This window comes from Helianthus annuus, chromosome 16 (assembly GCF_002127325.2).
Source record: "Helianthus annuus cultivar XRQ/B chromosome 16, HanXRQr2.0-SUNRISE, whole genome shotgun sequence".
Lineage (NCBI taxonomy): Eukaryota > Viridiplantae > Streptophyta > Magnoliopsida > Asterales > Asteraceae > Helianthus > Helianthus annuus.
Window position 1 is genome coordinate 177140237 of NC_035448.2, and position 71851 is coordinate 177212087.

The 71851-nt window shown below is 39.7% G+C and overlaps 5 protein-coding genes and 2 long non-coding RNA genes across 10 annotated transcripts in view; 2 read left to right on the forward strand and 5 right to left on the reverse strand.

The window, feature by feature from the left end:
• The window catches only part of LOC110917998, a 4172-nt gene extending 492 nt beyond the window's left edge, over nt 1-3680 (reverse strand). The window contains exons 1-6 of one of the 3 annotated variants that reach the window (XR_002581006.2): nt 3356-3680; nt 2129-2244; nt 1340-1623; nt 1001-1148; nt 749-838; nt 226-659 (exon numbers count right to left, since the gene is read on the reverse strand). This is a non-coding gene — a long non-coding RNA (uncharacterized LOC110917998). Of the gene's footprint in view, nt 1-225; nt 660-748; nt 1149-1339; nt 1624-2128; nt 2245-2381; nt 2439-3355 lie in introns of all 3 variants that reach the window. The other 2 variants (XR_002581005.2, XR_002581002.2) reach the window with 2 other exon arrangements.
• Nucleotides 3681-12989: 9309 nt separating this feature from the next.
• Nucleotides 12990-16853, reverse strand: LOC110920070. Its single transcript, XM_022164309.1, has one exon. The coding sequence runs from the start codon at nt 16851-16853 to the stop codon at nt 12990-12992; it is 3864 nt and encodes a 1287-aa protein (XP_022020001.1).
• A 19488-nt stretch (nt 16854-36341) lies between these two features.
• Nucleotides 36342-39734, reverse strand: LOC110918004 (pentatricopeptide repeat-containing protein At5g15280, mitochondrial-like). 2 transcript variants are annotated; one of them, XM_035984921.1, is made up of 3 exons: nt 39656-39734; nt 38376-38494; nt 36342-38282 (listed from the first exon to the last, which is right to left on the reverse strand). In XM_035984921.1, exon 3 carries the CDS (start codon nt 37622-37624, stop codon nt 36563-36565), a length of 1062 nt encoding a protein of 353 aa, XP_035840814.1. In that variant the 5' UTR covers nt 37625-38282; nt 38376-38494; nt 39656-39734; the 3' UTR covers nt 36342-36562. The 2 variants fall into 2 exon arrangements, with proteins under 2 accessions (XP_035840814.1, XP_022018096.1); XM_022162404.2 differs by lacking the exon at nt 39656-39734 and adding an exon at nt 39271-39649.
• On the reverse strand, nt 37694-39349 carry LOC110920071 (pentatricopeptide repeat-containing protein At4g20090). Its single transcript, XM_022164310.1, has 3 exons — nt 39290-39349; nt 38376-38494; nt 37694-38282 (listed from the first exon to the last, which is right to left on the reverse strand). The coding sequence occupies exons 1-3, from the start codon at nt 39347-39349 to the stop codon at nt 37694-37696; spliced, it is 768 nt and encodes a 255-aa protein (XP_022020002.1).
• Nucleotides 39735-41846: 2112 nt separating the features above from the next.
• On the reverse strand, nt 41847-43139 carry LOC110920072 (protein ALP1-like). Its single transcript, XM_022164311.1, has one exon. It carries the CDS (start codon nt 43137-43139, stop codon nt 41847-41849), a length of 1293 nt encoding a protein of 430 aa, XP_022020003.1.
• Nucleotides 43140-43947: 808 nt separating this feature from the next.
• Nucleotides 43948-44406, forward strand: LOC118487978. Its single transcript, XR_004883070.1, has 2 exons — nt 43948-44023; nt 44093-44406. It is a non-coding gene; the product is annotated as an uncharacterized LOC118487978 (long non-coding RNA).
• A 3989-nt stretch (nt 44407-48395) lies between these two features.
• On the forward strand, nt 48396-49398 carry LOC110916152. Its single transcript, XM_022160905.2, has 2 exons — nt 48396-48482; nt 48599-49398. The coding sequence occupies exon 2, from the start codon at nt 48772-48774 to the stop codon at nt 49285-49287; it is 516 nt and encodes a 171-aa protein (XP_022016597.1). The 5' UTR covers nt 48396-48482; nt 48599-48771; the 3' UTR covers nt 49288-49398.
• Nucleotides 49399-71851: the final 22453 nt, after the last annotated feature.

Sequence of the window (71851 nt, forward strand, 5' to 3'; positions counted from 1 at the left end):
CGGGTCAAATGGATAATCATATTTTTTCAATCGTATTTGATAGAATAATATCTAACTATTTATGATCATATCCGGACAAAAAAATGTTTTAGGCCAGCCCAACAACCCCTATCAAAATTACCATTCTGACCCGTTACCAAACACAGTCCGACCATCCTATTTTTCACCTGCATATTAAAATAGATAATGATATAAAAGATTGAAGAAAAACACATATATACATACCTTCCTCCATAGGCTGACCGTCTTTGACTCCATTGTCTTTGCCCAGGAATTGTGCTTTAAAGATTTCTCATGTAACTTTAAGATGTTGTGATCACATATTTTAGGTCCCTACTGTTCCAGTATATAAGTCAGTCCCTCATGTTTCAGTAACAAAAGCCAGCTTTCATTTCTTAAAAGTAATCAGTGTGTGGGAATTAGACCGGGCAAACGGGTCGGGTCATGGGTCAAACGGGTTCGGGTCGGAACGGGTTTCGGGGCAGAACGGGTTTCGGGTCAGGTTGGGTTGGTTTAAAAGTCCAAGCTTAAGAATCACATGCAGATTTGAATTTGCCTTTCCCACCAATTGAAACAGTTTTTTTCCTCATTATCCAAATGGTTCCGGTTTTTGCCATGCCACTTTTTATATCAGTAAATTCTCCAACCATCTCATCAACCTAGAGCAAAACAAAAAAACAAGTGAAAAATGCACTTGATTAAATCTTCATACAGTGAGGAACTTCTTTAAATTCCAAAATTAACCTACCTGGCGAACATAATAATCAAGTGCAACATTATATGATCTAATCCACCTTGCATCCACATGTCTAGTGTTGGTTCTCTTTGACCTCGTATTCTGAGTATTACACATGATAAAGGTCACAAATTTATATTCCAATATGCAGGTTAAGCTAAGAAAATCACAAAAAAAAAAACGATGTAAGAGATTGTATGAGCATAAAAGAACAATGGATTTTCGTTATGACGGTAGATGTGGACATCTTTAATGACAACTCACCATCTCAGGTAATGGCCTTAAGCATATATTTCAACGATTTTCAGATACCAATCAATTTCTTTGATCACAAACATTAACAAGACAACTGACCATACTGAAGAACTACCATATAACATAAGTCACTTCCACTTGTAGTGGCACATGAACCCTGGAAAAACAAAAAAGAGTAATTAACAATGGTGTATTGAGTATAATCAAGTATTAGAAAATGATGTCATGACTGAGGTGAATATATGATGAAAAAAACAACTGAACATTAAAGTCTTTCTTCATGATGCGCCAGCCGACAACAAATAAGTATATGGTGTAAACAACGACATTCAATTCAAAAAGGAATACCATTTTTAGAAGATCCTTTCGCCAGCATAACCAGTATCCACCCAGTACAGCATTTCCAGTGAATTATCCTGACCAGTGACCAGGTTGACCAGTACACATTGCATCTTTTTTCTCAAAGTGTCTCGTTTTGACATCACACTTGCTACTTCAAATACCAGCACTCCAATTCGCACCTTATCTAGACCAATGTCAAGTTTTCTTGAAGGCTTCCACAGACCATGGAACCATGATTCACCGACCATGGTGCAACAAGTATATTGAGCCCAATAGTAGTTATTCTGATTCTGAATCAATATAAAAAGGTAACAAACAAAAGTCAATCTATTATAGTCACACAACCAACCTATGGCCAAAGGTCCACTGAACCAAATACATAGAGATCGAATAAATAGCTGGACGAAATATATACTTATAATGAGATACCATGATTAAATGGTAGTATTTACTTTTGAAAACTGGTTATTACGGGTTGGATATGATTGAGAACGGGTCAAACAGATTATGTATACAAAATAACCTAAAAACAAAACCCAATGTATTTAGCCTCTTAAGTTGTTTGTAATCACATTCAATACACTGTATATTTATGAATAAAAAATTTGGAACACAAAGCGTTGGCTGGTCGGTCCAACCCAACCAGTTACAGCATGCTAATAAAAGTCACCCGTTTTGACCCATTACCCTCTACCTGCCCCTATCACCATTTCAAATGTATAAGTTTAAACAAGAATAACTCAGTCACAAATGAGAAGCAACTAACTAAAAGAAAAAAAAAAAAAAAAGAAATACCAAGATAATATGGCGATGGCCTCATGGCTCATATTTGTCTGCTCCATTTCATTGACTTTTTTTCTCGACAAAAGGTTTCAAATCCTTGATTGTTGCAGAATTCATCACAGCAACATCTGTGTCCAATAAAAGCAACCAACAATCATTAGTGATATGCTAAGCTGAAAGTAAGAAACCAAGCAAGCATAATCAATTAATAATATAGCAAAAGATGTGTCGTCTAATTCATGTACAGAAACACGCATAGCACTACCAAGTTCCAAGCTGATGAGGGCGTCAACATCTTATAGAGTTGGTTTTTTCGGTACATCTGCAAGCACAGGATCAATGAGGAGTTAAGCTAGTGTTGAATTGAGCTTTGCTTTCTTGACATTGTTAGTGTTGTACTCTAGGGCCACATTGTCATCCTCATTGACACCAACTGATGTCGGTTCGGACATTCAGTCATTTGCTTCTTATGGAAGAGATACAAGAAAATTGTATCATATAATTTCAAAGGCAATGAAACAAGTTTTTCGATGTTTCCAATCAGAAATAGATGACACTAAGACTATCCGCATCAGTGAAAGGCTATCCTTTCTACAAACAGCCTAATCAGCATGCCATATCAGCTTTTCACTTATTCTTCCCACAAACAACCTTATTATAATTATTTTATTAAATTTAAACTAAATAAAAAAATAAAAAAAGGACCCACCATTCCCCCATTCTTCACCATTCTTCCCCAAGAATCCTTAAGAATGAACACCCTCCATGTCATCCTCTACAACACCCACTAATCCATCCCTCTCACAAATGCCCTCCACATAGGCCAAGAATCACCTACAAACATCCTTGATGTGGATAACCACAGGATGCATTTTGACCTCTAAATCTACATGAGAATCACATTTTCAAAAAGAATACTTATAAACCTGACTCCAACTTCATTATTGGAGAGATGATAATTCATATATTGATAAACAAATGAACCAAATCCTAAAAATAACATATTGGGCATCAAATAGACTTCTAAAAGGGGACCTTGTCAAAAACCCAGATGAAGCTTTTCAATGGTTCTTCAAAATTTCCTACTAAAGCAACAATGAGTCGATTAATTCGAACTAAAATTCAGCAGGCAATTGAAGGTTGTCAATCAGAATCCTAGATGATGACTCGATCAAAACTGGGATTCGATACGATAATTTAAACCCTTTTGTTTCACAACTCAAAATTGAAAACTCATACCTGTGGTCCGCCGAATGTGTTGAATAATCTCGCCTTCGTTCATCTTCAATCAGTCCGCAAGCAACAACCATCGCGTCAGACAGTGGCAGTGGGGTTGGCAACGACGGTGAAGGGAACCCTCACGCCTCACTCTCCTTTATAACAATCTGATGAAACTGGATATAAATGGATGAAAACTTACTCGTTTGTACGGTTCGTCTTCTCCACCGGGAGAATTAGGGTTGCTGCCATCCAATCGTCCAGAATTGATTTCAATGATGTGATTGTATTACTAATTGCAGTGACGCAACAGGGAATAAGCCATGACCATTCGACTGCCGTCTTAAAATTTCGATGGTAAATTACCTTTTAGTACATATGAGATATATTATATAATATTATAGATATTATATAATATTATAGATATAGATATTATGATTATAGATTATAGATTTTTTTTTAACGGCAAATTTGGATCACTGACGGACCACTGGAGTATCATCGTGCCACCAGCAGAACCACCCGATTATATCCATCTCCATTAGGCAATAATGCCTATACACCAATTCAGGAGGAAACCCAAAAATCTGGGAAAACCCCCTTTGTAGGAATCGAACCCATGACCTAATGGTCATAAGCCTTATCCCACCCCCAATACCACTAGGCTATAATGCCATGGGTATATAATGTAAAGGTTTCGTCATCGTTCATACGTTGTTAAATTGGCATTGAAAGCAAGTTAGTTGTCATTTTCCAATTTAATTTCCATGTTATAGAAATAAACTAGCCTAAGACCCCGCGAGCTTTGCGGGTGGCTAAACACCAACTAAACACATAAAATAATTTAAACGTAGAAGCATTAAAGTGTGATTTGTTAAGCCTAATATTTTGAGACAGTTGAGCACGTCCCAATAGTACATCTACATAATGTTCGTTACAAATTAAGTTTTTGTCAACTAAACCTTCATGATGTTTTCATGATGTCTTCTTTAACTCCACTATCGCATTCATCCTCTGACATTATCAATTCCAATCAGGACGACTTAGAATTTAAAGCTCTATTGCTAGATTATTAAAAAGAGTTAATTACTGTTTTCGTCCATGTGGTTTGTCAAAAATCACTATTTCAGTCCATTAGTTTAAAAATTGCGATTTCAGTCCTTGTGGTTTCACTTTCTTAACCTTTTCAGTCTACCTCGTAACCATTTCACTCCCTGTACTTACAGAATAAATGGATTGAAATGGTTACGAAAGTGAAACCACAGAGACTGAAAATGGTCATGAAAGTGAAACCACACGGACTGAAATCGCAATTTTTAAACAAATGGATTGAAATAGTGATTTTTAACAAACCACAAGACGAAACAGTAATTAGCTCAAAAGAGTTAATTACTGTTTTATATACATGAAATTAATTTGAAAAAAAAAATAGATTCTTACTTAAGTGTAAGAACAACTTAAACGGGTTCTTAGAGATATCAACTGGTTGGCTACCCTCCAACACTTGATTTGCTATAAATCCCTTTTACTGTTATAGAAAAAATAAGGTTATAACCCAGAAATATTTTCCGGGTAGGAAAATTTAATTTATAACAAATAAAAGTATAAAAATAGCACTTTAACATCTAAAGTATCATCTTTTCCTTTTCTCCATCATAAATTTTTAATTGGTTTCTTAAACTTTTTCTTGTTGTAAAGAACCATAAAAACATACAAAAGCAAGAATGTAAAGTAAACGTCTATATTTAGAGCATTTACATTGGAACCTCTATTCTATATTATATAGAAAAAATAATAGAGGAAACAACAAAAATACCATCACATTGGAATTTCTATAACAGAAAAAAATTAAAGTAAAGTACACATCTATATTTATAGGGTCACATACATTCAACCCTCAATATTATTATTCTGAGTGTGTAATATCTAATATGATTTTGAAAACCTTCATTTATACCACAGCCTCACCAATTTTGAAAAGACCCATTTAAAAAAAAAGACTCATTTCATCACAACCTGTTTTAATCGAGTTAATCACAGGTTATCCTCTAAATATCTTTTGACATCTATACATAAAATAAATACAAACAAACTAATCATAAGTCCGTCTTTAAACAATTTTTCAAAGTTTACCTACCTGAGCAATTAGAGATAAATATAAAGCAAATCACCCGTTAGGTAAAAATGGTTGAAATTGCGTTTTTTTTTTCTTCAGTAAACCAAACTTTATTAATCACCAAAAGAGGCATAAAAACAACAATTAAGCTTCCAAAAAAACACACTAAGATACATCCAAAATACTCTTACCCCATTACACATCCAATCACTTTAAAAAAAATATCTATACACATACACTAACCAAAGTCTAAACCAGAGAAAGTAGACCAGATTGAGAGATTGACGCCTATCGATCTGTTAATCATCCACCAGAGAGTAGCCTCCTTAATGTCTTGCACTATTTTAGTTTGAAAAGCATCGACCCCTTTGAAGATCTTATCATTTATCCTTAACCATAGCCTTCATACTGTCATGAGAAATACAATATAAATCGGCATTTTTTTTCGTGGGCGTATCCAGACTAATTCTACATACACAAACCTTCCAACATATTGATTTAGCGAAGATACGTGAAGCGAACAAAAGACAGGAAGAGCAGCTTTTATATTTTTTTATCATACCTATAATCATTTTATAAATAATGCTATACAAAATTACAGGAAGAGAAACTGATATAGTTATTTTTTTATAATATCAATCATAATGCTATACACACCTTGTCGTAGCTTAAACACATTTCTTCAGATTATGGCCCAATTTGATCAATTCTAAAAAACGAAGAAAGATTATCATGAGATACTGTAAAAATGGGGTTTAGGATGTAAACCATAAAAATAACAAATTAATTTAGATGATTAGCCTTGCAGAAAACCCAAATCGGTTATGGTTATGGTTATCCACTAACCGACATCGCGGTTATGGTTATGGTTTTTGGTCAAAACCGACCCATGCACACCCCTATTTGATATATTACAATATTAGTTTGAGTGTCTGTGAATTAGGGTGGGGTTCGGCTAGAAAGTCTAAATTTCCTAAAAAATGTAAAAAGTCATAAAACACTCTAATTTCAGCCATAAAACACACCTAAAACCCACAAATAACAGAGTGAAATTTACTAAAACACCATATTCAAACCATAATAGTTCATAAAAACTTAAAACACACAATCGTAGAACTATGAATATAAAACACAACATGCTAATCAACATAAAACACAATAATATTTGTTATTCGATAATCAGAGCCTTATCATCCAAAACACAAAATACAACCCACATATATGATGTTTTATTAATCTTTATTTTGTTATTTGTGGGTTTTTGGTGTGTTTTACGGTTGACAATTTGGTGTTTTATGACTTTCTACACTTTTTAGGAAATTTGGACTTTCTAGCCAACTCCTAGCCCTGTGAATTATATCATTTAACACTATTGACATAAACCTTGAAATGAAAGAAACGTTCCATAATTTATCTAAATATTAAATTACATTGAATAGAAAATAATGAAAACTATAAAATCACAAATCGTTAACGACTTTTTTATACACCACACGTATTTATAACTTTATAAATTCAAATTAAGAGAAAACAAACTAACCTGCTATGGTGAACCTATCATGCCAAAAATTTAGTGCCCAGATAATTATATAAATCTATACGATTCTTTTTTTTTCTTTGGAAGTCCACAAAATCTTTATTAATCACTGTCGAATACCCAACCTCCGGCTGACGTTGGCTGGATCTCCGGTGACGTCAGGAGCTCCTGTCCTTGCTTGCTACAAAAGAATAAACCGTTAGCCTCGCCACGGGGGACCCCAGGAGGGGGATCCGTGACCAAGCTCCGGCGTGAGAATAAGTAAACTTGCCGGGAAAGATGAGGAGTATTTTCTGATGAAGATATTCACCGGAAAGTTCCTTCCTTGGTGTGAATCTAATTAATGAGTTGTGTGTATTAAATATGAGGAATGTTGGTCGGAATTTAATGAGAAGGGATTTAATGAGAGTAGTAAATGAGGAGTTTGCCGGAGATTATACTTACCTTTGCTTTATCTTTTCTCTCCCTTATATAATGGCCAGCCCTTATCTCCTCAAGGGCTTTCCCCCATGTTATCCGACGGTATTTGGGGTTTCTTGGGAAGGTCAGACACGTGTCTGACCCCCAACGGTGCGATACCTCTCTTCATTAATGCCCAGCCGGATAAGTACAGTGACTGTGACCGGATACTCTTCTTATCAAGCGTTTAATGAACCTGCTTCTTCTTAGCTGTTTTCCCGCTCATCTCCAAACTAAAGAGGAACCTTAATAAGCAAGGATATTCTATCCAGTGGGCTTTTAAGTAATTGGGCTCCCAAAAAGAAAGGCCCAAAGCGGGTAAAGTGGGCTTCCCCACTGGCCCGTCGTCAAGTCATCTTTAGTCCCTGGTTCTGAGACCCGAGGCTCATGATCCGGGGCTGAGTCTCAACCGCTTAAGAGGGGTGGTTTTTCTTTTGGTGGGCCCACTCCTGGTCAGTTATTGTTTGCAGTTTTCATTAATCATTATATCGCCGAATCAACTGTAGCGGGAATTAACTCCCTAGTTGCACGTGCCAGTTTTTAAATTTTTGAAGAGACTGCTGATGTGACGGTTACTTGTATGTCAGCTATTATCTCTTTAAATATCCCCTTTTAATCTCTTCCGATTTCCCATTCAAATTTCCCAACTTCCTTTCCTTCCCTGTAACCATCTTCCCCATTCCCCATCTCTTCTAATCATGAGTCGCGGCGGCTGGTCGTCAATAAGGTCTATCTTAACAGTGAAGGACCTGAAATCCTTCGTCGAGGCATACAACATTCCAGATCGGTTTTCTCCTTCCTTACCCGGCCCTAATGAATCTGCAGAATGCACGCCGGATAGAATACCCATTTACACTCTTGCCTTTTCTTCCTGTGGGGTCCGATACCCCCTTTCTGCCTTCAAGATTTCTCTACTCCGTCATTTCGGTGTTCATTTCTCACAGATTCATCCGTTGGGGTTCATGAGGGTGGTTCATTTCGAACTGTCCTGTGCTGCTATCTCAGGGGAACCCTCTGTCCCTTTGTTCTGTATGTTTTATCGGCTTATTTCTGACGGAGACTGGTTCACCTTTGCTAAGCGACAGAACAGTGTTTCGAGGCCTTGCTACAGTTTCATGCCAACTTCTACCTATCCAAAGGACTGGAAGTGCAGATTCATCTTCGTTTCTGCAACCATGCTGCCGGAGTCCCCTGTGCCAAAGTGTCACGTCCCCCGACCCCATCCTGGACGGAATCGGGAGCCGCGAGCAGTCCAGTGGTACCGGTGAGTTATTTTGAAAAATATTGCAGCGGAAATTTTATCAGGACCGTGAATTAGGAAAAATATCAGAGTTTAGAAACACCGGATTTTATTTAAATAGATGGAATAAATTCCATTGTTACAAAGGTAGCTTTTAATAAAAACAATATTTCTTAATTTGATTTAATTAATAAAATAAGCCACTTCTTGAAGTCTTTTAGTGCCGGATCCAATCCTTACTCCAATCTACTGTAATTACCTGAAACGCGTTTTAAAAAGGTTTTGTCAGCGGGAAATACTGAGTGAATCATTCATTTTACTGAAAACGACACATTTGTTATAATTTACAGTATTAAGAGCGATTACAATGTTTCTGATATCAAACCAATTACCCACAGTACTTTACCACTCGACCCATTGGCCCACCTGTCCAATGGCGTCTGTGATTATGGTCATATCACCCAATGGCTGCCCCAATGGTGAAGATTATCAAGTAATGTATACAAAACCCCACATACCGGCTGTAACTTGGTGATTACAAAGACTTAATCCCTGTAATTATAACTTTGAAAATAATTTTGAAGTTTTGTAAAAACAGTTGATAAAAAGAGAATGACTCACAAATCAGCATGCAGGATTGAGTTAACAACTTCTTGATTCTACTTCTTCCGATAATTAAGCATGCACTTTATTATTCTGGATCTTCTGATGATTTAATAGTTTGTTTGATTGCGAGTGTGTAGTGGGGAGTATTTTCGGTAGTTAAACATATAGTTTAACAGAATGGAATACGTATTTGTGTAAAACCCAAATCAAACCTTAACGGTAGTCACGAGATTCGAACCTTAACGAATTTCACAGAGTATAGTCTTATTCAGACAGTACTTTGGTATCCATTTAATGAACTCACAAAGTATAGTACTTTGGATTCCGTTTAACGAAATTCACAAAGCACAGCACTTCGGCATTCGTTAGATGGTTCCTGAATCGATCGGATAATGTATCGTACTAGTGATTAGAGTTATTACCCAAATAACGGGCAGAGTTTAGGGATTTAGAGGGTAAAATCCTGAGCTATTATTTACAAAAATAAAAGCTGACGGAAAGAAAAGAATTGAACAGCGATCGAGTTAATACCCGGCATCGTAGCAGCACCCCGCTATACTAATTAGTGATTTGGAGACTATTTCGGCTATAACTCGACGTATACAACGAGAATTTACGTCGTTCTAACTTCTGATTTCACGTCCCAAGGCCTGCTATTTATACACCAAAATTGACAGGCTTACGGACCGTAAGACTATTCCCTTACGGTCCGTAAGGGACTAGGCCTGCTGAATCACTGAATTCGAGAAATTCTTAACTAACAACGAGAATTAAAGATAATCGTCCACTAGGGTTTATCCCCCCCCCCCTGAGTTTTAGGGGCCCTGATCCGGATTCTGATTGTTCTGAAAATTTTAGGATTTATGCAGAATTACTTGGGTGTCTCAATTAGGGTTTCCTTATTGCATAATTATCATACTAAATATTAATTTTAGTGAGAGTTGTTACACAAAGGATCTTGACGCCGCTATTGAAGATGCTATCCCTACCCTTTCTGCAAGTGAGACCATCCAGTGGAAAAGGATGTGTGACAATTCAACAAGGGCTTTTACTTTCTCCGAAGGAATGCTTGCTATGGGCGGTCTGAGCCCCTCTTACCCAGTGTCCGAGAGCTTTTTTCGGCAAGAAAGGTATTTCCTTGTTCTTGGTTTGCTTTTTACAACCATTTCCTTTTTTATGTCTTTGGGGACCCATAGTCATCTTTTGTGTCTTGTGCAGAGATAACTCTGTGGCGGCTTCTCCAGGGCGACTCTAAGGATGTAAAATATGTGGTTGATGACGAGGTTGATCCCAGGTTGAACGCGGAGGTGCAGGTTGTGGGGGGATCCGTCCAGGCAGGAGGTTCTGCTGTTCTGGGTGGTGATGAGGAGGATCCTTCTGGTGAGGAGGAGAGTTCCCCCGACTTTCCTCCCGTTCATCCCTCCGGCCAAAGCGATGACGAAGATGTGGAGATAAGGTTAGTCCGTAAGAGGAGGTCTGCCAGTCCCCAGCCGGCTCCTGCACCACGTAACATCCGTCAGAGGCTCCGTAGTGCTAGTGGTCAGAAGCTTCCCCCTTCTTCCAAGGCTGCCTCTGACCTTCCTCCTGCCGGGGTCAAAGGCGCTCTGTCTAAGCATTTGAAGTCTTCAAGCTTAGTGAGTGCTCCTTTGTTGGTAGGTTATTTTTTCTCTTCTTCTTGCTTTGTCTTTTTGTGTCACTTCTGATTGTTCTTTTTCTTGCTTCTTAGGGGAGTTCCAAGGAGCCTATAGAAATTCCAACTGGTCCCTCTCCTTCCCATGTCCGGGATAAGGCTTCTGAAGTGGGAGTGGCTCTCTTTTCCTCAACTTTTGAGCTTTCTCCTTCACGTGCCACTGGGACTAGCAAGCCCACTTTCCTCGAGGGCCTTGCACATCGATCCCCTCTTGCCCCTTTGTTTGCCGATGCCATTCCCACCACTTATGTTCCCAAATGGAAGGTAACTAGTTTTTCCGTAATAGGGACTCCTGAAGCTGCCAGAGACTTTCTGAACCATGTTGTCCCCCCCCTCGCATAAATTTGTAAACTCTGCCCTGAGGGATGATCTCTTTGAAGATCAATACAGCATGTCTTTGTGTGAAAGCTTCTTCAGAGGTGCTGGGATGCTGCAAAGGATTGATGATCTGAGGAAGGCGAACGAGGGACTCAACGCTGAGCTTAAGGCTTCTCAGTCAGTCGTTGCTGGGCTTAGAGGCCAGGTGGTTGACGCTGAGAGGAGATTGCAGGAGGAGAAGGTGCATAGTCTTCTCCCCCCCTTTTTTATGTATATATACGTGCTCACTGATCCTTTATCTAGGGGGCTGGAGCTATGCTCGAGAGGAAGGAACGGGCTTGGGAGCAGGAGATGGCATCGTTGGTTGCGGAGAAGGAGGAGCTTATTGCTGAGCTGAAGCATGTGAAGGAAGTTGGCTCCGTTTCCCAGGAGCAGCTTAATAGCATGTATGCGGACTACGGGATAACTTCCGACGATAATCAACGATTGGCGGGGGAAAAGCACTGGTTGATCACTGAAGGTTTTGGGGCCTTCCTCACTGCTGTCGCTCAATCGGAAGACTTTAAAAGCGGTTTGGAGGAGGTTTATAGGGCTTATAGGGATGTTGGCTATCTGGCGGGTTTGAAGGATGGCTATGCTTATTCTGCCCAGGGCTTGGGTAGAAAAGAGACTCCTCTTTATAACTCCAAGGCGAAAAAGAAGTTGTCCAAACTGAACGAGGAGTTTGGGCGTCAAACCCCGGCCATCCTTACCAAGATCCTTGAGCATCCCCTGATTTCAATTGATGAATTGAAGACCCTGTTCTCCTCTGCCGGTCCTTCGTCTCCACCGTCCCTTTCCGGGGGTGATCCCCAGTGAATTCTGAACATTTGATAAACTTCGATATGGTTGTAATAACTTTAACTTACTTTGGGATACTTGTATGTTTTGCTTGACTATCTTGGATGGTCCTTTGTGTTGGGGACCATCCTGACCTTTAATCGTATGGCCTATGGTTATGTATAGCCCCCTTCGCTTTGTTGCCTGTTCCTTGTCTGTTTTGTTTTACAGGGGTTCTTATCGGAGGTTATCTTGGTGATTCCCTAGGGATTTTCAGACTGTTTTAGCGAGGAGCTACGTTTTTTCTTTTTTTTTGTTTCACCTTGCTGTGTCTGTAATCTTGCGTATTGCTACTTCTCGCCTAAGTTACTGGGGCTTTTCTTTGTGTATGCATTTTGTATTAAATAAAGCAGATTTCCCTTCGTAGTTTTGTATACATGGGTGTGTTTGCATTATTTGTTCTTTGTTGTTTGTTTCGTTGAACTATGATTGTCTGTTCGAGGCCAATCGGTGGACAAGTTTATAATGCGGTGTTATGTTTTTAACTTGCTTTTGTCCGTTTTAGGTTAGCTAGACCTTTATTAGCCCCACGGCCGGGCTTTGGGCATGCTTTGAATGCCTCATACACGTGTGCTTGTTTGCTCTAGTTCAGATTTAAGGGTGCTCATAGGCACGTCTGCCCAGGTATGGTTACCCATTGTTTTCAAAATGGGACGTTTTCGTCCGTCTTTCATTTAACCTTCGGGGGATTTATACTTCCCGTCATAGATTGTTTACAAAAAGGTTTACTTTCTTGGGGGAAAGCCCCCGTACATATAGTCTACCTACTACAAAAGTGGCCCTTGGCCGTTTTCCTTGGGGGCATGCCCCTTACATGTAATACTTCCTGAGCTGCATGAGGTTCCAGGTCCTAGGGACCTCCTTCCCCTCTAGCGTTTCCAACTTGCAGGTTCCTTTGCCATTTGCCCACGTGACTCTGTAGGGTCCTTCCCAGTTGGGACCCAACTTTCCGGTGTTTTCTTGCAGACTAGCCTCGTTGGCTCTAAGAACCAGATCCCCTGGGACAACGTTGAGTTTCTTCATCCTGGTGTTATAGTAACTTTCGAGGAGCTTTTTGTAGTGGGCTTCTTTTACTGCTGCTATCTCCCTTCTCTCTTCTAACAAGTTTAGGTTCATTCTGAGATCCTGCTCGTTCTCCTCATCCCGAAGCTTCATCCGAGCAGTTTGGGACCCGATTTCAGCAGGGATCATAGCCTCCGTTCCATAGGTAAGACTGAATGGGGTCTCCCCGTTGCAACTTGTGGGGGTGGTTCGGTATGCCCATAACACGAATGGAAGTTCCTCCAGCCAGCCCTTCTGTTTCCTTCCAAGCCTACCCTTTATCCCTTTAATAACACTCTGGTTGGCTCTCTCCACCAACCCGTTGCTCTGGGCATGAGTAACGGAAGTGAACACTTGTTGAATCCTCATTTGCTCGCACCATGGCTTGAAGGGTCTTCCGGCGAATTGGACCCCGTTGTCACTTACCAGCTCTTTCGGAACCCCATACCTGCATACGATGTTATCCAGCATGAACCGTCTCATTTGATCTCCAGTGATCTTTGCCAAGGGCTTCGCTTCAATCCACTTAGTGAAGTAATCAATAGCCACCACCACGTATTTGACCCCTCCTGGACCCTCCGGGAAAGGCCCAATTATGTCGATGGCCCATTTCTGGAATGGCCAAGACGTCGAGACTAGCACCATGGGATGTTTGTGCCGGTGGGTCATCGGGGCGTGTATTTGGCGGTTGTCACACTTCTTGATTTCCTCAGATGCCGTTTCGTACATTCGTGGCCAGTAGAACCCTGCGTTCATTGCCCTTCTTACTACTGTTCTTGGTCCTGAGTGCATCCCGCAAATCCCCTCGTGCATCTCCCTGACCACATATTCGGCCTCCTCTATATCAACACACTGCAGGGACGGGCCCAGATACGACCTTCGGTATAGCTCCCCCTCAATCAGCTCATACTGTAGGGCCTTGACCCTTATTTTTCTGACCGCCCATTCTCCCTCGGGTAGAGTTCCGTCCCGGAGGAATTGGATGATTGGGGTCATCCATGTTTCTTGTCGACTTTCAACCGTGGCAACTTCCGCTGCATCAGACTTCCTGTTCCTTCCACGAGGGATGTACTCTAGCTTAAAGGTCCCGAATGCCTTGGCTGCCTCCTTAATTTTCGCCACATATCGAGCCATGGTGCTATCCTTCGCTTCATATTCTCCTTGGTATTGCTTTACTACCAATTGTGAATCGGTGCTAGCCTCCACGTGTTTCGCTTTCATCTTCTGTGCTAGCCTCATCCCCGCTAAGAGGGCTTCGTATTCGGCGGTATTGTTGGTGTTTTCGAAGTCCAACCTTATAGCGTATGTCAGCTCGACCCCCTCGGGGCTTACCAGCGTGATACCTGCACCGCTCCCTTCTTCACTGGATGCTCCATCAGTGAATAACTTCCACACAGCCTCATCTTCCCTTTTTCTCTCTTCCTCCTCCAAGGCCTCCCACTTTAGTAGCTCCCTCTCTTCATCTTCAGGGACTTCTGCTAGGAAATCAACTAGTATCTGTCTCTTCATGGCCGTTCTGGGTTTGAACTCCAGAGAGTGTTCCCCTAACTCTACGGCCCATTTAGCTAGTCGCCCCGACAGCTCTGGTTTTCTGAGCACTTTCTGAAGGGGTTGATCGGTCACTAAGGTGACTTTATGCCCTTGGAAATACCTCCTGAGCCTCCGAGATGCAAAGACCGGGGCCAACGCAAGTTTCTCTAGAGGCATGTACCGTTCCTCGGGCCCCTTAAGCGTTCTGCTGATAAAGTATATGGGGATCTGTTTCCCTTCCCGTTCCACCATCATGACCGCGCTTATGGTCGTCTTTGAGGCGGATAGGTAAAGGAGCAACGGGTCTCCAGGCACTGGGGTGGCTAACGTAGGGAGCTTACAAATGTAGGTTTTCATTTCCTGAAAGGCGGCTTCGGCCTCAGTGGTCCAGTTGAATTTGCTGGTCTGAAGGCAGTCTTTTAATACTTTCATGAAGGGAAGGGTTTTGTCAGCCACCTTTGACAAAAAGCGATTTAGTGCTATCAGCCTCCCGTACAGCTGCTGGATGTCTCTCAGGGACTTGGGAGAACGCATCTCGGCTACAGCCTGGGTTTTCTCCGGGTTTGCTTTTATTCCCCCTCTGGTTACCACTACCCCCAGGAAATTTCCTTCCTCTACCCCGAAACAGCATTTCCCAGGGTTCAGCTTCATGTTTACATCCTGCATGGTGTTGAGAGTCTCGGCTATGTCGTCTATCATAGCTGCTTCCGTCAAACTCTTGATGACAATGTCGTCAACGTACACCTCTAGATTCCTTCCCCTCTGTTCCCTAAACAAGGTGTTCATGAACCTTTGGTATGTTGCCCCCGCGTTCTTGAGACCGAAGGGCATCTTGGTGTAGCAAAATGTTCCCTCATCTGTGATAAAAGCGGTCTTTTCTTCGTCTTCTATTGACATCTGTATCTGGTGGTATCCCTTGTAGGCATCTAGGAAGCATTTCAGGGGATATTGGGACAGAGAGTCCACCTGGGTGTCTATCTCCGGGAGAGGGTAACAGTCCTTGAGGCATGCTTTGTTTAGGTCTTGGAAATCGATGCACATCCTCCATCCCCCATCTTTTTTCTGAACCATAACTGGGTTAGCAACCCAGGATGGGTATTTAACTTCTCTGACGATCCCTGCTCTGAGCAGCTTTCGAGTCTCCTCACAAGCGGCCCTTCCCTTGTTAGGTCCCATACTCCGCTTCTTTTGCTTCACTGGCTTCGCCCACGTGAAAGTGTTGAGCCGATGCTCCGTCAGGCTTCTGGGAATTCCTGTCATGTCTCCATGTTGAAATGCAAACACATCTAGGTTGTGGAGGAGTAACTCCTTTAGGGCACTCTTGCACTTGTCACTTAAGTGGCTCCCTACCTTGACTGTTTGTTCCGGGAATTTATCACAGAGGACCCATTCCTCCACCTTCCTTTCCTGGGATCTTCCTGGTTCTTCCCCTTTGGATACTGAAGAAACCACTTCGTAAGCTGACTTAACCCACGCAAGACCCTTTGGTGTTTGGAATACCAAAGCCCCGTGGGGGGTGGATGCTTGTGCCTGCAGATCTCCGATTCCGGGCCTTCCCAGGATTGCGTTGTACTTGGAGGGTGCCCTGACTACTGTGAAGGTTAAATTTATCGTCCGGACCCGATCACCTACACCAACTGTAAATGGGAGCCTGATCTTTCCCAGGGGTTGTGACACGTTGTTGTTGAATCCCACCAATGGTATAGAGTCTTCCTCCAACCTATCTCTTATATCCCTGTCGAATCTGAGGAAGCAGTGTTCGTATATTACCTCGACGCCTGACCCTCCGTCCACATGTATTCTAGACACCTTGTGTCCAGCTATCACAGCTGAGATATTCAGTGGGAGTCGTTGCACCTCACCTTCTTCTAAGTATGGCATAAGGATGGGAGTTTTCATGCAGTTCGGGGAGCCTAGGATCCTGGCCTTTACACTTCGGGTAACGTCAAACTCATTTCTCCTCCTAATCATATCAATATCTGCCCTCCCAGGCTCCCTTGCATCTCTTCCCTTACGATCCCCTCCCCCTTCCTTGATTTCCTTGACCAAATGGGCCAGTCTTCCCGTTTTCACCGCAGCCTCTATTTCTCTCTTGAGGTACATGCAGTCATCGGTTTTGTGCCCAAAGCCCTTATGAAACTCACAGTATTCGTTCGGTTGTGCCTTTGGTCCTGGCTTTATGGGGGGTGGCCTTGGGAAAGAATTCTTCACCCTCTCCGTGGCTAGTATCTCGCTTGGAGTCTTAACGAGAGGGGTGAAACTGTCGGAGTAAGGAGGGGGACCTCTCCCTCGAGGTCTATAGGGGGAGTATGAGGGCCTCGCCCTGTCATGCAATATTCTATCAAAGGTAGGTTTTCGGGAATAGGGTGTACCTTTCTCAGGGGGCCTTGCAGCCGGAGCGGTCCTCCGGGGTGTGGCATCCATCTCCTTAGCTTTGCTAACTGTATCTTTTCCCCGGATGAAGGCTCTAACCCTGTCCATAAGATTGTCGAAGGAAGGTGGGATTCCTCTCCCAGCTTTTCACACAACTGTGCATGCTTCAGCCCATTTATGAAACTACTGATCTTCATGACCTTCGGGACATCCTTGATGTTCATACTTTCTTTAACGAACCTCTCCATGTACTGGTCTATCCGCTCGTTGTCCCTTTGCCTGATGTCAAGGATTTCATTCGGATTCTTGACCACCTTTCTTTGCTGGCCAAAGTTTCTGAGGAACTTCTCGCTTAACTCTTCGTAGCTGTCTATACTCCCCGGGGGAAGACTATCAAACCAAAGCCGGGCTCCTTCTGTTAAGGTTTGCACAAACATGTGGCACCACACCGGCATGGGCCACCTTCCTAGTTGCCCTGCTCCTCGGAAGGCATGTAAGTGATCCTCCGGGTCTCTCGTTCCATCGTAGCGATCGAAGCCTGGGGGCAGCTTTGTCTTGGGAGGCATGGGTGCCTCTGATATTCTTCTCGTGAACTTCGAGACCTCAGCCAAGTCTCGTGGCAGGTATGGTTGGTCTAGACCACCGCCACCCAAGTTGTCTTTCTCCTTCTCCTTGGGTTTCTGACCTGTAATCAAGTCTTCTCTTTCCTCGGAAGACATCTGCCTTAGGGCAGACATAAACGCTTCCAGCTGGTCCCCGTTGTTGCTCTTATTCTGGAAGTTTGTTCCTTCCTGATTAGAGGGTGTGTCAAATGAAAGCCTGGTCCTGAGGCTATCTAGTCTTTCCTGCCTCTTCAAATCTTCAAGACACTTAGTTATCTTTTCCCTGTGCATGGCCACGAAACCAGGAGTGACATGCTCTGTTTCTTCCAGATTTTCTACCTGATTCTCGTTACCCTCTTCATGAGTAATATCCTCCATGGTGACCTTATCCAAGTCGTTTTGTGCCGTCTGGGTGACATGCGAGTTATGTGGGGTTGCCATGTTGTTTTTGACAGGATAAGCTGCTTTCTGAACGTCGAGTGTCGATGTGGGAACACCGGTCAAGCCTGTGTCCCACGGATGGCGCCAATGTCGAATACCCAACCTCCGGCTGACGTTGGCTGGATCTCCGGTGACGTCAGGAGCTCCTGTCCTTGCTTGCTACAAAAGAATAAACCGTTAGCCTCGCCACGGGGGACCCCGGGAGGGGGATCCGTGACCAAGCTCCGGCGTGAGAATAAGTAAACTTGCCGGGAAAGATGAGGAGTATTTTCCGATGAAGATATTCACCGAAAAGTTCCTTCCTTGGTGTGAATCTAGTTAATGAGTTGTGTGTATTAAATATGAGGAATGTTGGTCGGAATTTAATGAGAAGGGATTTAATGAGAGTAGTAAATGAGGAGTTTGCCGGAGATTATACTTACCTTTGCTCTATCTTTTCTCTCCCTTATATAATGGCCAGCCCTTATCTCCTCAAGGGCTTTCCCCCATGTTATCCGATGGTATTTGGGGTTTCTTGGGAAGGTCAGACACGTGTCTGACCCCCAACGGTGCGATACCTCTCTTCATTAATGCCCAGCCGGATAAGTACAGTGACTGTGACCGGATACTCTTCTTATCAAGCATTTAATGAACCTGCTTCTTCTTAGCTGTTTTCCCGCTCATCTCCAAATGAAAGAGGAACCTTAATAAGCAAGGATATTCTATCCAGTGGGCTTTTAAGTAATTGGGCTCCCAAAAAGAAAGGCCCAAAGCGGGTAAAGTGGGCTTCACCACTGGCCCGTCGTCAAGTCATCTTTAGTCCCTGGTTCTGAGACCCGAGGCTCATGATCCGGGGCTGAGTCTCAACCGCTTAAGAGGGGTGGATTTTCTTTTGGTGGGCCCACTCCTGGTCAGTTATTGTTTGCAGTTTTCATTAATCATTATATCGCCGAATCATCTGTAGCGGGAATTAACTCCCTAGTTGCACGTGCCCGTTTTTAAATTTTTGAAGAGACTGCTGATGTGACGGTTACTTGTATGTCAGCTATTATCTCTTTAAATATCCCCTTTTAATCTCTTCCGATTTCCCATTCAAATTTCCCAACTTCCTTTCATTCCCTGTAACCATCTTCCCCATTCCCCATCTCTTCTAATCAAGAGTCGCGGCGGCCGGTCGTCAATAAGGTCTATCTTAACAGTGAAGGACCTGAAATCCTTCGTCGAGGCATACAACATTCCAGATCGGTTTTCTCCTTCCTTACCCGGCCCTAATGAATCGGCAGAATGCACGCCGGATAGAATACCCATTTACACTCTTGCCTTTTCTTCCTGTGGGGTCCGATACCCCCTTTCTGCCTTCAAGATTTCTCTACTCCGTCATTTCGGTGTTCATTTCTCACAGATTCATCCGTTGGGGTTCATGAGGGTGGTTCATTTCGAACTGTCCTGTGCCGCTATCTCAGGGGAACCCTCTGTCCCTTTGTTCTGTATGTTTTATCGGCTTATTTCTGACGGAGACTGGTTCACCTTTGCTAAGCGACAGAACAGTGTTTCGAGGCCTTGCTACAGTTTCATGCCAACTTCTACCTATCCAAAGGACTGGAAGTGCAGATTCATCTTCGTTTCTGCAACCATGCTGCCGGAGTCCCCTGTGCCAAAGTGTCACGTCCCCCGACCCCATCCTGGACGGAATCGGGAGCCGCGAGCAGTCCAGTGGTACCGGTGAGTTATTTTGAAAAATATTGCAGTGGAAATTTTATCAGGACCGTGAGTTAGGAAAAATATCAGAGTTAAACATATAGTTTAACAGAATGGAATACGTATTTGTGTAAAACCCAAATCAAACCTTAACGGAAGTCACGAGATTCGAACCTTAACGAATTTCACAAAGTATAGTCTTATTCAGACAGTACTTTGGTATCCATTTAATGAACTCACAAAGTATAGTACTTTGGATTCCGTTTAACGAAATTCACAAAGCGCAGCACTTCGGCATTCGTTAGATGGTTCCTGAATCGATCGGATAATGTATCGTACTAGTGATTAGAGTTATTACCCAGATATCGGGCAGAGTTTAGGGATTTAGAGGGTAAAATCCCGAGCTATTATTTACAAAAATAAAAGCTGACGGAAAGAAAAGAATTGAACAGCGATCGAGTTAATACCCGGCATCGTAGCAGCACCCCGCTATACTAATTAGTGATTTGGAGACTATTTCGGCTATAACTCGACGTATACAACGAGAATTTTACGTCGTTCTAACTTCTGATTTCACGTCCCAAGGCCTGCTATTTATACACCAAAATTGACAGGCTTACGGACCGTAAGACTATTCCCTTACGGTCCGTAAGGGACTAGGCCTGCTGAATCACTGAATTCGAGAAATTCTTAACTGACAACGAGAATTAAAGATAATCGTCCACTAGGGTTTATCCCCCCCTGAGTTTTAGGGGCCCTGATCCGGATTCTGATTGTTCTGAAAATTTTAGGATTTATGCAGAATTACTTGGGTGTCTCAATTAGGGTTTCCTTATTGCATAATTATCATACTAAATATTAATTTTAGTGAGAGTTGTTACATCCTCCCCACCTTAATAAAAATCTCGTCCTCGAGATTTGGACTATGATATTTTCTTTATGTTTCTTCTTTTAATTTAAGAGAAATAATGTATCGTGGAATGGAATCAAAAGATATTTTGAGGGGTATGAATTTTTAAAAATAGAAATGATTTATAGAAACAATTGGATTCAATATCCGAAATGAACTTACTTTGATCAATTAGGGGAGATTCTGAATTGATAAATATCTATTTGTGAATGGAAGTATGGAAAATGATTTGTTAATGATTATCCGAAAATCAATATCGTTTACTTAAATGGTACTGGATAATAGAATTTAGTGTATCGTAATCTGAGTACATAATTGTACCAAGAATATGACAAATCAAACGAATGACGTATGAATAGGGTTTAGCACAGGCTACAAATCTATTTGGACGCTACAAAGTGTTTATAATGATTGAAAGAATTCAATAACTATGATGACCGAATAAATTCACCGTTTTCGAAATTGAGAGTTTCAAGGAAGCAAATTTGGATATTTCAAAAGATGAGACATTCCGGTGAAATGATATAGTTTCCAAGGTGATTATGTTTAAGCCAAAAGATATATGATCTATAGATTCTTAAAATGAATGCGAAGAACTTTTTGGAATTAGTAAAATTATTTGTCAGAAGAAAACTTACCTTGATAGGTAACTAAGGAAGACTTAAGATTGACTGGTTCAAAATGAAATGAAAACATGAAAATGTTTTGTCAGATATTGAATTATGATATGAGAAAATCAATGTGCTGAGATGGGTGATTTGTAAGAATACATGAAAAGATAATAAAGTTAGTGTATTTTTGTCTTAATACATAATTGTATTCAGATGACTTTAATCAAAAGGTTTGATTAAAGATAGGTGATCTTTTGATTTATTAAATACCTTTTCCTTTTATGTTATCATAAAGTAGAATAATAAATAAATATAGATAGGTTTAAAATATCAAAACCTGTAATAATTTTGATAAAATAATGATATATGTTTTGTAAATAGGTTTACCCAATATCGTAGAACTCATGATTATCATTTTTAAAATCAAGTATGTTTAACTATAAGATTAGGGTATTTTAAATCATAAAAGTAGAATAATAAATGTTTATTTTAATATCAAGCATACTTAAATATTGGCTTGCGTAAATGACATTTGATATTTTAATATATATATACATAAAAAATATTTCTATAAGTATTTAATAGTTGTGAAATATTAATCAAGTTGAACATTTATTTATAATATGTCTTGTTCATGAATACTTAGACAATTATTTAGATAATTTTATTCGTCCCTTTAATTGTTTTATGAAAATGTCTTCTCTTTACAGTACAAAGTATATATATTTCTATATATATAATATAAAAATATTTTTATATATAATTGAAATTTACTAAATAAGTATGATGACTTAATTAACTAGTCATTATCATGGCGGATATTGGTTAGTGCTGCCTTGTTTAAGCATAGGTGGCCAGTCCATGCCTAACTAAGGCTAGGCTATTCAATACATGCCCTTGATAATAACTCTAGTATCTAAAAATAATAATACTAATAATATTACTAATAATAAAACTAATATTAATTGCCAATAATAAATGCATAAACTTAAATGAGAGTATACTTCAAACAAAATTTTATACGTAAAAATATAAATTCTTTACCTTAATGGTTTTAACAAAAATTTTAAATACATAAATACTATATTGGAAGTTTCTATATATAATCAATTAAATTTATATAATGTTTTTCGATCAATGATGATAAGGTAAGAAATATCACGAAAGGCTCGATTTAGGTTGTAAGGACTAAGGAATTAGGACATGAAATGGTGGATCATTATCTTAGCACATAATTGTGTTAAGATTGCTTTTATAAAATAAATTAACAAAGCAGATTCAATATAGATATATAAATAATTCAATCCTAGATTAGCGCAATCTTCAAATTTTGTGAAAATGTCATTACAAGGTGATCGTGATCAAAGAAATAATTCAGTGAAGTCGAAGGCCAAGAAAGTATGTTATAGTTCAAGAGAATCGAAATGCTTGTTGGGATTATTCTGAATTCGAATATGATGGCTTAAAATATCATATGGGACTTTGAATTGAATACGGATTGCGAGCAAGTTAACTGGGTTTGGATAAAAACGAGTTTTAATAAGGAAGTTCGGACATGATCACAACAGAAATCATGTATACTCTTCAAAAGAAAATCGAGTTTTTCAAGAAATTCATTGATTCGATATTAAAGAGTCATCGCTTTGTAAAACGCGGTTTACAATGCAAAGATCAAGTATAGCAAAACGAGATTTGAACTTTTGATAAAACAACAAATTGGAATGAAGCCTTCCTATGGTCTTCGTAACTCAAATGAACCATATGTACAACAAAAAGTGCATGTGTACCGTGTAGATTTACCAAGAAATGAAATAGATCAATATTCGCCACTATGAAAGAAAAACTCATTGTATGATGACCATTAGGGGAAGTAGCAAAAGTTTATTCATAGAGGTCAGAATTGCAACGAAGGGAATATAAGAGCTTTATCTGGAATTTCGTGTGATAACCGTTGTTAAGTGACATTATCAGGGAATGTCGAATAAAATGAAATAGGGGATTTGCGAAGGTATGGGATTCCTTTTGCAGTGCTAGTAATTATGACTCAGATTGGATTCTCGTTCTAACGTATCTAGTGAAATTTAGATCGTTTGTAAGATCATGTTGCAAAGTGCCGCTTTTTGGTTAGTAGTACTTTTACTGACGGAATTAGTATTGGGGTCATTGTGCCTAATTTATATTTTTCAAAGGTCTTGTCTTGGAAGTCGTGTGTGATAAACTTCGACGTCTGTGGACGTATAATTTAAGTTTCATGTGTTTTCTTGTGCATTAGCACAACTTTATATGCTTCTTATTTGCGTTTATAATTTATGGCGTTAATAATTTATGATAACGCATTGGTAATTCTTATATTTTTTTTTATGGTGTTCCAACTTATAGAGTTTCCACTGTTTATGTTGACGCTCGAGTTACGAGGTAGATGATCAAACGAAATAATGTTTGATATCGATATAGGTAAGAGATTCTTGATAAAGGAATCTAGATTTATTATTGACACATATACTTGTGCTTTATTCTTAATTATCAATCGTTATGGCTTTTGGAATTTCTTATAGATACACATATCTATATAATCATATATTTCACATGCTGTAATATACATACCATTTATAAGGTTAATGTATTTAACAGATTCGTATTTCCAAAAACAAGTCTGATATCAGGCCATGATACTATTTAGGGAAATCTTGTCACTTGTTTGACATTTTATATACCCCATCTTACCCGGTTCGCGCCGGAGAGGTAACTTCAATATATCCGGATAAGCTGGAGAGTCTGCTACTCTATACCCAGTTTTGCCGGAGAAAATTTTCTATTTCCCATAAATAGTATCTTTTCAAGATTTTTTTAAAAGTGCCTCTTTTATTAGGACTTTTATCCAGAATCAAGGAAATTTGTATTTCCCTAACATATCTTATTCTCGACCAAATAATATCAATAAGCAAGAAGCAATTACGTGTTATTGCCTGCTAATCGTCATTTTTATGGAATACCAATATCCATTACATTGTACTTATATAAGTAATTTACCTTAAAGTTTATTTAAGGCAAAATTCTTAAGTTCAAGTCTAAATATCATCCCGAGTGCTATCAGATAATATTAAGCTTCTAATTTTCCGTTTAAACTTAGGTATTATTATAACACCTAATTGCGTAAACAAGTAGCTTAGCTTATACTAAGGCATCTTTTCTTATGTTCAAGTCTAACTGATATCGGCTGTGCTACCATTTAACAGTAATCTCCTAACTCTTTTTATTTAAGCTTAAGTATTATTATCACAACACTTATAGGCTTAAAGCAGTGGCTCTGATACCACCTTCTGTCACGTCCCCCGACCCCATCCTGGACGGAATCGGGAGCCGCGAGCAGTCCAGTGGTACCGGTGAGTTATTTTGAAAAATATTGCAGCGGAAATTTTATCAGGACCGTGAGTTAGGAAAAATATCAGAGTTTAGAAACACCGGATTTTATTTAAATAGATGGAATAAATTCCATTGTTACAAAGGTAGCTTTTAATAAAAACAATATTTCTTAATTTGATTTAATTAATAAAATAAGCCACTTCTTGAAGTCTTTTAGTGCCGGATCCAATCCTTACTCCAATCTACTGTAATTACCTGAAACGCGTTTTAAAAAGGTTTTGTCAGCGGGAAATACTGAGTGAATCATTCATTTTACTGAAAACGACACATTTGTTATAATTTACAGTATTAAGAGCGATTACAATGTTTCTGATATCAAACCAATTACCCACAGTACTTTACCACTCGACCCATTGGCCCACCTGTCCAATGGCGTCTGTGATTATGGTCATATCACCCAATGGCTGCCCCAATGGTGAAGATTATCAAGTAATGTATACAAAACCCCACATACCGGCTGTAACTTGGTGATTACAAAGACTTAATCCCTGTAATTATAACTTTGAAAATAATTTTGGAGTTTTGTAAAACAGTTGATAAAAAGAGAATGACTCACAAATCAGCATGCAGGATTGAGTTAACAACTTCTTGATTCTACTTCTTCCGATAATTAAGCATGCACTTTATTATTCTGGATCTTCTGATGATTTAATAGTTTGTTTGATTGCGAGTGTGTAGTGGGGAGTATTTTCGGTAGTTAAACATATAGTTTAACAGAATGGAATACGTATTTGTGTAAAACCCAAATCAAACCTTAACGGTAGTCACGAGATTCGAACCTTAACGAATTTCACAAAGTATAGTCTTATTCAGACAGTACTTTGGTATCCATTTAATGAACTCACAAAGTATAGTACTTTGGATTCCGTTTAACGAAATTCACAAAGCACAGCACTTCGGCATTCGTTAGATGGTTCCTGAATCGATCGGATAATGTATCGTACTAGTGATTAGAGTTATTACCCAAATAACGGGCAGAGTTTAGGGATTTAGAGGGTAAAATCCTGAGCTATTATTTACAAAAATAAAAGCTGACGGAAAGAAAAGAATTGAACAGCGATCGAGTTAATACCCGGCATCGTAGCAGCACCCCGCTATACTAATTAGTGATTTGGAGACTATTTCGGCTATAATCGACGTATACAACGAGAATTTACGTCGTTCTAACTTCTGATTTCACGTCCCAAGGCCTGCTATTTATACACCAAAATTGACAGGCTTACGGACCGTAAGACTATTCCCTTACGGTCCGTAAGGGACTAGGCCTGCTGAATCACTGAATTCGAGAAATTCTTAACTGACAACGAGAATTAAAGATAATCGTCCACTAGGGTTTATCCCCCCCCCCATGAGTTTTAGGGGCCCTGATCCAGATTCTGATTGTTCTGAAAATTTTAGGATTTATGCAGAATTACTTGGGTGTCTCAATTAGGGTTTCCTTATTGCATAATTATCATACTAAATATTAATTTTAGTGAGAGTTGTTACACAAAGGATCTTGACGCCGCTATTGAAGATGCTATCCCTACCCTTTCTACAAGTGAGACCATCCAGTGGAAAAGGATGTGTGACAATCCAACAAGGGCTTTTACTTTCTCCGAAGGGATGCTTGCTATGGGCGGTCTGAGCCCCTCTTACCCAGTTCGTCCGAGAGCTTTTTTCGGCAAGAAAGGTATTTCCTTGTTCTTGGTTTGCTTTTTACAACCATTTCCTTTTTTATGTCTTTGGGGACCCATAGTCATCTTTTGTGTCTTGTGCAGAGATAACTCTGTGGCGGCTTCTCCAGGGCGACTCTAAGGATGTAAAATATGTGGTTGATGACGAGGTTGATCCCAGGTTGAACGCGGAGGTGCAGGTTGCGGGGGGGATCCGTCCAGGCAGGAGGTTCTGCTGTTCTGGGTGGTGATGAGGAGGATCCTTCTGGTGAGGAGGAGAGTTCCCCCGACTTTCCTCCCGTTCATCCCTCCGGCCAAAGCGATGACGAAGATGTGGAGATAAGGTTAGTCCGTAAGAGGAGGTCTGCCAGTCCCCAGCCGGCTCCTGCACCACGTAACATCCGTCAGAGGCTCCGTAGTGCTAGTGGTCAGAAGCTTCCCCCTTCTTCCAAGGCTGCCTCTGACCTTCCTCCTGCCGGGGTCAAAGGCGCTCTGTCTAAGCATTTGAAGTCTTCAAGCTTAGTGAGTGCTCCTTTGTTGGTAGGTTATTTTTTCTCTTCTTCTTGCTTTGTCTTTTTGTGTCACTTCTGATTGTTCTTTTTCTTGCTTCTTAGGGGAGTTCCAAGGAGCCTATAGAAATTCCAACTGGTCCCTCTCCTTCCCGTGTCCGGGATAAGGCTTCTGAAGTAGGAGTGGCTCGCTTTTCCTCAACTTTTGAGCTTTCTCCTTCACGTGCCATTGGGACTAGCAAGCCCACTTTCCTCGAGGGCCTTGCACATCGATCCCCTCTTGCCCCTTTGTTTGCCGATGCCATCCCCACCACTTATGTTCCCAAATGGAAGGTAACTAGTTCTTCCGTAATAGGGACTCCTGAAGCTGCCAGAGACTTTCTGAACCATGCTGTCCCCCCCTCGCATAAATTTGTAAACTCTGCCCTGAGGGATGATCTCTTTGAAGATCAATACAGCATGTCTTTGTGTGAAAGCTTCTTCAGAGGTGCTGGGATGCTGCAAAGGATTGATGATCTGAGGAAGGCGAACGAGGGACTCAAGGCTGAGCTTAAGGCTTCTCAGTCAATCGTTGCTGGGCTTAGAGGCCAGGTGGTTGACGCTGAGAGGAGATTGCAGGAGGAGAAGGTGCATAGTCTTCTCCCCCCTTTTTTATGTATATATACGTGCACACTGATCCTTTATCTAGGGGGCTGGAGCTATGCTCGAGAGGAAGGAACGGGCTTGGGAGCAGGAGATGGCATCGTTGGTTGCGGAAAAGGAGGAGCTTATTGCTGAGCTGAAGCATGTGAAGGAAGTTGGCTCCGTTTCCCACGAGCAGCTTAATAGCATGTATGCGGACTACGGGATAACTTCCGACGATAATCAACGATTGGCGGGGGAAAAGCACTGGTTGATCACTGAAGGTTTTGGGGCCTTCCTCACTGCTGTCGCTCAATCGGAAGACTTTAAAAGCGGTTTGGAGGAGGTTTATAGGGCTTATAGGGATGTTGGCTATTAGGCGGGTTTGAAGGATGGCTATGCTTATTCTGCCCAGGGCTTGGGTAGAAAAGAGACTCCTCTTTATAACTCCAAGGCGAAAAAGAAGTTGTCCAAACTGAACGAGGAGTTTGGGCGTCAAACCCCGGCCATCCTTACCAAGATCCTTGAGCATCCCCTGATTTCAATTGATGAATTGAAGACCCTGTTCTCCTCTGCCGGTCCTTCGTCTCCACCGTCCCTTTCCGGGGGTGATCCCCAGTGAATTCTGAACATTTGATAAACTTCGATATGGTTGTAACAACTTTAACTTACTTTGGGATACTTGTATGTTTTGCTTGACTATCTTGGATGGTCCTTTGTGTTGGGGACCATCCTGACCTTTAATCGTATGGCCTATGGTTATGTATAGCCCCCTTCGCTTTGTTGCCTGTTCCTTGTCTGTTTTGTTTTACTGGGGTTCTTATCGGAGGTTATCTTGGTGATTCCCTAGGGATTTTTAGACTGTTTTAGCGAGGAGCTACGTTTTTTCTTTTTTTTTTTTTTGTTTCACCTTGCTGTGTCTGTAATCTTGCGTATTGCTACTTCTCGCCCAAGTTACTGGGGCTTTTCTTTGTGTATGCATTTTGTATTAAATAAAGCAGATTTCCCTTCGTAGTTTTGTATACATGGGTGTGTTTGCATTATTTGTTCTTTGTTGTTTGTTTCGTTGAACTATGATTGTCTGTTCGAGGCCAATCGGTGGACAAGTTTATAATGTGGTGTTATGTTTTTAACTTGCTTTTGTCCGTTTTAGGTTAGCTAGACCTTTATTAGCCCCACGGCCGGGCTTTGGGCATGCTTTGAATGCCTCATACACGTATGCTTGTTTGCTCTAGTTCATATTTAAGGGTGCTCATAGGCACGTCTGCCCAGGTATGGTTACCCATTGTTTTCAAAATGGGACGTTTTCGTCCGTCTTTCATTTAACCTTCGGGGGATTTATACTTCCCGTCATAGATTGTTTACAAAAAGGTTTACTTTCTTGGGGGAAAGCCCCCGTACATATATTCTACCTACTACAAAAGTGGCCCTTGGCCGTTTTCCTTGGGGGCATGCCCCTTACATGTAATACTTCCTGAGCTGCATGAGGTTCCAGGTCCTAGGGACCTCCTTCCCCTCTAGCGTTTCCAACTTGCAGGTTCCTTTGCCATTTGCCCACGTGACCCTGTAGGGTCCTTCCCAGTTGGGACCCAACTTTCCGGTGTTTTCTTGCAGACTAGCCTCGTTGGCTCTGAGAACCAGATCCCCTGGGACAACGTTGAGTTTCTTCATTCTGGTGTTGTAGTAACTTTCCAGGAGCTTTTTGTAGTGGGCTTCTTTTACTGCTGCTATCTCCCTTCTCTCTTCTAACAAGTTTAGGTTCATTCTGAGATCCTGCTCGTTCTCCTCATCCCGAAGCTTCATCCGAGCAGTTTGGGACCCGATTTCAGCAGGGATCATAGCCTCCTTTCCATAGGTAAGACTGAATGGGGTCTCCCCGTTGCAACTTGTGGGGGTGGTTCGGTATGCCCATAACACGAATGGAAGTTCCTCCAGCCAGCCCTTCTGTTTCCTTCCAAGCCTACCCTTCATCCCTTTAATAACACTCTGGTTGGCTCTCTCCACCAACCCGTTGCTCTGGGCATGAGTAACGGAAGTGAACACTTGTTGAATCCTCATTTGCTCGCACCATGGCTTGAAGGGTCTTCCGGCGAATCGGACCCCGTTGTCACTTACCAGCTCTTTCGGAACCCCATACCTGCATACGATGTTATCCAGCACGAACCGTCTCATTTGATCTCCAGTGATCTTTGCTAAGGGCTTCGCTTCAATCCACTTAGTGAAGTAATCAATAGCCACCACCACGTATTTGACCCCTCCTGGACCCTCCGGGAAAGGCCCAATTATGTCGATGGCCCATTTCTGGAATGGCCAAGACGTCGAGACTGGCACCATGGGATGTTTGTGCCGGTGGGTCATCGGGGCGTGTATTTGGCAGTTGTCACACTTCTTGATTTCCTCAGATGCCGTTTCGTACATTCGTGGCCAGTAGAACCCTGCGTTCATTGCCCTTCTTACTACTGTTCTTGGTCCTGAGTGCATCCCGCAAATCCCCTCGTGCATCTCCCTGACCACATATTCGGCCTCCTCCATATCAACACACTTCAGGGACGGGCCCAGATACGACCTTCGGTATAGCTCCCCCTCAATCAGCTCATACTGTAGGGCCTTGACCCTTATTTTTCTGGCCGCCCATTCTCCCTCGGGTAGAGTTCCGTCCCGGAGGAATTGGATGATTAGGGTCATCCATGTTTCTTGTCGACTTTCAACCGTGGGAACTTCCGCTGCATCAGACTTCCTGTTCCTTCCGCTGCATCAGACTTCCTGTTCCTTCCGCGGTATTGTTGGTGTTTTCGAAGTCCAACCTTATAGCGTATGTCAGCTCGACCCCCTCGGGGCTTACCAGCGTGATACATGCACCGCTCCCTTCTTCACCGGATGCTCCATCAGTGAATAACTTCCACACAGCCTCATCTTCCCTTTTTCTCTCTTCCTCCTCCAAGGCCTCCCACTTTAGTAGCTCCCTCTCTTCATCCTCAGGGACTTCTGCTAGGAAATCAGCCAGTATCTGTCCCTTCATGGTAGTTCTGGGTTTGAACTCCAGAGAGTGTTCCCCTAACTCTACGGCCCATTTAGCTAGTCGCCCCGACAGCTCTGGTTTTCTGAGCACTTTCTGAAGGGGTTGATCGGTCACTAAGGTGACTTTATGCCCTTGGAAATACCTCCTGAGCCTCCGAGATGCAAAGACCAGGGCCAACGCAAGTTTCTCCAGAGGCATGTACCGTTCCTCAGGCCCCTTAAGCGTTCTGCTGATAAAGTATATGGGGATCTGTTTCCCTTCCCGTTCCACCATCATGATCGCGCTTATGGTCGTCTTTGAGGCGGATAGGTAAAGGAGCAATGGGTCTCCAGGCACTGGGGTGGCTAACGTAGGGAGCTTACAAACGTAGGTTTTCATTTCCTGAAAGGCGGCTTCGGCCTCAGTGGTCCAGTTGAATTTGCTGGTCTGAAGGCAGTCTTTTAATACTTTCATGAAGGGAAGGGTTTTGTCAGCCACCTTTGACAAAAAGCGATTTAGTGCTATCAGCCTCCCGTTCAGCTGCTGGATGTCTCTCAGGGACTTGGGAGAACGCATCTCGGCTACAGCCTGGGTTTTCTCCGGGTTTGCTTTTATTCCCCCTCTGGTTACCACTACCCCCAGGAAATTTCCTTCCTCTACCCCGAAACAGCATTTCCCAGGGTTCAGCTTCATGTTTACATCCTGCATGGTGTTGAGAGTCTCGGTTATGTCGTCTATCATAGTTGCTTCCGTCAAACTCTTGATGACAATGTCGTCAACGTACACCTCTAGATTCCTTCCCCTTTGTTCCCTAAACAAGGTGTTCATGAACCTTTGGTATGTTTCCCCCGTGTTCTTGAGACCGAAGGGCATCTTGGTGTAGCAAAATGTTCCCTCATCTGTGATAAAAGCGGTCTTTTCTTCGTCTTCTATTGACATCTGTATCTGGTGGTATCCCTTGTAGGCATCTAGGAAGCATTTCAGGGGATATTGGGACAGAGAGTCCACCTGAGTGTCTATCTTCGGGAGAGGGTAACAGTCCTTGGGGCATGCTTTGTTTAGGTCTTGGAAATCGATGCACATCCTCCATCCCCCATCTTTTTTCTGAACCATAACTGGGTTAGCAACCCAGGATGGGTATTTAACTTCTCTGACGATCCCTGCTCTGAGCAGCTTTCGAGTCTCCTCACAAGCGGTCCTTCTCTTGTTAGGTCCCATACTCCGCTTCTTTTGCTTCACTGGCTTCGCCCACGTGAAAGTGTTGAGCCGATGCTCCGTCAGGCTTCTAGGAATTCCTGTCATGTCTCCATGTTGAAATGCAAACACATCTAGGTTGTGGAGGAGTAACTCCTTTAGGGCACTCTTGCACTTGTCACTTAAGTGGCTCCCTACCTTGACTGTTTGTTCCGGGAATTTATCACGGAGGACCCATTCCTCCACCTTCCTTTCCTGGGATCTTCCTGGTTCTTCCCCTTTGGATACTGAAGAAACCACTTCGTAAGCTGACTTAACCCACGCAAGACCCTTTGGTGTTTGGAATACCAAAGCCCCGTGGGGGGTGGATGCTTGTGCCTGCAGATCTCCGATTCCGGGCCTTCCCAGGATTGCGTTGTACTTGGAGGGTGCCCTGACTACTGTGAAGGTTAAATTTATCGTCCGGACCAGATCACCTACACCAACTGTAAATGGGAGCCTGATCTTTTCCAGGGGATGTGACACGCTGTTGTTGAATCCCACCAATGGTATAGAGTCTTCCTCCAACCTATCTCTTATATCCCTGTCGAATCTGAGGAAGCAGTGTTCGTATATTACCTCGACGCCTGACCCTCCGTCCACATGTATTCTAGACACCTTGTGTCCAGCTATCACAGCTGAGATATTCAGCGGGAGTCGTTGCACCTCACCTTCTTCTAAGTATGGCATAAGGATGGGAGTTTTCATGCAGTTTGGGGAGCCTAGGATCCTGGCCTTTACACTTCGGGTAACGTCAAACTCATTTCTCCTCCTAATCATATCAACATCTGCCCTCACAGGCTCCCTTGCATCTCTTCCCTTACGATCCCCTCCCCCTTCCTTGATTTCCTTGACCAAATGGGCCAGTCTTCCCGTTTTCACCGCAGCCTCTATTTCTCTCTTGAAGTACGTGCAGTCATCGGTTTTGTGCCCAAAGCCCTTATGAAACTCACAGTATTCGTTCGGTTGTGCCTTTGGTCCTGGCTTTATGGGGGGTGGCCTTGGGAAAGAATTCTTCACCCTCTCCGTGGCTAGTATCTCGCTTGGAGTCTTAACGAGAGGGGTGAAATTGTCGGAGTAAGGAGGGGGACCTCTCCCTCGAGGTCTATAGGGGGAGTATGAGGGCCTCGCCCTGTCATGCAATATTCTATCAAAGGTAGGTTTCCAGGAATAGGGTGTACCTTTCTTAGGGGGCCTTGCAGCCGGAGCGGTCCTCCGGGGTGTGGCATCCGTCTCCTTAGCTTTGCTAACTGTATCTTTTCCCCGGACGAAGGCTCTAACCCTGTCCATAAGATTGTCGAAGGAAGGTGGGAATTCCTCTCCCAGCTTTTCACACAACTGTGCATGCTTCAGCCCATTTATGAAACTACTGATCTTCATGACCTCCGAGACATCCTTGATGTTCATACATTCTTTAACAAACCTCTCCATGTACTGGTCTATCCGCTCGTTGTCCCTTTGCCTGATGTGAAGGATTTCATTCGGATTCTTGACCACCTTTCTTTGCTGGCCAAAGTTTCTGAGGAACTTCTCGCTTAACTCTTCGTAGCTGTCTATACTCCCCGGGGGAAGACTATCAAACCAAAGTCGGGCTCCTTCTGTTAAGGTTTGCACAAACATGTGGCACCACACCGGCATGGGCCACCTTCCTAGTTGCCCTGCTCCTCGGAAGGCATGTAAGTGATCCTCCGGGTCTCTCGTTCCATCGTAGCGATCGAAGCCTGGGGGCAGCTTTGTCTTGGGAGGCATGGGTGCCTCTGATATTCTTCTCGTGAACTTCGAGACCTCAGCCAAGTCTCGTGGCAGGTATGGTTGGTCTAGACCACCGCCACCCAAGTTGTCTTTCTCCTTCTTCTTGGGTTTCTGACCTGTAATCAAGTCTTCTCTTTCCTCGGAAGACATCTGCCTTAGGGCAGACATAAACGCTTCCAGCTGGTCCCCGTTGTTGCTCTTATTCTGGAAGTTTGTTCCTTCCTGATTAGAGGGTGTGTCAAATGAAAGCCTGGTCCTGAGGCTATCTAGTCTTTCCTGCCTCTTCAAATCTTCAAGACACTTAGTTATCTTTTCCCTGTGCATGGCCACGAAACCAGGAGTGACATGCTCCGTTTCTTCCAGATTTTCTACCTGATTCTCGTTACCCTCTTCATGAGTAATATCCTCCACGGTGACCTTATCCAAGTCGTTTTGTGCCGTCTGGGTGACATGCGAGTTATGTGGGGTTGCCATGTTGTTTTTGACAGGATAAGCTGCTTTCTGAACGTCGAGTGTCGATGTGGGAACACCGGTCAAGCCTGTGTCCCACGGATGGCGCCTATGTCGAATACCCAACCTCCGGCTGACGTTGGCTGGATCTCCGGTGACGTCAGGAGCTCCTGTCCTTGCTTGCTACAAAAGAATAAACCGTTAGCCTCGCCACGGGGGACCCTGGGAGGGGGATCCGTGACCAAGCTCCGGCGTGAGAATAAGTAAACTTGCCGGGAAAGATGAGGAGTATTTTCCGATGAAGATATTCACCGGAAAGTTCCTTCCTTGGTGTGAATCTAATTAATGAGTTGTGTGTATTAAATATGAGGAATGTTGGTCGGAATTTAATGAGAAGGGATTTAATGAGAGTAGTAAATGACGAGTTTGCCGGAGATTATACTTACCTTTGCTCTATCTTTTCTCTCCCTTATATAATGGCCAGCCCTTATCTCCTCAAGGGCTTTCCCCCATGTTATCCGACGGTATTTGGGGTTTCTTGGGAAGGTCAGACACGTGTCTGACCCCCAACGGTGCGATACCTCTCTTCATTAATGCCCAGCCGGATAAGTACAGTGACTGTGACCGGATACTCTTCTTATCAAGCATTTAATGAACCTGCTTCTTCTTAGCTGTTTTCCCGCTCATCTCCAAACGAAAGAGGAACCTTAATAAGCAAGGGTATTCTATCCAGTGGGCTTTTAAGTAATTGGGCTCCCAAAAAGAAAGGCCCAAAGCGGGTAAAGTGGGCTTCCCCACTGGCCCGTCGTCAATCAGCCAAAGTTAAACAAAACTATATCCCCACACAAGTTAAATAAAAAACAATCCAGATAGTACACGTGATCCAAAAACAAAACTATAGACCTGCTCCGCATCCATAGCCAAGGATTCGGATCTCCTCGATCAGATTCTCCATGATTACATGTTTACGGTTCATACGACTGTTTGGATGACTAAGTATACGACACAGTTTCGAATGTTGGCCAGATAGTACATGTGATCCAAAACAAAAGTGGGTTTTATTATCTTGTAATAAAATCCCAAACCTGCTACCAACTTGACATGACCCAAACAGGTGTAACAGGTCCCTAAAATACCTATATAGATGGCTGATGTCTATCCTTAAAATTAAACTTTGTGGGCAATAATTACCAATACATCTTCAAAAGTTGCATAGCGTGACTATTGAGACGTAAGTGTCAAAAGAACAAATGAATAAACGTTTCAGCAGACAAACATTTATTTCCCATTAGCACTGGACCATATCGCAAAAAGTATCAAGGAGACCATCAAGAAGCCGAGGTTCCTCCAACAGATCATCAACGACTTTCTGAATCAAACTTCCTTTCTCATGATCCATAATGGTGACACTGTTTTCCTTAGTCAAAGTCTGGAAAGGTTGACCAGAATCAAAAGTCAAAGTCAGAAGTCTGGAAGTTTAACCAGAAATAAAGTCAATCTAAATTCAAATTATTGTTCAAATGAACAAAGTACAAATCTTTTTCTAAAGAATTATCTAAATGCAGCAGTTTTGACACCCAAAAAAAGTCAAACTAAATTGATCACCATCCTTTAAGTCATAGTATAAATCTTATTTTGACAAAGGGTTGCGTTAAACTTACCCCCGCCACCCCCTCCATTTTAACTCATTGTCAAATCTCTAATACTCTTCCCTTCCACAATAATATAAAACAAACAAAAAAATCCCCTTAATTTGACGTCTGTCAGGGTACGGTACGATGAAAATTTTAGGGGGTGGGTGGGGTATGTTTCGCCAACGCCTTAGCAAATTGTCTAAATGTAGCACCTTTCACACCGAAGTCAAACTAAATTCAAGAATAGTATCCTGAAAGTCAAATGGGTAATTCTACACACACCCCTTTAATAATACAATTTGTTAGGGTATTTTAAAGGTATTATTTATACCAGTTGTTTGAATTACCCAGCCATGCACGCTTTGTTGGGAGTCGTCGACAGATTTCTTGCCGGAAAAAAAATTTAAGTAAAAGAAAACACCGAAAGCGAAGACGTCCAACCCTTTTACGTAGGCACATTACCAGATAACACACATACAAACATGAATCATATAAGGTAACATACCTGATTTGTCGAAAATCAACGCTTCATTAGTATCCTCAACAGAACCGCAATCACTAAAGCTTGAAATTTTCAGTTAAAATCAGGATTCAAGATGAAAAAAAACAAACAAACAAATAAATTCAAAATGGGATACGTATTAAAGCTTGTGGCGATTAAAAAAAATAGAAAAAAAATTGAAATCAGAAAAGAAACAGATAGACACAATATTGCGATTTGCGATCGAACATGAATCAGAATACATACTTGTAAGTATAGATACAGAATGAGCAATTTCAAAAAGCAAACATCGCACATGTTATCTATAAACTCACAAATACTATCAATACCCTGCTAACCAATGAGATTACACAAAACGCAGCTTACGCTATTCAAGACGGTTAAATGCAGGAAATAAATACAAAACCAGGTCGCACCCTAATTACTTCGATTTCCGATCCACGTCTTTTTTTGGCTTAAACCCGCTTTCAGAAAGAAGTTTTGACAGAAAATTACTACTGTTATCGTCTATATCTCTATCACTAAGCCTGCTTAGAGTGCTTATGAGAGACCAATGAGTCTCAAAGTCTGGTTTGTACCCAAACTGTTGCATTCTTTGTAAAAGCTTCGACGCCTTTGTAAAGTTTCTTTCGAACCGATACCTACTAACCACCGACCCAAACATCCCCTTACTCGGTTGCTCTCCTGCACGAATCATAGTGTCGATTAGCTTTTCGCCTTCTAACGTTCTTCCACATTCACAAAGCTTTTCGGTCAAAACTTCATATGTGTTGATACTTGGCGCGAGTTTGTGGTTCAACATTTCGGTATAAAGATCAAGGGCGTCGTCGATCTTGTTACAAACGCTTAACTCTTGAATTAAACGATCGTAGGTTGTTGAATCTGGGATGTTTGCTTTCATCAGCATACTGTCGAGAAGATCGGAAGCTGTGTCGTTTCTTCCATGATGACACATCTTCTTGATTAGATTATCATAGTTTATGTTATCAGGAATGAGGTCTTTACGAATCATGTTTTCGAGAAACTTTACAGCTTCTTGAAGCTTACCCATGTTCAAAAAACTCGTGACGATTTCATTCTGAACAATCGAACAATGAACCCATCTTTTGGTTTCCATTTCTTGACTCAATTTCAAGACTTCCGTGAACTTGTTATCTTCTAAAAGCGATCTTACTACTGCTCGTAGAGATCGGTTGCTTAGTTTCAGTTCTTTTGATATCATTTCGGTTAGATAATAAACAGAACGTGACCCAGATTCACAGTTTGAGAATCCATATACAAGAAAGTTATACGTGACATCGTCAAACTCGAGTCTCTTTTCTTGAATTTCGTCTAGAATCGTATCAACAAATACACTGTTCTTTGAGGCGAAAAGATGGAACATGAGGATGTTATACAAAGTTATATCTATATGTGAAGAACTCTGTTTGACCATTAGATCTTTCAGTGAGAAAGCATAACGGTATCGACCCTCGTTGCACATTAACGATACAAACTTACTGTAACTTGAAGTGTAGATGGTTATGTTCTTCTTTAAGATAGCACCGAATACCTATTTGACTTTCGTCAAGTCATTAACCGCACAATACCCATGAAGCAAAACATTATAAATGTCGACATTAGGGGTCGTAATATTGGCTAGCATCGTATTTGACATAACAAAAGCTTCTGAGAAACGGTTCTCTTTGCAAAGCCCGCTTAGAAGATGACTATACGCTACCTGATCCAAGCGATAACCGTGTTCTAAAAGCTCATGGAACAAAAAGCGAGCTGTTTTAGTGAACCCGATTCCGCATAGATTTTCAAGAAAACAGTAAAAGATTTCTGTTACTTCATGCGGGTAATCCATCATTGCATGCTCAAAGAGAGACAAAGATTCCACCACCATATTGTTCTTGCATAACGAATTGATTAAGGTTCTATAATCATTCAACGTAGGTAACCAGTTCTTGTTTCGAATGAAATCGCAGCATTCACGAATGTCACTTGAGTTCCCTTTCTTGCATAAACCTTTTATTAAAGCGGAATATGTCTCTTTCGTGATTACGACTTTCTTCTTGACCATTTTGTCGAATATTTTCTTTGAAAAGAAGACTGTCGAAGCGCCCGCAAGCATCCCGTCTACTCCATACGGGAAGTATCTATTAAACAACAAAAAAAAATTAACAAATAAATAAGAAAATAAGAAAATTGATTTGTTGATGAACATGTAATACAAAAGTAATGCCAATTACCCTGTAGAAAGTTTATAGCCAGGCCATCCGCTCTTGAATCCTTGATATCCACAGGCTAAAGTCACAAAAATCATGGCGAAAATGTTTGCGATTGTCACAACCGATTGCACAAAAGTGCTCTGCCACACAAAACAAACAACTTAAGATGTTTGTTTTTTATACAGGAATTTACAAAGTTTTTTTGCTACTCCACTAAATCAAAATATATATAATATGTTTTCCAATCTGCTCACGAATATCTACATCATGAACAACCTAATCATCACACTACAAATCTCCGTAAAATCTCAGTAAGTCAAAAAATAAATCAATATAAAGTAGCATGTATACATCTAATATAAAGTAACGATTGTCGACTTTTAGACATTTGAGTTGTATTTCATGATTAAGAAAATGTGTATCTCTCCGATGTTCAAGCTTCATTAAGAATGATTGTTCAAAACCCATGAATGCTTTAAAAGAGATCCCGTAGAATCATGATCTTACCCAATATCATGAAGAAAAAAATATCATATGGATGCATATCACAATTTGATTACATCCGAAGTTCATGAAAGAAACGCAAATTTAACTACCGTCATTAATCTAAGTTTAAGAAATCAAATTGTGGGTTAAGTAAAACAACAAACACTTGGTGTGCATGAAAGCAAACCAGAAATTAAACTATCCTAACCTATCTTCACAACAATTTATAGAAGTAGTCTACACCAATAAGTATATAGCTACACCTAAAGTCCATGATTGAAACAAAAGAACAAATTGTCATTTGGTGGATAAGTGATGATGGATCAAATGAGAACAAACCATCTACACCAATTTGAACGTAGATCCAATATGTGAACTTCAACTTTTTTAACACATATTCATAGACATATCTCATAAAAATACAACTTACTCCATGAGAATCATCCAACCAACCGATTCATAGACATATCTTCAGATCCATGAATCAGAAAACCACCGTGCTCCGCCATTGGTTATAGTTGTCAGTTGATTCCGACGGTGTTAGATCGCGAGCAACATCCAGGTCAAACGTGGATGAAATCGCCAAATATGATAATGACAATGGTAGGGTTTGTCATACGACAGTCAAGATGAGGCAAATGTTTGATAAATCGATAATGAATGTGTACTGGTGAAATCGATAATGTTGAAGACGGCAAAGAGTTAGGGGTATAGATTCTAACATCCTTCAATCATACAGGATAATCAAAATGGAAGAGTAACAACGAAAGAGATTAACAACGAAAGAGATGAAGAATAAAAGGAAAAAAAGTTACCTATGTTACCAGAAGGAAAGAAGATTGTAGGAGAAGGAAGCCATCTACGCGTGTTTTTGTTTAGGGTTTTAGTTTGAGCGGGATTTTGTGAAATTAGAGGCTGTAGAGAGGACAGGTGGCAATTAAAGGTGTAAGAGGATGCCAAGTGGCCTAAATTTATTTTGTTTTATTAGAAGTAGTAGATATGGCGAAGAATGCAGAAGAAAACACTTGGTCTTGCTTGTCACGATGATCTAATTCTGTGATCGTTGTTGTTTCTTAAAAAAGAGAGAAAAATTAAATAATTTGTTTATTCAAATTAGAGTAAAGATTTAAAGATAGAACATATCTTCCGCAAAGCTATAAATTTAAAGAAAAAAAGTGTTGTATTTCCAAACTAGGTTATACTCCCGGGTATTACACGTGGTTAAACAATAGAAACGATTTAATTATATCATCTGTAAAAAAATTCATATAACTGACATATATGTAGAGAAAGTGTATCTTACAATTGGCCTTAACGTACATTACGTACGCGAGTATAAATCGCACATTATAAAAAAGCGCGTTCATGAATCTGGGAAATCGCATGGGGGGATGAAATCGCATGGGGGATGAAGATCTGACGGTTGTGGTTATCGCGTACGCAATGTATGATAAGCCATTTTGTATGTTAACTGGCCCCCGTATATCTATTACCAATATGACAGTTCACACAGTTAACTTGAATTTATCACAAAAACCGACTTATGTTAATTAGTAACACTGAAATACTAAATATCTCGTGTATTAAATGGGTTAAATACTAAAAAAATGTAATACACAGAGATAAATATTTTTTTATATAATTGAATTTACGTATTATATTACGTAGGATAACGTATATAAATAATATTATTTTATTATTGTGTATCTTCTACTAATGTTACAAAATGAAAAGTTAATACCCTAGAATGTGATTTTAAACTATTAGTACATAAATATGTTACTTTATGCAAACTACAGAGACTAACTATGTAATTAATTCTTAAATAAACATAAAAAACAAACAAAAGGCACTTAGGCCTTAACGAATTATACAAACTAACTAGTAAAATTCCCTCACGTGTTGCGGCGGGAATTTGGTAGGTATTGGTTCAGTTCATTATGTATTGGTATGGTACCGACACTCGGTATAGCAACCAAAAGAAAAAAAAAACAAAAAATATAAAGTTGTGATATGACCCAAATGCTATTTAGATGCCTTATACATAAGTCGAAAACCATAAAAATAAATATCGCTAACGATTTAGATAATATCGATACCGGTAGCGATTTTGTTCAGTCGGAATCAGTTCAGCCTCACTATGCGGTGGAAAGTCGGTCAATTTTGATTCGCTTCTGTATAGTAATGGCACTAGGTATAGAAACCAAACTAAATAACGAATACCGGTAACGTGTCCGATAATACTAATGTCAATATCGATGTTGTTGAGAAATTGACCGAGTTCTTCAAAACACTGGTACGAAATTGACACTTTTTTAACTGCAAATTTGGATCACTGATGGACCACTAGAGTATCATCATGCCACCGGTGAAACCACCCGATAATATTTATCTTCACTAGACTACAGTGTCTATATACTAATTCAGGAGTGAATCGACACCAGTAATTGATGTGTTTATTCTTTGACAGAGTCAATAGAGTAGCATTGAATAATGTAATTGATGTGTTTATTCTTTGACATAGTCAATAGAGTAGCATTGAATTGTATATTTTTTTAAGTTCTGCTAAAAAGGTTTAGGAAAAAAAATTAGACCTAATTATAAATATAATTAAAGAGACTTGTAAAAACGGGTTGGCAAATTTGAATGGGAATATAAAGCCTACGAAGCAGAAACTTGGAAAAAGAATACAAATATTAAAACTTGACTAAAGGGTAAGGTTTGGCCCATCCCCACGGGGATGAGCCTCCACGTAGGCGTCACGTAGACGGCTCGTGGGGGATGGGCCTCCTTCATAATTGAGGGGGATGGAGGATGGGGCTACCCCACCTCATTATTTTATAATTTTCTAAGTTTTACTTTATTAACTTAATAAAAACTTTATAAAAATTAACAAATACAACATAAATAAATTCATTTCATAACATAAAAAAAATTACATTTTCTAAAAAAAATACATTTCCGAAAAATAAAAAAAATATTACATTTCCTAAAAAAAAAACTAAACTACTCGTCTTCGTCTTCCTCTTCGGCACCGTCCGTTACGTTAACGTTGTTCCAAATATGTTCTACCAAATCCTGTTGAAGGTTTATATGCGTGAAGTCGTTGGTTAGCGCGAACGAGTTTAAATCCTGTTGCGTCGGATCTACCGGGACAGTATTCCCGTAAGATGCATTCTCATCATACTCACAAATCGCCCGACCTTCGTCTTCAATAATCATGTTATGGAGCAAAATGCAAGCGTACATAATCAGGCGCAACCGCTTCTGTGTGAACGCACGTGCCGGTTGTTCAAGGACGGCCCATTTTTTTTTTAAAACACCAAAACAACTTTCGATGTCTTTTCTTGCACCTTCTTGACGCTTGGCGAATTTTTTCCTTTTTTCTTCCTCAGGATATGAAATAGTCTTGACAATTGTAGACCAAGACGGATATATTCCGTCAGCAAGATAATACCCGCGTCTATACTCAACCCCTGATACTGTAAAACGAGTGTCCGGTCCGATTCCATTAACGACATCGCTAAAGATCGTCGATTGGTACAGCACGTTGAGGACGTTGAGTGAACCAGGGAGCCCAAAGAAAGAATGCCAGATCCACAAATCTTGTGACGCCACGGCCTCAAGTATTAAGGTTGGATAGCCGTGATCACCTCGCGTGTATTGGCCTCGCCACCCAGTCGGGCAGTTATGCCACGCCCAATGCATACAATCAATGCTACCAAGCATTCCCGGAAACCCGTGCCTTGCTTCATGAGCTTGGTACAACTGTTGAACATCATACGCGTTTGGTTTCCGCAAATATTTTTTGCTATACAGTTTCACCACATTATGGCAAAACCGATACAAACATTCCCGCGCGGTTCTTGCCGACATCTGTAAGTACTCGTCCAACGCGTCGGCCACTGTCCCGTACGCCAGTTGGCGAATGGCCGCAGTAAACTTTTGTAACGTGGTGAACCCTTCATAATTACGAGCATCGGGTCGTTGAGTGAAAAACGGGTCTAGCCCCGCCAAATCATCAGCAATCCGTGTGAATAAACGGCGACTCATTCGGAACCTTCGTTTGAAAGTGTCGGCGTTGTAAAGGGGTGCATCAGAAAAATAATCGTTAACCAATTTCTCGTGCGCTCCTTCGCGGTCTCTGTTAACCTGTATTCGTCTGGTAATAACGTTTTCAGACGAGTCCTCTTCCTCTTCCTCTTCCAAAAGAATCTGCGCCGCCTTTACCACAGCGTTTGCGAAAAACATCTCCTCTTCATCCGAAGAAGAGTCGGACCACCAAGGATTAGATGCCATTGTGGATGAAGAGATATTTTTTTTATAAAAGATTGGTATAAAAATGGGAGTGTTTTTTTATAAAAATGGATGAGAATGGGAGAAGAATGGGTGAAATATTGAAGAAATGGTATAAAGAATGGGTATATATTTAAATTGAAAAAGGTTTTTTTTTTTTTTTTATAAAACTAGCCGTTATTAACGGCTATATGCTTCAAAGGTGGCCCGGCGAGCCCGGCTTGGGTTTGCTGGTGAGGACGGGTGGGATGGAGGGGGGCGGTGTGGGGGACCGGCGCCGGTCCTAGCCGGGCCTCAGCCGGCCCCCACTCCTTCTAGTCTAAATAGATAATGAAGAAAAGTGGCGTAGATTAGGCTGCAGAGGGCAGGGTATGGTTTAAAGGTGGCAGAGGCTCTATTACTCACGATAACAAGGAGGCTTTATTAGACTAGAAGGTATGGGAGCCGGCTGAGGCCCGGCAAGGACCGGCGCCGGTCCCCCACACCGCCCCCTGGGGCTCGGCTCAGCACAACCGGCACCCCACAGCCGGGGTAGCCGGTCCACCACATTCAAAAAGTAGCCGTTATTCCAACGGCATTATTAATAAAAAAAATTTTCCTTGTTTCTATAAAAACACCTATTTTCACCATAATTTCCCCACTTTCAACCTAAAACCCTCTCACTTTTATACCATTTCTCCCCACTTTTATAAAAAAATTATCTTTTCATCCACAATGCCATCTAATTCTTGGTGGCCCTCGTCTTCGGATGACGAAGAGGAGATGTTTTTCGCAAACGTTGTGCTACGGGCGGGGCAGATTCTTATTGAAGGAGGAAGAGGAAGAGGAAGACTTCTCGTCTGAAAATGTTATTACCAGACGAATACGGATTAACAGAGACCGCCAAGGTTTATCATTAAAAAATTTGATTATCCTTATTTTTTTTAAACTCGTATTTATATATTTTTTTACGACAGGAGCGCACGAGAAATTGGTGAACGATTATTTTTCGGATGAACCACTTTACAATAACGAGATTTTCAGACGCAGGTTCCGAATGAGTTGCCGCTTATTCACACGGATTGCTAATGATTTGGCGGGGCTAGACCCGTTTTTCACGCAACGACCTGATGCTCGAAATTATGAAGGGTTCACCACGTTACAAAAGTGTACTGCGGCCATTCGCCAACTGGCGTACGGGACAGTGGCCGACGCTTTGGACGAGTACTTACAGATGTCGGCAAGAACTACGCGGGAATGTTTGTATCGGTTTTGCCATAATGTGGTGAAACTGTATAGCAAAACATATTTGCGGAAACCAAACGCGTATGATGTGCAACAGTTGAACCAAGCTCATGAAGCAAGGCACGGGTTTCCGGGAATGCTTGGTAGCATTGATTGTATGCATTGGGCGCGGCATAACTGCCCGACTGCGTGGCGCGGCCAATATACGCGAGGTGATCACGGCTATCCAACCGTGATACTTGAAGCCGTGGCATCATAAGATTTGTGGATATGGCATTCTTTCTTTGGTCTCCCTGGTTCACTCAACGACCTCAACGTGTTATACCAATCGGCGATCTTTACCGATGTCGTTAATGGAACCTGTCCGGACACACGTTTTACAGTTTCTGGGGTTGAGTATAGACGTGGGTATTATCTTGCTGACGGGATATATCCGTCTTGGTCTACAATTGTAAAGACTATTCCATATCCCGAGGACGAAAAAAGGAAAAAATTCGCCAAGCGTCAAGAAGCTATCGAACGTGCTTTTGGTGTCTTACAAAAAAAATGGGCCGTCCTTCAACAACCGGCACGTGCGTTCACACCGAAAAGGTTGCGCCTTTGTATGTACGCTTGCATTTTGCTCCATAACATGATTATTGAAGACGAAGGTCGGGCGATTTGTGAGTATGATGAGAATGCATCTTACGGGAACACTATCCCGGTTGATCCGCCACAACAGGATTTAAACTCGTTCTCGCTAACCAACGACTTCACGCATGCAAACCTTCAACAGGATTTGGTAGAACATATTTGGAACAACGTTAACATCGGGGACGGAGACGAAGACGAAGACGAGTAGTGTAATTTTTTATTTTTAGGAAATGTAATTTTTTTAATGTTATGAAATGAATTTATTTAGGTTGTTTTATGTTGTAATTTTTAATGTTTTTAAAGTTTTTATTAAATTAACAAAAAAAACATAGGAAATAATAAAATATTAAGGTGGGGCCTCATCCTCCACCCCCCTCAAAAGTGAAGGAGCCCATCCCCCACGAGCCGGTGATGTGGCGCCTAGGTGGCGGCCCATCCTCGTGGGGATGGACCTCACCATACCCACTAGTCTTACCACTTCTTAATAGCTAGTATGGTATGAGATGGAGTTACCTCTTTCATACTTCACACACACAAGATCTCGCTATTGTTATCTATTGTTTTGGTTGGCATACATTAGACGGCGGGGTGTGGTATCAGGGAGCCGGTCGGGTGACTAGGTGTCAGTCGTCCCTGTCGAGGAACACCCCCCTCCCGGTCTGTACTTCGGTGAGCTCGAGGACTCACCCCTGTCTTCCCCGACACGATTTTTGATGATGTTTGAATTTTGTGACCGTTGTTCAACGACCATTTATTAAAAAAATTCAATTAATTTCTGTTTTTAACACTACATAAACCTCATTTTTTATCAAAAAACTCACCACATTCTCTGTCTTTTATATATTCTTCTCCTTCATTTATATCTTTTAAAAATAGTCATCATGAGTTCTTCATCGGATGAGGAAAATGTTGGAAACTTTTTTGCTGGAAACCTATGTGCGGATTTAGTCGATCATATCTGGAATAACTTCCATGACGATCACACTGATGACGAGTAGTGGTGTTTGTAGATTTAGACAATATTTATTTTATGATTTTAGTATGTAATTTTAGATGGTAATATGTGTTTATTTATTTATTTGTAATTTTCTAGAACATTTATGTAATTTTTAATTTTCTTAAAACTATATGTATTCATTATAAATAAAATACATTAAACGAATAAAAAATGTTTAAAAATAAATCACATTAAATAAAAAAATAAAAAAATGGAAGGGGGAAACCACACCCCACTCTTGAGGAAACTGCTGAGATGAAAGAAAGGGTGATGTGACGCCTATATGAACTTGGGGAAGAGGAAACCACACCCTATAGAGTTAACGTACTTTTCCAATTGAGTTGGAATATTATACAGAATGTAACAGTTAAAGATTTAAAGAAACGGCACACTCATAAATGATTTAGGCACCTCAAATCGATAACGTAAAATTTCCTTTTATAAAAGAAAAAAATCATTGATGTAATATTAAAACATTACACGGACATGTTTAGATTACAAATCATGTACGGGAGAGAATTTTTGTACGAAGTGTAGGAGACAGAGCTTAATCATTGATCTCTCAAGATCAATGGTTCATAACTAGGCAGTGACATTTTCGTAAATATAAGGTTAAAACAATTGAAGAAACAAATAGAGAAAGGGTATTCTGGTCCTTTCTCACTTGAACTTCCCCTGATTTTAAACGGCTATACCTTTTTATATGTTAATATTTTTTTTAAATTGCATCGTATTAACGAGCATTTCATTCTCTTTAATTCGAGCAACCTATTGTTATAGTTTTCTTTAAAAAATTACATGATTTTGAATACTTATTACGTGATTACGTGATTTTGAATACCCAGCACATGACTACGTGATTTCGAATACCGATTACGTGATTTCATTATAGAATGTGAAACCAAACTAAGTGATGACATAATTACGTAACAATAGTTGACTATTACATACTCATTTCGTGATTACGTGATTTCATTATAATATTTTATGTGAAACACACTGAGTGATTACTTATAAACATAATTGTAATAACATTAGTTATAACAAATCATATTGAATGTGTAATCAAGTAATAGATTTATATTGAAAATGTAATCACGTAATGGTTTATGTTGAATATGTAATCACGTAATGTGTAATTCAAAATCACGTAGTCACGTGCTAGGTATTTAAAATCACGTAATCACGTAATGGACTAATGTGCACTACAAGAAAACTGGGTTTTTAGTACGCGCAAAAGCGTCCTAAAATGCTATTTTATAGGACCTTTCATTTAATAGGACCAACAGTAAAAGCGTTTCATGTAAAGGGGTTGTAATAAGTCTCGAAACTAAAAAAGCGTCCTAACATCTCAAATAAGATTATGAAACCAATTTTATGGTCGCGTAATATGTTTTTGAACAACCAAAATAGTGTCCTAATAAAAACATATTAGGACACTTTTACGATGTTCTAACATATGCTTACATACTTTTAATCTTTTGATACACTTACAAGCGTCCTTAGAAATTAATTGATAGGACCCTTACGATGTAACATTATAGCTAATTTAGTACCAAGAAAAGGGTCCTAATATACCAAATAAGATTATGAAACCAATTTTATGGCTGCATAATATGTCTATAGACAACTTAAATAGCGTCCTAAAAAGAACATATTAGGACACTTTTACAATGTTCTAATATGTGATTACCTACTTTTAATCTTTTGACACACTTATAAGCGTCCTTAGAAATTAATTGATAGGACCCTTACGATGTAACATTATAACTAATTTAGTACCAAGAAAAAGGTCCTAATATACCAAATAAGATTATGAAACCAATTTTATGGTCGCATAATGTGTCTATAGACAACTTAAATAGTGTCCTAAAAAGAACATATTAGGACACTTTTACAATGTTCTAATATGTGATTACCTACTTTTAATCTTTTGATACACATACAAGCGTCCTTAAAAATTAATTTATAGGACCCTTATGATGTAACGTTATAGCTACTTTAATATTAAGAAAATGGTCCTAATATCCCAAATAAGATTATAAAACCAATTTTATAAACATACCGTCAACATATAACATCCTAATAGTTATTGTATAAAATCAACTAATGAAAGAAATAAAACTTCATAATATTTCAAAAAAACATGTTCATAACAAATTCACTAACCATAAATAAGTTATAAAATTATCTAACATAAAGTCTTAACATTTAACAAAGAAATGAAAAACAATTAAAGAAATAAGAAGTATAAAATCTTGAGTCATCATGCTTCCTCAATCCTCATGGACTACCTACAAATAAACCATCCATGTATAAGCATTAAGTACCATGATATTATATTTAAAATTGTTTTTGTTGTTATCCTCATTATCATCTTTTGACGTTGCAGAGAACATCTGACGAATGTTCGTCATGAAAATCGGAAACTACGTGAGCGTGAGATTCAGCGTTTACATAGCGAGACTTTTGAGTCGTGGTTTCAAGATCATGTATGAAATAACATAGATGTATTACTTTTAAAATACAATTTTAATGACATAACATTTTCAAGCTTCTAATCGCTAGATGTATAACGAAAAATTTAACACATCTTGCCTTAATTCAGGTTGAGGGGCTGCATACCAGAGGGGATCATAGAATCACTGAAGATCTAAGAAACTTGGCAAGTGGCCTAACTGAGTTTGTGAAAAAATATAAGGGATTTATCATAAATGGTTTCCGATTTCACACAAAGATCTAGATCTGGAACAGAATAGGAAAGCACAAAATAGTGGAGTTATGCTTGAGGCCATGACTAATAGCTTCTCAAGTGCTAAAGATAACAATCCTATCGTGGGAGATGTAACATACTATGGGGTTTTGAATGATATCATTGAGTTGGAATATGCTGTTGACAGGAAAGTAGTTTTGTTCCATTGTGATTGGATCTCGAATGGTTCAAGGAAAAAGCAAGATGAGAATGGGTTTACTCTACTCAATTTTGAAGGTTTGAACCCTCATAACGACCCTTTTATACTAGCTTGTCAAGCACAACAAGTATTTTATGTTGCAGATCGTGTTGACAAAGGATGGAAAGTTGTGATCAAGACAACGCCTAGAGATTCTTATGACATGAATGAACAAACATGTCTTGAGAATGTGGAAACACATTTGCAGAGTGACACATCTACGGGTCCTCAACTTGATGAAAATATGAATATTGAATTGGTTAGAAGGGGTTTAAATGGGACCGTTGTTGACAAAAATACCTTAGTTTTTGACGGAGATGAAGATCTATTTGAAGCTGCTTCATGATTTCAATTAGTTATTTAATAATATGATTTTTTTTCATCGCATATTCAATACTTGTATTTGATTTTTTTTTTCTGCATCGCTGATAATAATTATTTTTTCATCGCTATTGCTAGTTTTTTAATAGTTATGTCTATGTGAACAGATATGTATCACAACTAGTACATTTGCTGGGTTAGATCAGATCTTGCCTCGGATGTTCTATCATAAAGTACTTGGGGTTGGAACTCACTTGGAATAGATGGAGTAGTTTTGACTTGTCATGTTTGGGCTAAACAAAAATTCTTATGTACTTTAATGTAATGGTGTAACCGTGGGGTTTGGATGGTGTATACCCCAACACCTTGCTCGGTTTTAATTTATGAATGAAAGTTTGAGTTGGCCATTCAAAAAAAAATTGATTGAGTTTGTGTCCCACTTTCAACCAGATCAGAAAACCACAACCCAGGGTGGAAAGAATGTAGCAGGATGAATGATGAAACTTTAATTTCAAAATTATTGTTTGTTTACTACCATCCCGTGTAATCACGGGTCAATAACCTATTGTTATTATAAAACTCTAGCGAATAAACATTCTATAAAACTTATGTTTTACGACTCAAATATCAAGTATCCTATTACGGTGTATTATAATAACACCATAATGATTAAGCGTCCTATAAATGTTAAAGTTATAAGACCCTAGTGTCAAGTGTCCTATTAAGTTATGTTATAATAGAACTCTAGTGAATAAGCGTCCTATAAAACTGATGTTTTATGACTCAAATATCAGGTGTCCTATTACAGTGTATTATAATAACACCATAATGATTAAGCATCCTATAAAGGTTAAATTTATAAGACCAAAGTGTCAAGTGTCTTTTTAAGTTATATTATAATAAAACTCTAGCGAATAAGCGTCCTATAAAACTAATGTTTTATGACTCAAATATCCAGTGTCCTATTACGGTGTATTATAATAACACCACAATGATTAAGCGTCCTATAAAGTTTAAAGAAATAAGACCCAAGTGTCAAGTGTCCTGTTAAGTTAAGTTCTAATATGACTTCGACTAGAAAGGGTCCTATAACATTGAACATTTATGACTTAACTACAACGTGTCCTATTAAGTTATGTATAATAAGACCCCAGATGACCAAGTGTCCTAATACAGTAACACAACACATAATGGGACAATCACAATTAAATGTCTTATAAAGTACTTTATTAGGATCTACATTTTAAGTGTCCTATTAAATTATATGATAATAGGACCCCAAAAAATCATCCATCCTATTAAATAGTTTTTTAGGACACCGGTTTAGTAGAGTATATTATAAAAGGACCTCAAAAGTTTATTAGTCCTATTAAATAGTTTTTTAGAACCCTCTTTTACAAGCGTTCCACAGAAAAGGTCCTAAAAAGCCATTTTGGTTGTAGTGGTGTATTTAAAATCCTGTAGTTTTTTTAAGAAAATTATAGCAATAGGCTGCTCAAATTAAAGAGAATGAAATGCTCGTCAATACGGTGTAATTTATTTCTAAATATTAACGTATGAAAAAATTATAGTCATTTGAAAATTAATGGGGGAAGTTGTTTTAAGTGAGAAATGACTAAATTACCATTCAAGCCAATGCTACTTGTCCTCAAATCCATGTCTCGTAGTAGGCCTCTAAACGAACTGAACGTTCATGAAATGTTCTTGAACTTGTTCGGCGGGAAGTTCGTTTATGTTCGTTTATTTAATAAACGAGCGAACATGAAAAAAAAAATTGTTCGTTCAATTAAATGAACGAACATGAACACACCTTATGTTCGTTCATTTATGTTAAACATGAACACACCTTGTGTTCGTTCATTTATGTTCGTGAACGTTCGTTTAAATTTTAGAAATACATAAATAGTTATATTGATATAAATATTAGGTTTTCTAACTATTTATATAAATATAACTAATTAGTAATTGAGTTTTCTAGTTATAAAAATAAAATTTTAAAATGTAACTGATTGTTTACTTAATATTTATATAAAAAAGCTACGACCAAAAAATTGTGTTCGCTTATATGTTCGTGTTTGTGTTCGGCTAAAGTTAAGTGAACGAACACGAACATGTCTATGGTCGTGTTCGCTCGATTCATTTACAGGCCTATCTCGTAAGCTCGTATAGAAAAGTTATCTTGTATGAGATCCGTTCTCGACATGTTTATTAGTTTAATAAATAAAATAAAAATATTACTTTTTAGACTAAACTAATATTAAGCACCCCCGCGTTGCGGCGGGGGCAAACACCAATGCCACACTATTACCAGCGACCACCAACACTTAAGTTTTTTGGGTAAAGACCACCAAGACTTAAGTTGCAGCGTGTTAATGCTAAGAAATTATATCGAAATGTAAAACATATAAAGAAATAACTAAGTCGATCTAGGACCCGAGCGTTACAATGAACATGTCAAACGGAAAAAAATAGACAATGTAAAAACGTATAACCACACACACGTTGCGTCGTGTTAACTCGCAAAATTATTTATAGTATTTAAATGAAATAAAAATTTATCTTTGTGTTAATGCGAATAAATTAAACCGAAACGTAAAATATATAAAAATAACTAAGTCGATTTAGGACCCCGAGCGTTACGATGAACCTGTCAAACGGAAAAAAAATAGACGACGTAAAAACGTTTAACCACACACACACGTTGTGTCGTGTTAACTCACAAAATTATTTATAGTGTTTAAATGAAATACAAGTTTGTCTTTAGTGGATACACTAAGCATTATTGTATAAACCATAATACATAGATGTGTTGCAAATTATATTTATATAATATTATATATAATATAATGGAAGTATTATTGTGAGGAATGGTGCAATGTATGCCAGGTGACAAATAAGAAAGAGGTAGGTGATGAGTAAGCTTTAAAACCAAAATGTAAAGAGAAAGCAATTAAGCATAAATGTTGCAAATTAGATATATATATATATAATGATTAGAGTTTTCTTTTACCTTTTCAAGAGAATTGTTAATTATGGTGATATCATACAAACGCCACCTTTAAAAGTGTATGCTATCATAAGATACAGACCATCATACGACGATACAAACCATTTGATGTAACATGGTTATAATAGGGCAAAAAATATTATACGGGTCATATGATTTTGCAAGTGGTTAACTTAGAGCATTCACATCTAATCCATCAAATTATACATACATTCCACTAAAAAACAACTCCTATATCAATATATTTTCAGTAAAAACAAATATTTTTTCTCTCTCCTTTTCAATTAAATAATATTATCATTATATTTTTCTCTCTCCTTCACTCACAACCATTTTCAATATATATTAAAAAAATTATGGTGGGTGAACAGTATCCCCTCAAATATACAGATGAATAGTAACATTTTCTCACTCCTCCACTCACAACTACTTTTTATACCCTTTATAATATAAAAACTCCCTCTCACATATTTTAATGGATAGAATGTGAATGCTCTTAGTCGTTTATGTGTTAGGCATACATGTCATACGAGTCGCATGACTTATTGACTTGCCCCTCATGCAACACATATAGACTGTACGGCACGTAGGCCTACATAACATGTATCAATCGTGTCTGAATAGTGCATTAGGTATTGTTGTTTAGTTGTCCTCATTATTTATTATATTAAAAGAATAACTATAACTTAATTAAAAAGAATAAAACTATATGGAGAATTGTCAAATCCAAACACCAACAATAAAAGTGATGTTCATGTTGGGGAATTCTCCCTCCGAAATCAAACCATTGATCCAGAAATCAAATCAAAGATGGCTTCGGAGCAAGCGGTGATGCCGCACAATAGCTGTGGCGTGAAATCTTGTGACAAGATAGATCGAATGGCGAATTGGTTAGGCAACCGAGTGGCATCCGCTTTCTTCGCCTCCTTGGAACGTTGTTGGTGCATCAACCTCACCACCTCCCACGACAATCTTGACGACGATGATGAAGAAGAAGCGAAAGATCGCCCCCTCATGCTCACCAAATCCATAATGTTCGTTCATGAAACCGCCTCATAACCTCATTACAAATTCATTTCAATTCCCATGCTTTTAATTTGATTTGGAATATGTTAATGTATATATAACAATTTTGGAGTAAAAAAATGGTTTAATATTTGTGATTCAAGTTTTGCGTTGTAATGTGTGTATGGATCTTGAGATTAAATTTTCAAGATCCATAGGTATATGGGTTTGAATTTATCAATTTAATATGTTTCTTCTGTTGCATAATGTTTGCTTATATTAAATTTTCAAGATCCACAGGTATATGGGTTTGAATTTAATATGTTTCTTCTGTTGCATAATGTTTGCTTATGATATTGTGAGTTCAAACGTCAAAATCTTCCATTAATTGCACTTGGCTCGGTTCAAGTGGCGTAGCTTTTAAAGTACTTGGGGGATATGAACGGGCTAAACTTTAAGTAAAGTTTATTACTATTTTCAAAGTTAAGAGTTTTTTTTTTTATTTTAAATGTATTAAAGGTACTTACCGTTTATTTTAAAGATCGTTGGGCTAGTTGTAATTCTTCGTCCAGGTACTTAACATTTACCTCGCATCATTATAAATCTTTGGTCTTTATTTTTGTTAAACAATATATAGCATTTTTTTATGAGTAGGAGTGCCTCATTTGAATGAATGAAGATTATGTAGTTTTATTTGGAGTTATTATTGTTTGACCCGACCCGAATCGAATATCCGACCCGAACATATAACCCGAAACATAGCGATAGGAAAAAAAAATTTGGTCCCATGACTTTTCGCCCCCGGCAACTTTGGTCAAGCTCCGCTACTGGCTCGGTTGAATCGTATGAACTTCATGTTGGACGACATTGATTTGTTCATTAAGGTTTAAATATTATGGTTTCTTTGAAGATATTGCATTAGATTCAATGGGATGATTGGGATCATTGAGCAACGAGTGTACAAATCAAAATCTATGTATCTTGTTGTTAGGAGACATTTACTCTTGTAGTCTTGATGAAGATGCTAATGAGAACTAGTTATCATGTTATTGTTCTTGGGCTTAGCGTTTTTTTGCTGTATATCAACTTATTTTCTTGTTAAAAAGCAAGAGATATTTTGGGTGCATTAATGATTTTTGTAGATGTTAATGATTATTTTATGATATAAATGATTGTGATGATATGAAAAATGTAAGGGTGAAGGGAGTGGTTACCTAATGAAACAGGTAAACTTCCTAATTCATCCAATCATATAGTGTCATGTCAATTGTTTACTTAATGTTATAAAATGTTGGCAGTGGTTTACCTAATGGGGTTTAGGTAACTGTTTAAAAAAAAAAAAATGTGTGATTGGTTGAGAAGAAATGAACCCCACCACACCCCCTCACTCCCCCTTTCCCTCCCTTCACCGAGTCGGTAAACCTTCACCGCATTTTCCCCCATTTCGGTAATCTTGATCGGTAAACTATGTTGGCAGTGGAGGGGGTCGGTACCGAGTGGGTTTACCGCCCCCACTCCGTTCATCCTAAGAATGTTTGTCGGATATATAACGGTTGCTTGTAAGAGCACGTGTAGTGGGATGGGAAGATAATGCCTCAACCCTTGAGCGTTTTACGTCATGTGACGGTCCAGTCAGCATGTGGACATTATGAGGCATTATCTTAAAACGGGTGTAGTGGTATAATGCCCCAACCAATCATCACCTAACTATTAATTTTTGTTTTCAAATTAAAACTAATAAAATTTCATTAAATAAAAAAATTACATTGCTAAAATAAAAATAAAAAACAAAAAAAAACTAATAAAAAATTACATTGCTAAATAAAAAAGTAATAATCTAAAGTCCGTATTTGTCACAGATTTAGATTTGTTCCCGACGCATTTCCGCTAGGATCAACGCGCCGCTTACGAGGTGATCGATCGGTTTAGACAAAAATTCTATGTCTTTCTCCATTTGCCTCGATTCTTGTATCTCGACAAATTTTTTTTATAATGTAATTCTTGTATCGCGACTATTTTTTTATAATGTATTTTTTTGCCTTGATCGATTGATTTACCAAAAGAGGGTCGGAAGAGATTCATGATGTAATTTTTTTTTTTATAAAATTTGAAGTAGTATAGAAGAGAGTAGTGTAAAGTTTATAAAAAATAAGTGAAAAGTGGGTGTTTTATAGCTTAAAAAGTGGAATAAAAAATGTAAAAGTTTTTGTTTGTTACCATTGAAGCAACAGTATAATCTTGAAAGGTGCGAAATTTTGGCGTTTTAAAAACAACACGACAGGCCTTAAAAAAAACCGCTCTCGGGGGGCGGTCCAATGGCGTGGTTGGACGGTTTTTTTTTTTTTTGGGGGGGGGGGGGGGAGGAGGGAGGTCAAAAAACCCCACTACGAATGGTCTAAGGGTGTGAATTTAGATATTTCAAATGATGACCGTCATTAAAAGTAGCACATGTGTATTTTTTTAATTCAGTTGAGGTATTTTTTTTTTAATTTTTTATGAATTTTTTTAGTATTATTTTATGTATGTTTTTAATTTTAATGTTTACTTTTAACCAATATTCTACATGAAGGAAATTAAATCGAGAAAAAAAAATAAATGATACAATTGTAAAATTTTAAATATTTTTTTTCTTTCATCGAATTTATTATTATCTTTGACTAATTAATTAGTCACAAAGCAGTCTCACAACAGTTGCATTAGTGCCCATGAATTAGTAGTGATTTGTTGTTTGGTAGTAATGGATGACCTACGTGGATGGATTGTCGTCGTCGTAGGTGGTGGTAAGTTTATCCTTAAGTTCTTGAAGTGCTTTCTTTTCAGAAGGTTAAAGGTTGTGAAAGTGGTAGGTGTTTTCTTTGAATGAGAACGTATGGTGTGCAGTGGTGGTTGAATACCGCCGTCGGCAACGACCACTGGTTTCCCCTCTTTTATTTCCAGATAGCACTTTGTAAATTTGTAAATCAAAAAGCTTTGCTAAAATAAAAAAGGCTTTGCATCCATTAAAATATGAAGATAAAAGGACTTAAAGGTTAGGTGTTATACTCTCATGATCATCGTGATGAGGTGGACGTGCGGGGGAGACGAGAACACTACACCACCTCCTTGGTCCCGTGATTTTGCGGGGCTCCTGTGGCCATGCTCTCGATCTCCCATGGTTGTTCTTCCTATTTATATTTATCTCTCTCCCTCTCTCTCTTTCTCTTTCTCTCCCCTCTTATCTTTCTATCCTATTTTCCCCTTTTTATTATGGGTGTACCTATTTGCACACCCATTTGCCTATTAGCACACCAAAAAGGTGTTTTTTGTCCTATATGCACACCCTGCAGTGTCGAGCTGTAGCCAAAGCGCGGCGTTTTGGTCCGGCCGACCAGATAAAGACTGACGGGTGTCTGACGGGTCTGTTGATCAGACCAAAACGCCGAGCTTTGGCCGCGTTTTGGTCCTGTCAACCAGACCGGGTGTCAGTCTTTTGTTTGGTTGACAGGACCAAAACGCGGCCAAAGCTCGGTGTTTTGGTCCGGTCAACAGACCCGTCAGACACCCGTCAGTCTTTGTCTGGTTGACCAGACCAAAACGTCGCGCTTTGGCCATAGCTCGACACTGCAGGGTATACACATAGGACAAAAAACACCTTTTTGGGTTGGCTATCTACACACTTAGTGTGTAGATAGTTTGAGCCTTTATTTAACTTGAAAAAATATAAAAATATATGAAGAGTTGTCAGATGAGATGAGAAGAGATGGTGATTTGGTATAGGAAGGAGCATTTGGTACTGGGTACCGATACCGTACCGATATCGAATTTCCCGTGCTGAATTTTTCGGTACCGGTACTCACTTTTTGGCATTTTCGGTATCGGTACCGGTAAAGTACCAAATTTTACCTTTAAATACCGATACTGTACCGGTCCCATACTGATACCGTACCGTACCGAATATTTCGTACCGGTACCAGGTTTTGACTAATTTCGGTATCGGTATTTTCGATACCGATACTGGTTCGGTACGTTACCACGCTTATCCCTAATTTTGGTGTTAAGTTGATAGTCAAAGATCAAAGATGGATATTAGACGAGAACAAAGTATAAGCAAGAGATAAGAATATAGATATTAGACGAGAACAAAGTATAAGTAAGAGATAAGAATAAAAATGACATTATATTACAGAGTGAATAAATAGCCATTACACTACTCTAGGGGTGTAGTTTAGCCGTTTAGGTGTAGGTAATCATCTTTCTTAGAAATATCATAAAATTAAATTATTTTAAGTTTGAAATTGAAGCTATATTTTTTTGAATGACCAACAAAAATCTGATCATTCGGTTAAACCTAATGTAAGAAGGCCATCCACGTCCACAAACACAGACGACACTAGTGACCCAATCCGTCACTACTTCAGAGAAAACCTGCTGCCCAAATGCCCATTATGATAAAACTCCTGACTCCCCTCAAATTATTATATATATATATATATATATATATATATATACATTAAAAATAGAAGTCAATGAATAGTGTTTTAAATATTATAATAATTATATATATATTATATTATATTATATTATATTATATTATATTATATTATATTATATTATATTATATTATATTATATTATATTATATTATATTATATTATATTATATTATATTATATTATATTATATTATATTATATTATATTATATTATATTATATTATATTATATTATATTATATTATATTATATTATATTATATTATATTATATTATATTATATTATATTATATTATATTATATTATATTATATTTTATTATATTATATTATATTATATTATTATTATTATTATTTATTATTATTATTATTAAAAATTATTATTATTATTATTATTATTATTATTATTATTTATTTATTTATTATTAAAAATAGAAGTCAATGAATAGTGTTTTAAATATTATAATAATATATAGTTTTTTAATACTTTTATTATCTTCTTTACTTTTTAAGTTGGATAAGCTTGTGTTAACCTGTACTGGTATCGAAAATACCGGTACGGTTATCGGTACATGAAGGTAAAAATCGGCCCCGGTCTGGTACAGAAAACGCCAAAAGTCGGTATCGAATTGATTTTGAAAATCTTTTAGTTCGGGAAATTCGGTACTGCTACGCGGTACCATTTTCTCATTTTTGATCACGGGTACCGTACGAACAACAACGGTATCGTGCAACTTTTTTTTTGAATTTCTTCAACTTTTAATGATTTCTTTTTTTATTTATTTAATTTTTGCTCTAGGTGAAACTACAACCCATTGCCCACTATGATAAAATATGATAAAAACTCTTGACTCACCTCAAATTATTCTTTTCAATTTTGGCTCTAGGTGAAACTACAACCCATGTCTTCCACTTTGAAAAATCATGGGGCTGCCAATGCACCATAAAGTGATAGGCGAAATTGAAGCTGCATAGTTTTTAACTGTCATATCATGGTAATTTTAATTTTGAGTGAACTTCAAGTTTTGTTCATTGTCTTTACAGTGAATTTTAGGCAGTGTCCTTTATCTTTCAAATTGACGAGTCTTGTACTTAATGTTTTAAAATCTTGCACGTTATGTCCTTTAGCCCTAACTCAGTTAGATTTTTCTGTTAAATCTGGTCATGTGACTTGCACATGAGGGTATTATTGTAATTTCACTTTTCAGGGACTAGTTATGTAAATAAATTATCGAATCCCCAAATCTCTGGATGACGTTGAAAGGGTCTTCGCTGATGTCGTAATATTCCAGCCCCTTGCTTTCTACAAAAAAGGAAACCGTTAGCCTTGTCACGGAGGGCCCCGAGGGGGGGGGGGATCCGTGACCAAGCTCCGGCGTGAAAATAAGTAAACTTGCCGGAGAGTAAGAGAGCAACTTATTCCGATGAGTGTAATCACCGGAACAATCTATGTGATGTGAATCAGATATAAATGTGTGTGTTTAATGCAAGGGAATTATGGTCGGAATAAATGTGAGAGCATTAAGTGAGATACCTTAGGCTTGGAAAATAGATCGTTCTTTACCCTCCTTATATAGCGAAGAGTCCTTATCTCTCTAATGGGGCGATACCGAGATCATCTAACGGTTTCTGACTATCTTTGGGGGACTCAGACACGTGTCTGAGCCCCAACGGCGAGATGGGTGCCTTCATTTAATGAAGCCGGCTTGGAAGTACAGTGCCAGCCGGAGATCCTTTTTATTGTCACTCATTTAATGCTTCCTCTCCTTTATAAATATCTCTTTCCCGCCTGTTTTATATGGGAGAGTCCCTTAATGGGCAAGTATCACTATTTTGGGCCTTACCGGTTGGGCCTACATGAAAGGAGCCCAAGACGGGTCAAGCTGGGTAAACCATTGTCGGTCGTCAAGTCATCTTTAGTCCCTGATTCTGAGATTTAAATCTCATGATTCAGGGCTGAGTCATAACTGCTCATGGGGGTAGTTTTCTTAGGCTAAGAATGTGGGCCCACCCTTAGCTAATCATCACGCGCCCCTTTTCTTTTCTCGAGAATCATTAATCGTCAGATATCAACGGCGGGGGTTTAATCCCCTTAATACACGTGCTGGGTGGTTTTAAATTTTGAAAAGATGGTGATGTGACGGTTTTTCCCTTTCACGTCAGTTATCTTCTTTAAAAACCTCTACCGCCCCTTTGATTTCTTTTAACTTCCACTGTATTTCTCCATACTTCCCCCTTTTCTTTCATCCACTGCAATTCTCCGATCACCATTCCATTTTATCATGAGCCGTACCGGCCGTTCTATGATTCGCTCCGTCCTGACGGCGAAGGACTTGGAGTCCTTTGTTGAAACTTACAGGATCCCGGAGCGTTTTTCTCCAACTCTGCCGGTCCTGATGACTCAGCGGAGTGCACCCCTGACCAGATTGTTCTTTACACCATGTCTTTTTCTTCTTGTGGAGTCCGTTACCCGCTTTCGACTTTCAAGACAGACTTGTTGCGACACTTTAAAGTTCATTTTTCTCAATTGAGTAAACTGCCATTTTGGTCCCTGAGGTTTGGTCACTTTTGCTATTTTAGTCCAAAATTCAAACCTTTTAAATCTGGGTCCCTGTGGTTTCATTTTTATTGCGACTTTTGGCTGGTACAACCACTCGATTGTCCACTTCTAATAAACGTAATTGACCCAATTCTAGATCATCTTCTGGAATCGTATAACTGTCAAAAGTGAGTGACTGTTCGTCGGAAATAATAAAGAGATACAGAGTATTACTATAAATAAACAACCAATAGATAGAATTAAATAGGCAGAAAGAAGCAATGAAAAAAAAATTCAAGGACCATGCAGCTCCCGCCAAAGCAAGAAAAGCAGCAATGATAGCAGTTAAAGTTCTGATGAACTCCCTAAACATGAGTTGGTTTTTCTGTCCTTATTCATTATTTCATTTACGCCGAAATATTGCGCTAGGTTACTTTCGATCTCACATTCCCCCCGTACTACTTCTCAACCTTCTGTGAACATTTCTTCCTTTAAGCGTAAAACTTCAGATTTTAAGGCCTTTCCACTGCATAAAAAAAACTTGAATGAATCACTTGTTATTTGGCTATTAAATCTGGTTACTTTGTCTTTTTCTTCAGGGGCAAAATAGTCCATCTCTATTTATTATAATATATTAATAATTAAATTAATTATATTAAATCCATACCCTCATAAATGCCCTGATATCTCTTCCCCCCCATAAGTTCATCTTCCCCAAACCCCTTTTCTGGATGCCATGGGAGGATCTAATCGATCCGTCTTCTTTTTCCAATTCTGCAGGCATCACACTTTTCGCTAAACTTCTCATGATGGTAATTTCACCAATTTATCTGTTAATCGTATTGTTTAATTCATACAGTAGCTACAATACATGGATGATTGTATTTGCAAATCGTTAGACTAGTGAGTAGTCAATGTTGATTGAAGTATATTGATGGTTTTATTGTTTAAGGAGGGAGGTATAAATGTATAACTGAAAGGATGATTAAATTTACACAAGTTTTCCTTAGGTAGATGATCATAGCTATAGCACATTTCAAAATCAGCAAACAAGTTTATACTGGTGTCCAGAAAGAAACCACAATATATATAGTTTGAAGAGATATTTATTATTAACCAGAGGAATTTTCAGGTGACGGTGGTGCCGAAACCTTAAACACTCCGGCGTCTGAACCAGCATCGAAAGTCACCGGCGCCGGTGAACCGAATCAGCCAGAAAACTCCGTAACCGATACTAAACCACCAGTAATGACGAACACAAAGAGAAACGAAAGTGAACGGAGGCTTGTGGAGGCTAGTGATGGCGGGGGGAGGCTTGTGGTGGCTGATGGTGGCGGGGGGAGGGGGCTAAACAATATAGATCTGCAACAGTATTGCTGGAATCAGCCTAATCGACTGAATCTGTAGTTGATGGTGGTGAGGTGGGTGGCGGTGTGGGCAGTGAGAAAGAGAGAGTCTGGAGATGCAGGAGAATTAGGGTTTGGGTATTTGCTGATAGTTCATTTGGGGAAGATGAAGACAATTATCTGCTTTTATACGATCAAACATCCTATTTATTTTTATTATTTTATTTAATAATGACTTATTATAAAATTATAAAGACCAATTTACCCCTAAGGAAAAGGACAAAACATCATGATTTAATTTGAGAAATATTGTCTGGTTTTACTTTTGGACCAAAATGGCAACAAAACTGAAACCACAGGGACCCAGACACAAAAAGTTTGAGATTTGGACTAAAGTGGCAAAAGTGACCAAACCTCAGGGACCAAAATGGCAGTTTACTCTTCTCAATTACACCCTCTAGGGTTCATGAGGGTTGTGCATTTTGAGTTGTCATGTGTGGCGGTTTCTGGTGAGCCGTCGATTCCCCTGTTTTGTATGTTTTTCAAGTTGATTTCAGATGGGGATTGGTTTACCTTCGCCAAATGGAAAGACAGCGTGTCCCAGCCTTGTTATTCCTTTATGCCGACCTCTACTTACCCCAAGGAATGGAAGAGTCGTTTTATCTTTGTTTCAGCCGCCATGATACCGGAATCACCACCGTTGAGGGATGCAAAGGCTGCTATTGAAGACAACGTTCCTATCTTGTCTGCCGATGAAATTGTCTAGTGGAAAGGTGTGTATGAGAATCCCACAAGAGCTTTTACTTTTCCCGAGGGGATCTTGGCCATGGGGGGATTAAGCCCTTTCTACTCGGTCCAGCCAAAAGCTTTCTTCGGCAAGAAAGGTATTTCCTTGTTTTTGGTTTGTTGTGTTTGTCTTTTTCTAAAGGCTTTCCCAGGGTTTGTGTAGTCATCTTTAGTGTCCTATTTTGTGCAGAAATGACCCTGTGGGGTTTGCTTCAAGGGGATTGTAAGGATGTTAAATTTATGGTGGGTGACAAAGTTGAGCCGGGTATGAGCCGGGGTGTTGAGAAGAAAGCTGCTGAGGGATCTGTCCAGGTAGGGGGTTCTGTTGCTGAGGAGAAGGATGAGGAGGCTTTTTCTGTTGAGAAAAAAGGGTCCCCTAGGTTCCCTTCAAGTGAAGAGTTCCAGTGATGATGATAATAATGAAGACCTGTAGAGTCGATTGGTTCGTAAACGAAAAGCAGGCCAACCCGGCAGTCCTAACCAAGTTCCTGTTCCTCGCGATATTCGGCTGAGACTCCGGAGTGCTAGTGGCCAAAAAGCTTTTCCTGCCACGAAGGCTGCCTCTGAACTTCCTCCTACTAGGATCAAAGGTTCCTTGTCTAAACACTTTCGGCCATCTAGTCTTGTGAGTGAGCCTTTGTTGGTACGTTCTCTTCTTACATTCTGTTTTGGTTGATGTGATGGCCCTTTAGACCCCCGTTGTTTTTGGTTAGCTTTGTTCTGCTGGGTTCTTGATGAACATTTTTGTGTATTTGAAGCAGGGAAATTCTACCGCTCCGATTGAGATTCCTACTGCCCCTTCCTCCTCTCGAGTTTGGGACAAGACTACTGAAGTTAGTGCTGCTCGTATTACCCCAGCTTTTGAGGTCTCTCTCCTTCATGCAACTGGGACCAGCAAACCTTCTCATCTGTAGGTTTCGTCTCTCGATCCCTCTTGGCTCCTTTGTTTGCTGATACCCTTCCAGTCCCGTACATTCCCAACTGGAAGATCACCCAGTCTTCAGTAGTGGGGACTTCTGAGACTGCCCGGGACTTCTTGGCTCATGCTGTTCCTCCCTCCCATAGGTTTATGAATTCTGCTCTGAGGGCTGATCTTTTTGACGATCAGTATAGCATGTCCCTTTGTGAAGGGTTTTTTCGGGGAGTTGGTATGTTACAACGAGTGGATGAACTGAGGAGGGAGAATGAGGGGCTTAGGAGCGACCTCCAGACTTCTCAAACCGTTGTTGCTGAGCTTCGGTGCCAAATGGTTGATGTTGAGCGCAAGTTGCAGGAGGAGAAGGTAAATAATCTTTATCCTTTCCCTCCCCTTTTTTATTTACCTTTTTATATTTTTTTTGTCGTTTTTCCTTAGGGAGCTGGTGCCATGTTGGAGCAAAAAGAACGTGCCTGGGCTAGGGAGATGGTAACTTTGGTTGAAGAAAAGGAGGAGTTAGCCGCCGAGCTGAAACATCAGAAGGAGCTTGACTCCGTGTCTCAGGAGCAGTTGGACACCATGTATGCTGAGTGGGGAGTAACTTCGGATGACAACCAGAAGTTAGCTAAGGAGAAGTATTGGTTGATCACTGAAGGTTTCGGGTCCTTTCTTACCGCTGTCTCTCAGTCTGAGGAGTTTAAAAGCAGTCTTGAGCAGATTTACAGGGCCTACCGGGATGTGGGATATCAAGCAGGCTTGAAAGACGGATACGTTTACTCCGCTCAAGGTTTGGGCAGAAAGGAAACCCCTCTTTATAACTCCAAGGCCAAGAAGCGGCTGTCTAAGTTGGATAAAGAGTTTGGGGGTAAGACCCCTGCCCTTCTTGAGAAAATCCTTGAGCGCCCCTAGATGTCCCTTGATGAACTTAAAGCCTTGCTGACTCCCGCTGGTCCTTCCTCTCCGAAGTCTTTGTCTGGGGATGATTCTCAGTAGTCTCAAAACATTAACTATTTTGATATGGTTGTAACTAAACACCTATGCACCCTAAACACTGTTGACTTTTGATGTGTGGAGGAGGGCCTTTATGTTGGGGTCCTCCCAGTATCTATCATATGATCTGCTAGCTATCTTTTGACTGTACGTTGTCGATTTGCTTTTGTTGTCTTTGGTGTGTTGCTTTTTGCAGGTGCTATTATCAGGAGCCAGCCCAGTATCTGCCTGAAGACCTTTGGTTATTCGTAGCATGATTATAAAAATTCTGCTAGTCTGTTTACTAGGTTTGCTAGTGTATCGCTTGTACATTTGCTTTTTCCTTTTAGGGTTAGCAAGATCCCCTGTTGTATTTATGTACATTCGTTTTGCAGTTTATATACAAAGAGTTCTTTAGTGTGTATGTGTTAGCCCTTTTTGTAGTTTGCTTACAGGAAATTTTTGTGGTTCGTTTTGTAAACCAGGATTGTCTGTACGAGGACAGTCCTTGGACAAGTTTATAACTGTAGATTATGTTTTCTAACTTGTTTGTCTGCTTTCTTTGGGCTAGCTAGGCCCTGCTTTGCCCCACAGCCAGGCGTTTGGTGTGTTGGATACACCTTTTTACACGTGTGTTGTTTGTAATTAGGTTTGTAGCTTATGGGCACGTCTGCCCTAATACAATACCTGTTATTTATCAAAAGAAACAAGTGGGTTGTTCATTACCATATGTTTCTTGGGGACTCTGTCCTCCAGTGCAAGATATTGTAATCCCCTAGCTAATAGTTAACTTTATAAAAGTGGCCTCTAAGCCGTTTTTTATTGAAAGTGTTTTTGCCCTTCACATATGATACTTCCGGAGCTGCATAAGATTCCAGGTCCTTGGGACTTCCTTGCCCTGAAGTGTTTCCAGTTTGCAGCTTCACTTGCCATTCGCCCAAGTGACCCGGTAGGGTCCCTCCCAGTTAGGCCCCAGTTTTCCGGTGCTTTCTAGGAGTGAACCCTAGACAATTATATGTTGAAATCATGCTTAATTCTAGTAAATTCCATAATCACCATTGAAGCTGATAAGTGGGTTTTGTAGGAACATGTTAAACACTAGAATTTGATTGTTTTTCTAGTATAATTTGAATTCTAGGAAGTAAATTCAGATGTTGATAATAAGAAATTGATATGTACATGCTTAGTTGATGCTAATATTGGCTAAATAACAAGCCATGAACTTGATTATAAATTTTGAGAAATTATGTCCTTAAGGTGTTTGTAAAAATGCCTCAAAAAAGGCTTAAAAACTGAAATTTGAGCTAAAACGTATAATTGTAAAGTTTCGGCAAACTATGCGATATATGTTAAGAAAAGAGTTCTAAACATGTTGTGGTTGAACTCTATAGGAAAGGAAACCGGAGCGTCTAGTGGACAAGCCGGTGGCGACGCGCGTTTAAAAGGTGTGCTTTGAAGGTACGTAACTTCGATATTTCTTACGTTATGCTCGATTATGTATTTTCGTTAGTAGACTTTAAAATTAGCATAATATATGAAATTAGTATTTAGTTGAAGTGACGAAGATCACTAGATAAATAAACGGGTCAAATATTGGTTAGGAATAGTTTGGCTTGACATTAAAGTTAGGATTTTCACTCGTCAACCAAACGGGTCAAAACTATGTCCTTATATCGATTCTTGCGCGTAAAGATTTGAAAGCCTCATATTGCGCTGGTGCTAGATAGCAATATTAGCAATGAATGGTTATACTAAGTTAAGGTTTTGAATCCGTGTTATTGGGTCGAATGGTAGAAACTAGTTGCAAGAATTGCATAAAGTGGCAATGCTTGAATTTATAGAAAACAAGCATGAAATTCGAATACGAGCGTAAAGCCATGTAATGGTATGGATACGCAAAGAATTTCAAGCCCGGGGAATGGGTAAATAAGATTTGAATGCCAAAGAATAAATTGGCGAACAATTTGCAGACATAGTTAATGGGTCGAATAATCGAAACAAGGATTTTGTTGGCCATTTGTTCATAATCCGGGTTTCGTTAGGTGAAATTTATATGGTTAGATCCGAAATTTTAATACGGACATATAGGAAAAAGAATCGGCTAAAACGGATATGTAAATAAAAAGTTATGAGGAATTAAGCGAAAAAAAAAAAAAGATAAGAAGGCTGAGCTGGGCGAACCGTAGGCCACGGTCCTGAACCGTGGCTCACAGTCTGGCAGTTCTGTTTTGAGCTGGGCGAACCGTAGGCCACGGTTCTGAACCGTGGTTTACAGTTTCACAGTTCTTTTTTTTTTATTTAAGCAATAGAACTCGTTTTTAGTTAATATTAAGATGTCAAAACTAACGATTAATGTGGTTTTGACCATAGGTGATGCTCGTTTGTTGTGGATGTTGATCAAGCAAGGGAACCAAGAACCGAACACAAGTTTTGAATGCTTCCGCGCTAATCTAATCTAGTTAAAACATGTTGTTTTGTAAACTCTTTTGATTGTTGAACATTTTAATCTAGTTAGTCGACTATGTTTAAATACTATAATGACGTACATCTTAGCTATTAACTAAGTTTTTGTTGGTCATGTATTTCGAATTTAAAAAGTCTGTATTTTATGGTTATAAAATGAAATTATAAGACGAGTGTTACACACTGTCATGCAACATTTTGTCAAAAGCTGGTTTTCGTGAGTAGGGCGTATCTTTTTCCGGAGGTTTTGGAATAGGATTGCTTCTTCGGGCCGGGGTGTCCATCTCCTTAGCCTTGCTGACTATCCATAAGATTATCGAATGTGTGTGGGAGCTCCTCTCCTAATTTCTCGCACAGTTGTGCTGCTTTCAGTCCATTGATGAATCTACTGATTTTCATGACCTCCGGGATATATTTGATATTCATACTTTCCTTAACGAACCTTTCCATGTACTGATCTATCCGTTCATTATCCCTCTGCCTTATATGCATGATTTCGTTTGGGTTTTTGACTACCTTTATCTGTTGACCGAGGTTTCTCAGGAACTTCTCACTTAGCTCCCCATAGATGTCAATTCCCCCAGGAGGGAGGCTGTCAAACCAGAGCCTGGCCCCCTCCGTTAGGGTTTGTACGAACATATGGCACCAAACAGGCATAGGCCATCGCCCCAGCTATCCCGCACCCTTGAAGGCATGGAGGTGATCCTCCGGGTCTCGTGTCCTGTCATACCTGTCGAAGTTCAAGGGTAGCTTGATCTTTGGGGGCATGGGTGCCTCAGCGATTCTTTTGGTAAACTTTGAGATCTCGGCTAAATCTCGAGGGAGGTAGGGCTGATCCAGACCGTCGTCGTTTTGGTTCTCCCTTTCCTTTTCTTTTCCCTTCTGCCCTTTTCCTATGATAAGGTCCTCTCTTTCTTCTGATGACATCTGCCTGAGGCCTGTCATGAAGGCCTCTAGAGGGTCAGAGCCATCATTCTTGTTTTGTGGATCTACTTCTCCCTGGTTAGGTGGTGTATCAAAGGACAGTCTGGCCCTGAGGCTATCGAGTCTCTCCTATCTCTCCAAGTCCTCGAGGTGCTTCTTCAGCTTTTCCTTGTGCATGTCAACGAAATCTGGGGTGATGATCTCTTCCTTTTCTAGGGTTCTTGCCTGGTTCTTGTTCTCTTCTTCTTGAGTAATATCTTCTACCGTGACCTTGTCGTGGTCACCTTTCACCGTTTGGATGGTTCGTGAACTCGGTGGTGTTGCCATATCGCCTTTCTCCGATTAGGTTATTACAACGCCGATGTTTTTTTAGTGAGAAAATCAGTCGGACTGAATTGTCCCACGGATGGCGCCAATGTTGAATCCCCAAATCCTTGGATGACGTTCAAAGGGTCTTCGCTAACGTCATAATATTCCAGCCCCTTGCTTTCTACAAAAAAGGAAACCGTTAGCCTCGTCACGGAGGGCCCCGGGGGGGGGGGGGATCCGTGGCCAAACTCCGGCGTGAGAATAAGTAAACTTGCCGGAGAGTAAGAGAGCAACTTATTCCGATGAGTGTAATCACCGGAACAATCTCTGTGATGTGAATCGGATATAAATGTGTGTGTTTAATGCAAGGGAATTATGGTCGGAATAAATGTGAGAGCATTAAGTGAGATACCTTAGGCTTGGAAAATAGATCGTTCTTTACCCTCCTTATATAGCCAAGAGTCCTTATCTCTCTAATGGGGCGATACCGAGATCATCTAACGGTTTCTGACTATCTTTGGGGGACTCAGACACGTGTCTGAGCCCCAACGGTTAGATGGTTGCCTTCATTTAATGAAGCCGGCTCGGAAGTACAGTGCCAGCCGGAGATCCTTTTCTTGTCACTCATTTCATGCTTCCTCTCCTTTATAAATATCCCTTTCCCGTCCGTTTTATATGGGAGAGTTCCTTAATGGGCAAGTATCACTATTTTGGCCCTTACCAGTTGGGCCTACATGAAAGGAGCCCAAGACGGGTCAAGCTGGGTAAACCATTGGCCCGTCGTCATAAATTAAATACCATAATCTAGGGTTTAAAGTTAGCCCTAATTGCATCTTCACTTAGACGACCCTTAGACGAAGAGAATTCAGAAACATGTGCATCTTCACTTGATCACTTCCAATCTAGGGATTAAAGTTAGCCCCAATTGCAGCTGACTGACAACGTGGTGAAAATAGTAGATTGCACTGAACAATCTCGTTAAGTAACCCGGAGACGTGAATATTTATGCACGATCTGATACAAACCCTAATTCAGATGAAAGTTTTGATTTAAGAGATAGATCGAGGGTCTCAGTTCGAAAACAAACAACAATGGCGAGGTGGTCTGGAGGTCTCAGATGCTTGCTTTTGCTAACTGCAATTGCATTTATCTACACACAGGTTCAGCTACTTTCATTTTTGATTTGTTATTTCATTAGGTTAAAAAATATTAATTGTGTTTGTGTTTTGCATTAGGTGATGCTGTTCAAGGCACAGTATAAGTATGCTGAGAAGATTACAGCTGTTGTCAGTTCATCATATCCTCTTTCTCAAGGGCGGATCTAGGCTGGGTTCAACGGGTTCACATGAACCCACTCGATTTAAATTGTTAATAGAAATGCTATTAAGGGCATGTTTGGCTAAACTTATTTAAGTTAAAAAGAACTTTTGGGAAAATGACTTATTAACTTATGACTTTTTGAAAAGGAGTTTTTAAAAAAAGTGTTTGGATTAGCTTATGGGGTAGGAAAAGCCAATAAGTCAATAAGTTGTTTTTTAAAAAGTGTTTGGCTTAGTTTATTGATGTAAAATGACTAAAAGCTAATAAGTCAATAAGTTAGTTCAAAAAGTCACAACATTCTAACTTTTCAAAAATGACTTTTTGATGACTTTTTCTCCTTCTCAAAAAGTCATTTTGAAAAGGACTTTTGCATTTGCCAAACACTAAAACTCCTTATTGACTTTTTGATTAAGTCAATAAGTCAATAAGTTGGTTGGAAAAGCTTAGCCAAACATGCTCTAAATAATAAGGGATGATCCCATAAATAATATTTGGGGATTAACTTCTTAGTAAAATTGATGACTAGTGCAATGGGTAAGTCGTCCCCTTATAGAGTTGATGTAACAAGTTCGAATCTTGTTTGGAGCTTATTTATTTTTTTTTTTAAATTACCCTCACACCCATCTGAAACCATATTTTACATAATTTAGACATCTCTTTTTTTTGGATTTTTGCTTTTCGAATTAGTTCTGTATCTTATAAACTTAATGGCAAATGGATTGTTAGTAGTGTAAGCTTTGTTCTTTCAAGTTGCCATAGGATTCTTATTCAGTTATCTTAACCCAAAGATCATGTACAATTAAACACACATAGTGGTACAAACAGAGGAAATTGATTGCATCTATTCTTGATGATGGTTAAACTCATTCATCATTAAGAAAATTCAAAAAAGCTCAGAACTTGATTCTCCTAAACATACTTCAGGATAACCCCACGATTTAAGAACCACCACTCAGTTGCACCGACCCAGAATTTTTACGTCCGGCTATATGAAACTTACCCGACCCGAATTTTTTTATGCCCGGTTATATGAAATTAGAGCATCTAAAAATAATGAACCCACTAAAAAAAATCCTGAATCCGCCACTACTCTTTCTACTTTAAAGTGTTACTTATGTGCTTCAACTTAATATTAAATATCAGTTTATAATGTTGCTTTTTTTAGTTTATTTTGTTTTGTTCCCTGAGCCACACTTTATGTTTCTGGAATACGTGTTTTTGAAGTTGGGTCTCAACCTCCCAGTCTTCCGAGATAACTAATATGAGGTGGATGTTGGTGGTAAATGGGGGAGAGAGAGGTGAGATATATATCTAATTTTTTTAATGGTTAGGTATTTAATTTATTTAGGTGCTGTTTGTTTTTTCTGCGGCAAAAGGTCTGCAGTCTGCGGACCATATCTGCAGGCATCTGCAGGAGAAGAGGTGGACCAAATGTCTGCAGTCTGCAAGGAGAAGAGGATTTGTTTTTTTTTTTTCTACAAAACCTCTTCACAGTTCACACACAACACACACACTACTCTGCCTTTCTCTCTCTCTACAAACACACTCTCTCTCTAGAATCTGTCACCACCACCGCCCAAAGCACCACCACCACCGCACCACCACCGCCACCACCACCGCACCACCACCGCCATCAAACCTGCTAATCCATCCCACCCCCACCTCTTTCTCCTTCAGATCTGTGAATCGAAGGCGGCTAGAGAGAGAAACAGCGAGAGAGAGAGAGAGAGAGAGAGAAACAACAGCTAGAGAGAGGAGTTCGACGGCGGTGGTGATGCTCGAAGGCGGTGGCGATGCTCGACGGCTGTGAATCGAAGTTCAGATCGAAGTTGCAGGTCTGTTTTGTTTGCGATCGATGTTGATGATGATGAGGGTTTTCAATTTGGGGGTTTTGTTTGCGATGTTGATGATGATGAGGGTTTTGTTTTCGATTTGGAGGTGGTGGCGGAGCAAGGGTGGGCGGCGGAGCAGGGCTGGAGCGGCGGAGGTGGAGGTCTCCGATGATGATGATGGTGGTGGCTGAGATGATGGTGGTGGAGGTGGAGGTGGAGGTTGTGTCGGAGGTGGTGGCTGAAGAGGGAGAAGAGGTTGCAGAGGTTAGAAGACTTGTGGACAAGTCTGCTTGGGGAAGAGCTTCTGCAGACGTTTTTGGTCTGCAGATCTTCAAGAAAACAAACAAGCTGCAGGAATCTTATGTCTGCGCGCCTCTGCGCGACGCAGACATAAGTGCTCAGAAGAGCTTCTGAAGAAAAAACAAACAGCACCTTACACAATGAGTTCCTGAGAAGTGAAATGACAATAATACCCTTATATACAAATCACATCACATGACCAGATTTAACAGAAAAATCTAACTGGGTTAGGGCTAAAGAACATAATGTGCAAGATTTTACAACATTATACAAGAATCGTCAATTTAAAAAATAAAGGATACCACCTGAAATTCATTGTAAAGATAAAGAACAAAATTTGAAATTCACTCTTAAATTTTTAATCAAAAGGTGGTAAAAAAGGGGCTTGACTGCTTGAGTGATCTACTG

Bases quoted from the DNA above. Each gene is read 5' to 3' on its own strand.
- LOC110920070 (XM_022164309.1), bottom strand. From the start codon at position 16,853: ATGTACCTCAAGAGAGAAATAGAGGCTGCGGTGAAAACGGGAAGACTG.
- LOC110918004 (XM_035984921.1), bottom strand. From the start codon at position 37,624: ATGTGCAACGAGGGTCGATACCGTTATGCTTTCTCACTGAAAGATCTA.
- LOC110920071 (XM_022164310.1), bottom strand. From the start codon at position 39,349: ATGGCGGAGCACGGTGGTTTTCTGATTCATGGATCTGAAGATATGTCT. The intron at 38,495-39,289 runs GTTGGATGATTC...TTTGTGTGGCAG, and splicing joins ATATGTCTATGAATCGGTTG to AGCACTTTTGTGCAATCGGT. The intron at 38,283-38,375 runs GTAATTGGCATT...GTTGTTTAATAG, and splicing joins GGCTATAAACTTTCTACAGG to ATACTTCCCGTATGGAGTAG.
- LOC110920072 (XM_022164311.1), bottom strand. From the start codon at position 43,139: ATGGCATCTAATCCTTGGTGGTCCGACTCTTCTTCGGATGAAGAGGAG.
- LOC110916152 (XM_022160905.2), top strand. From the start codon at position 48,772: ATGCTTGAGGCCATGACTAATAGCTTCTCAAGTGCTAAAGATAACAAT.